The 72,089-nt window shown below is 36.5% G+C and overlaps 1 protein-coding gene across 8 annotated transcripts; it reads right to left on the reverse strand.

The window, feature by feature from the left end:
• Positions 1-4,177: 4,177 nt before the first annotated feature.
• LOC114390670 (chromatin modification-related protein EAF1 B-like) lies at positions 4,178-25,844 on the reverse strand. 8 transcript variants are annotated; one of them, XM_028351495.1, is made up of 24 exons: positions 25,509-25,842; positions 23,229-23,419; positions 23,064-23,118; positions 22,884-22,981; positions 21,403-22,771; positions 21,177-21,296; positions 20,757-21,020; positions 19,467-19,658; positions 19,043-19,123; positions 18,783-18,855; positions 18,180-18,691; positions 18,007-18,060; positions 16,583-16,640; positions 16,293-16,489; positions 16,143-16,196; positions 15,946-16,026; positions 15,452-15,589; positions 15,226-15,345; positions 8,271-8,371; positions 7,886-8,095; positions 7,416-7,788; positions 5,301-7,044; positions 4,737-4,813; positions 4,178-4,569 (listed from the first exon to the last, which is right to left on the reverse strand). In XM_028351495.1, the coding sequence occupies exons 2-22, from the start codon at positions 23,369-23,371 to the stop codon at positions 5,380-5,382; spliced, it is 5,958 nt and encodes a 1,985-aa protein (XP_028207296.1). In that variant the 5' UTR covers positions 23,372-23,419; positions 25,509-25,842; the 3' UTR covers positions 4,178-4,569; positions 4,737-4,813; positions 5,301-5,379. The 8 variants fall into 8 exon arrangements, with proteins under 8 accessions (XP_028207296.1, XP_028207295.1, XP_028207298.1 ...); XM_028351494.1 differs by having other exon boundaries at positions 4,737-4,822; XM_028351497.1 differs by lacking the exon at positions 4,737-4,813 and having other exon boundaries at positions 7,416-7,779.
• Between the last annotated feature and the right edge of the window lie 46,245 nt (positions 25,845-72,089).

Genomic DNA, 72,089 nt, shown 5'->3' on the forward strand with positions numbered 1-72,089 from the left:
GAGCATATCTATGGATTTTGTATCTAGTTTATCCAAGACTAGTCGTGGACACGATGCTGTGTGGGTCATAGTAGATCGACTCACCAAATCTGCTCATTTTATTCCGGTGAATATGAAGTATAAAATGGAGAAGCTAGTAGAGTTGTATATCAAAGAATTAATAAGGTTGCATGGAATTCCTTCCAGTATTGTATCAGACAGGGATCCGAGGTTTACCTCACGATTTTGGACAAGTCTGCATGAAGCATTGGGGACAAAGCTGAAGCTCAGTTCAGCTTATCATCCTCAAACAGATGGTCAGACTGAACGAACCATTCAGACACTAGAAGATCTACTTCGGGCGTGTATTATAGAGCAACATGGCAGTTGGATGGAATGTTTGCCATTGATTGAATTTACTTACAACAACAGAAGATTATTGATCGAAGTACAAGTGAAGGATAACCTCACCTACAAAGCACAACCTCAGAAGATTATTGATCGAAGAATGAAGTCGCTGAGAGGAAAGGAGATCGCGTTGGTGAAAGTGCAGTGGGGACCCAACGAGGGTGATTCAACCTAGGAGTTAGAGGATAGGGTGAGAGAATTGTACCCAAGTTTGTTCCTAGAGTAGTTAATTTCGGGGACAAAATTCCTTAAAGGGTGGGAGTATTGTGACATCCTGGAAATTTCTACCCGGAATTTTGTAAACGATATATTTTGAATAATTATATATATATATATATATATATATATATATTCAGTATATATATATATATATTCAGTATATATATATATACTGGGGAAAGATACGCAGGTTAGGCTGATTAACGAAGAGTAATCCATAACTGGACAATTATAGATTAATTCTCAATTAATTAGTCTAAAAATTATCGTTTTACGTGCAACTAAAAATTTAACAAAACGAACCTATGAACCACGCTTAGGGTTTCATTCTGAGCGTTTTGATATATATATTGCCTACTTTCGAAAATGGGCCTTGACGGGTGCAGAGAAACGTAAGGAACTGGAACCAGAGAAGCGGCATGCAAACCGAGGCAGGATTTTAGCATTCAAAAGTTCAAACTTTTCTCTCCTTGTGGCTGAGTATGAAGTCACCTCAAAGGGAAGAGGTGGGCCCCTTTTTGTTCCACTCAAAATGGGACAAGTGGCAAGTGCTTTATGAGAAAAAAAATAGGAAAAAGAAAATCATTTTTCTTAAAAAGCCACATTCTCTCTCTTCCTTCAGCAGAAAATTCAGAAGCTCTTTTTCTCACTCCCACGTTGCTTTTCTTCTTCCTTTCTTCTCCACTTTTGTTCTCCAATAAAGCTCCAAACTTTGCTCATCATTTCTACTCCAAATTGCAAAAGGAAGCCATTTTCGGAGTCGTGAAGCGCACCTCTACGTTGTGGGACTTCGAATTTCAGGTATGGGTGGACTTCTTCTCACATGAAATTCGTTGGTATTGGGTTTTTGGGAGATATGATGGGTAGTTCTACTAGGTTTATGCCTTATGGTAGTTATTTGTGAAGGAATTTGTTGAAAGCATGCTAAACTTGACATGTTTAATGTGAGTAACGCTACCCATTCTGTTTTAGGGTTTTATGATAATGCTTTATGATGTTTGTGTGCTGAAATTGTTGGTAGAAAACTGGTAGAGATGATGAGGAGAGTTAACCTAGGGTTAAATGTGAGAATGGTAGTGATGTGAGTAGAAAAGTGTGAGATTTTGAGGGTTTGAAAAGCTAAATTTGGGGTTAGTGGTAATTGGAGGCTAAAGTGAGTTGATCCTAGTTTAAAATGTCAATTAGGACTTGTAAGAAAGCCTGGGCAAGAGAAAATGAGAAAAAAATGAGTGACAAATGTGAAAGCAAGAGTCATTTCTAGGGTAAATTGGGTGTTGAGGGGTCAACTCTTGAATCGATGGAGTTTTCGCCTTAAAATCAGTTTGAGCAAGTCTAAATTAATGTTATAGACTTGTTTGAGATGAGAGTTTACTCCAAAATTACCCAATTCTCATTTTCACTTCTCAAACCTTGAAAATCCACTAAATTGATGGGTTTTGGATACCTAGATTTTGATTTACCTTGATATGAAGCTTGCCTTTGATTTAAATATGATTTATACATGATTTAGGACTTGTAGGATCCGATTTGAGCAAAATTGGATGTGGGTAAGATGGATTTCTAAATCTGCCAAATTGTGCAGCAAAAAGCTGTCAAATTGTGCAGCCAATTTGATCAAATGTGCAGAAAAATGCTTGTGCATTGCTGGTTTTGGGAAAGGTAGTACATATTGGGTTTTGGACATTTTCTAGCAGATCCCAACGGTCAAAATGTAAACTCATGTACTTGGAACCTCCAGTAAAATTTTCAAGTCGATCCAACGGTTAACGAATCGGAACGAAGAGAATGTTACTGGGGTATTTGAGTAAGGGAAGCTGTAATATGTGAATGTGTTTTGGGCAGAGTTTTCTGCCTCTGCCCTGTTTTCTTGGTTTAGGGTAGTTCTTGAGATTGGAAATTGAATTGCTTGGATATTGTGGAAGCTTGGAGGGGTTGATGGGGACTCGGTGCTGAGAGGAACAAGGATAAGGGCTACGTAGGAGTACGTGAGCTCAGTTGAAGGTGGGCAACTGGGGATGGTGGGTTCATGTTTGATTTGTGGAAGTGGGAGAGTTGATTTGTGCCATCGCCCAATTGCCACCTAGTACCACATATGACGGATACCCCATAATCCAACATGCTTGATGTGAGAAAGCGTGGAAGAGCCAGTCTTCCTACTTTTGTTTGTTGACCACAGAGTGGTACCTAGAGATATGTCGCGGGGGTCAGGAGACCTTGGGGACGTCAGGTGGGATGCTATTGCCCAAAACCAAGCTTGACCAATACCAACCCAACCCGGGCATAGTCAGTCAATGAGAATCTGTGATGTACCTAAACAGGCGAGCTCCTGGCAGCCAACCAATAAAAGAACAAAGACCACAAAGCAAGGAGGCTTGTGTGGTGGCTGGCCAGCTATGGATCTTGAGTGGTATTTGGAATTTGGCCTCTGGTAATCAATTACCAAGGGCGTGTAATCGATTATAGGGCTTAAAAATGGAAACAAGATGTTAAGAAAAACAAAATAATAGGCCTGTGCATCTCACGGGTCACTATACTGGTGAGTATATTGATAAATATGTAAGGCGCCCCCTTCCCTCTTAAACATAACAAAATAACAAATATATAAAAACTACTACAAAAATCAGCCAAAACAGTGACACTAAACAAAATAGTTCATAACATTCTACTAGTTTTCTAAGTAGCATCTAACATTGAGTACAAAGTCACATGTTCATTTTTTTTATGATAGATGATCAATGGTGGATCCGGAAACTTTCCTTAATAGGAACAAAAATAATTTACAATATTTGTCTAGCTTAATTATATAATTAATTCCTTAATTATAATTAAAAAATAAATTAAATCTTTCAATTATTAAAAAATTCAATTAAATTCCTCAATTATTAAAAAACTCATTCATGTTTTAATTATTAAAAATACTACAATCATATATATTTTTTACAACGAAAATAGATATTTTCACATCTATTACCTATACAACCAATGAAACAAAATTTACATCTGTTATCTATACAACCAATGCTACTACATCTGAAGTAAAATATAAACGATGTAAAATATCTATTTATAAAATTTTTGTCAAACTAACGGAGTTGACAAAAAGGTTGTACCATTTTAAACGGTTAAAAGATCTTATTAAAATTTTTACTAATTGAGAAATCTAATTAAATTTTTAATTATAATTAAGGAACCAACCGTATAATTAAGCCTCTTGTTATAGAAGAAAAATATTACAAATATTTTCAAAAAGTACATAATATCATGGCAAGAAAATCCAAAATACCCTTACTTTTACAAATGTCATAAATATTATGAAATATTACTGCTTTTAAATAGTACTTATTTATTATAAATTTTTCATATAACATAAATATTTATTATGTGCATTACACAAACTTAAATTTAAGTTATTTTTTAAAACAAAGAAACACATGCTGATAAGTGGTAGCTAAAAAAAAGGGTTCCCCCTTAATTATGCTGACAAGCTCTTGGGACATTTTGCGTTCTTAAACCTTAAAATGGTTACAAAATGAAAATTTTCATACGTACAGATGGTAGTACCAAGATAATATAGACATCAATGGGTAGTTGGAACACCAGGAAATTTTTATTGGCTTTTGCCCATAAAAATGATTTCTATATCCCGATAATCTAGTAAAACAAAAGGCAACTGTTCCTCTACACATGAGAAGGTCAAGACAAAAGGAAAAGGAGGGAGAAAGTACAAAGGAAACAAGAGACGACCCTGTACAAAAATACCTCTATACTCGTCTCTTTTCAAAAAAGCAAAATGCGGAGGAGGGGGGGGTCAACCTTCTAAAAACAGTGGTAATATACAAGATTTGCAAACGATAAGCAATGATGCCTGCCAATATAACTTCGGTTAGTACTTCAACAGGACACGTGCAGAAACAATGAATACCTGTTTCCATATTCCACAGTCCCCATGAATAATCAGCTTATCTGCACAAAATCCCATGACAAAATCAGGTCTTTCTATTTTTTTTTCCTCATTCTGCCACAATAAATGAACAAGTACACCTAGTAAAAGAACAAGCAAAAAGCCAGATACACATACACAGGACATATTAATGAACCATGTAGAATTCATCAAATGTTAGGTTACCAACCGTAGATGAGAGTGTAAGGTGGGAAATGGGACTGTGGTTCCAACTTCCAAGGATAAGGGTCCAAACCTAGTGAATAGCTGCAGTAGCTATAGCCAATAAACAGTGGGATCCAAGGGGAAAAAATTTCAGCCAAGGGGATCCAAGCATAAGGGACTAATCCACACACTATCAATTTGAGGACAAGGTGAAACTTAGGACGGTAGCATTTTTAGATCTTTTAGTGAGAAAGTTGGTGGCCAAGATAATTTCAAGAAATAAGTCCTGAAGTCTTTCTCACTAACAGATCTAAAAATAACAATCTGCAGCTATTGTGAACAAAGTCAATATTACTGATATGAATCATTGAGGAGGAACAAAGCCAATCAATTACTGATGTGATCATTGAGGAAAAAAGCTTTCATCTAATCAGAGAACCATATATGATGAATGTGTTTGTTTCATATGCCCGTGGTGAAAAAATCACATAACCCTTCCCCATCCCCAAGAGTCAAACAAACAAATGTAATCCAATGCAATATTTGCACATATACAAGCCAAAACAGGAAAAAACAAATATAGAAATACCTGTACACTGCTGTTAAGGCATAGAAACTCCCATCCTGACAGAACAAGCGCACTTGGCTGCTCCATCAGTTAGAATGCATCATTCCACATTAGAATTAGGTGGCTGGATAAACAAACTGCTCTGCCCTGATTGTAGATGTTGCATATGTTGCTGAGGTTGATGTTGTAAAGCAAGATCTCTAGGAGAATGTTGATCTTGCTCCTGTTGCTGCTGCGACTCAGCCTGATATGGCTGCTGAGATAGGATGGGTTGTGATGACTGTTGGAGAGATTGCGACTGCTGTTGCTGCCACTGTGTATCAGAATTATGTGCCTGAGAAATCAAGCTAACTGATCTTGGCCCCAACCCTTGACTAATTGCTGGTTGCTCATTTCCAGTGGAATTTTCAACAGGAGCACTCCCCAAGGAGCTCACTTGAGTTGTTTGATTGTTCATAGTGGAATCAAATGGTGGTTCTGATACTTTCCACTGAGAAGATACAGTAGAAACACCTGGTACCACACTAGCAGAATCCACACAACCCTGAGTCATTGCACTAACCTGGGAAGCACTGTTTGCAGGCTGTTGATCAGATTGAGTTGGATCAGACTGAGACTTGCTTGATGACACAGAATGCACGAGATGGTTTTGAGGCAACATTCTCTGAACATTTATTTGAGTTTGATTAATTTTCTTAGACTGAATCTGTGGCAGCAGCTGATGGTGGTTCGAAGCAATAACAGCTGGGTGAGGAGGTGACAACAACTGACCTGATGAAACTGGTGAAACCTGTCCTTGACCACTAGTATCTGAAGAAATATGAAGTTGCTTTGATGAAGTGGTTGGTGACCCAGAATGTAGCTTCTGCTGCAACTGTGAATGGTTTGAAGAATGAGCATGACCCAAAGGCTTTGATGGTTGATTTGGGTTTAAACCAGATCCAGGATATAAATTTTGACCTTGCATCATGTGCAAGATTTGGTCCCCTTTTTCACCAGTTTGGCTTCCCGCAGGCAGAGAGAGTCCACTTTGAGAAGTATCCACAGAGAGGTTCTGATGGACCAACATATTTCCTCTTCCCATTCCCTTCAGAAGTTTTGTCTGCTGTTGAGACTGTACATCATGCCGTTGACTAGGATGTTGCCTACTAGGTTGCTGATACTGCTGCTGCGGCGGATGTCGTGGGCGTTGCTTTGCTGCTTGATTAGTCAACCCACTAGCAGTGGGATTCCTGCTGAACCCAGGCTGTATATGGTGAAGTTTTTGCTGTTGGAGCTGGGATGACATGGGAGTCAAAGGGGATGATGGCGTTAAAGGTGAAAGAGGCACTTGCTGAGGAGAATTTTGTGATTGAACCTGAGAACTGTTCTGCAATGGTAATGATGAGATGGGAAGTTGAGACTTTGCCTGGACATGTGGTATTAATGCATTTGATGCAACAAGCTGCTGCTGGTGCTGCAGGTATCGTTGCTGCAGTTGTCTTTCCTTTGCCAACCGGACAGCATATGCTTGTTGCTGTGAATTAGTGGCATGACTCGGACCTTGAAGATGAGGACGAGGATTACTGAGATGGGACTGCTGCTGGGACAGTTGGTGTGGCTGTTGGGCATGTCCTGGGTAAGGCTGAACTGGTGGTGTTGTCTGATTGCTAAAGGCAGAACTCAGCCCACAAAGAGCAGGAATACCTTGACTGTTGCCTTGGGTGACCTGCCTCTGAAGCTCTGGAACCATCATTTGTCTCTGATGTTCTGGGTTATGACCAGGCTAATGGCAATGGGGAAAATGTCATCAGTAGAAATAAAATAAGATCACTGCAAGGATGCTGAGTTGGTTGGGATACAGCCAAAACACATCTTTGATTTTGGTAAAAAATAAACCAATCTCCTAACAAAGCCTAAGTGAGACCATTGCAGTTATGAAAACAAGGATGCTGAGTTGGTTGGGAAATAAGCTTCATAGCACAAGGTGAAATACAGCCAAAACACATCTTTGATTTTGGCATTTTGCTAAGTTCTTAAAAAAAATGGTTTTTCGTTTAAATTTTCTTTCCGGAAATTTGATTATTAGCTGTTGTGGATAATACTATCCACAGAATCAATTGAATCCTAAAAAGATGGAATAAGAATACTTCTCACCCTCATCATATGTAGATTCTCATGAGGTCTTAAGATTGAGTTGCCTTGTCCAGGACCAACTCCAGAGTGCATATTTACAGGGCTTGGCATACCAACCATACTAGAGGAAAGCATGCTTCCAGAATTAAGCATTGATGGTGATGCCATTCCTTGAAACCCTGGCCTCATTGCCATGTTTTTGTTAATTCCACCCATTAAGCCCATACCATTTCCACCAGGAAGTATGCGAACACCATGATCACTTCCAGAAAGAGTCCCTGTAACTGACATACTCTGCTGAATGTTTCTTCCAGATAGCATTTGATTGTATTGTATTCTCTGTTGCTCATCCACTGATGAAGGTGAATTTCTTGGAATCCCATATCTACCACCCCTGAAACAAATGCATCAATTGATAGTATAAAAACAAATGATGTTAATGAACAAAATCTAATCACACAGCAAGAATCTTCAGCCATAAAACTGCACACCTGACAGATGCACCAGGAGATGATGACAAGTTATGGCCAAGAACCATACCAGAAGAAGACCCTGGTAGTGAAGAATTCACCCCGGATGTAGGAAGCATTGATGGTACAAAACCTTGATTCGGTAATGTCAAACCACCAGGATGAGAACTTTGATACCCAAGGGCTGGGACATCTGGATTTATTTCTTCAGCTTCACAGAGATCAAGTGGCCTTCATCCAGGATTCAAACAAAAATTAACTACTTGTGCTAAACAAACTAACCAGGTGTACCAAAATTTTAAAATTACAAGGAAAACCCAACTACAGCTAGATGAGCATAGTAGACAATGCAACAGAACCCTAAAGTTATAAAATTTCCATGTTACCCAGAAAATAAAAAACATACGTTAAAATACATCCATTCAGGTTGTTGGGGATGGTTAGGGAAAGAGCAATCACGTGTGAATTATGGACAGGCGCTAATTGTTTTGAATCCAGGTTATCAACCTGCATATAACAAGACTTTCTGTTAAGAATCGTGCCACAAACTAAAGACAAAATGGGAAGTTTTGAATTTTATATAGCTACAATTCTGCTCCATGCAGACAATATCCTACAGAAGTAAACACTAATCAGACCAATGAGCAGTAATTAGAGTGTCCCAATTCAGAAGGCCACAGAAAATCAAAGAAATTGCTCCAAAAAACAGGCACAAATAAAGTTTTGCAGTCTAATATATGTTAGAAGTATACCTAATAAATTTCAACCAATAATAGTGGTAAAAAAAGTGTGTTGCTAGCTGTTCTCATATACAAACTAAGTTAAATGTAATCTGCAATGAAAAATGATGCAATCCTACTCTGCAAGGGCATTGGATAGAAAAACTCCAAGTAGATTGGGCCAGAGATGCAAGAGAAGGCCCTAGGGTTCTTATGAGCCTTAGGGTAGATTTCGGGCCCATGGGCTAAGTACGAGCCCGCTTATCTTTGTAAATATTAGATTAAGGTTTCATTATTTTTGGGCCTTGTATTTAGGGCTCCATAATGTAGGTAGGGTACCCTAGAAATATAGGATTTTTCAGCCCTTGTATTTTAGGGCACCTAGACTAGTTTTTGTATTAGGGGTAGTTTTGTAATTTCACATGCACTAAGTGGATATTTGATGTGTGTGGTTGGAAATAAATTTAATTGAATTGGTAGAAGCCCAATCCAATTAAATTTTAGAGGGGGAGGTGAGCATTTGCTTACTACACCCCATTGCCACATCATATAGTCACACTTTGTGCATGTCCTTCATGCTTTTCATGCCTCATGACACCTAAGCACACTTAGTGGAGAATCTTGGAATTGATCTTGGATTAGTGGGCTGAACCATAACTAAAATTCACTAATCATAATTAGTGAAATTTTGGCTCCAAAGTTTGGCTCCACAAATTCAATTTCAAATTCAAGTGAAATTTGAATTTCCCTCCAATTTTGTGTGACACTTAGGCTATAAATAGAGGTCATGTGTGTGCATTTTTTTCAACTTTGATCATTTGAATATTAAACTTCAGATTTCAAAGCTCATTTAGAGCACAAAATTTCGTGCTCTTCTCTCCCTCTCCCTTCATTCATCTTCTTCTTCCTCCAAGCTCTTATCCATGGCCTCCTATGGTGGTGAGCTTCTTCTAGACTCATCTTCTTCTTGAAGTGGCGTCTCCTCTCTCTCTCTTCCTTTCTCCATTCCGCTGCCATTCATATTCCAAGAAGCAAAGGAATCCATTGATGAAGAAGATCCTAGGCCTACAAGCTCCAATGGAGCTTGCATCATGTGGTATCAAGAGCATCTTCATCTAGGTGATGTTCTTTTGCTTCCTCTATCTTTTTGTTCGGTGAATTCTCTTTAATTCCTTGTTCTTCATCTTATTCTCCATGTATATCCTCCATTGTCTTGTGGTTTGGTGCTGTTTAGAGTAGATTCAAAAAAAAATAAACCGATTAAATCTTAGATCTACACTTGTTCTTGCATTTCTATGGTTCAAAATTTGTAGATCTACTCTTGAATCTTGTTTTTGTGTTGATTTTAGGTTCTATCAATTTTCATTCATAATATTCTTGTGCTGAACCTTTAGATATAAATTTTTTTCCAAAATATTGATTAGAAAAAAAAAACACAAAAATCTAAGTGTAAATCACTTAATCCATGTTGTCTTAGAGTCATGTTTAGTCATAGTAATTGTCACATTATGTTCTAAGTTTGTGTTGAATTTTTTTTTGTTAATTGAATTCTAGATACATTTGTTCATGTATTCTTGTCATTCTTAGCCTATCTTTTGAATTTTGAGTCTAATTCATGCATGTTATTTAGTTCATAACATGTTCTAAATCAATTCCTAGAAGTAGTCTTGTTCTTGAACTTTTTTTTTTTTTGCTTTCTAAGTTTCCTACATGATGCCTATGATGAAGTTGAGTTGTGGTGCTGAGTTGTGGCTGGATTTGTGAATCAAAATAAGTCTTAAGCTCTCTTTAATTGTTTTATTCAAGATAATTGAGCATAAGCAAACACAAATTGTAACTATCCAAGCCTTAAGCAACATAAACACTACTCTTGATTTCTAGGTTGAAATCGCTGGTGCTGGCAGCTTGAACATACGAACTTGTATAAATTACTGGGAACTGGTCACTACGTTTTTTGAGCTGAAACTTTTACTGAATTTTCTAGACATCTGGACCAAAATTATAAAAAAAGAAACAAGTGATTTGGATTAAAGGAAAAAATAAGAAAAATCTCACAAGTTGGCAGAAAAATCAGTGTCCAGGAAAAAAAAAAAAAGTGAAAGGAAAGTGTACTTGTTGTTTTGGCTCAAAATTTGTTCTATAATTGGTGCCTATTTTATACCAATCCTAGTTCTGAAATTTCAATTGAAAATTATTGTGAAAACAAGTGCCAAAACTAGAGGTTTCTTGAGTCTTTTTTTTTTTTGAGTTTGTCTACTCTACTCTAGAGCCATTCTAGGTTTCTCTTTGAGTCCTAGCTTGCTTTTTGTGCTTTTCATTGCTTTAATTGTTGAATAATCCTTGGAAATTTGTCTTGTTAAAACTCTATTGGTTTAGCTTTCATTTCATTTTTTTTTTGTCTTTGGTTATTGCTTGTCTCTTTGTTTCCTTGCTTGTGAGTTGCCATATAGGGAATTGGAAAAGAGGATTGGTGCCATATCTTGAAGAATTTGAGTCAAGAAGCAAGGGGCCAACCACCTTAAGAGCTATTGGACTAAGAAGCACTCCAAATTGAGTGAAACACTAAAGAGAGAATAGCCACCACAATTGAGGACTTTTTTCTTTGTAATTTTGTAATTGGCAATTTGCTTTGCTTTCAAATTTTGTAACAAAAAGGCCTTTCATTGGAAGTAAGTTGGGAGCCTCCGCTAGGTCACCCTACTTCCATTTGTGTGTAATAATTTTAGGCAATTTCCCCTTAGGATAGTGAGTGTTTTTTTGGGAACCTTAAATGAGGTCATCCAAACACTCTTAGGATCCGCCTAGTTTGCATTTCTTGCACTTTAATTTCTTGCTTATTTTCATAGCTTATTTCCTTTACCCTCCATTGTCAAACTGCCTAGATAGCTTGCCTTTTACTAATTAGTTTTTACCTTATCTTTCACACCTCTTTTAGTGTTTATTTTGGCTAGTTTCAACCATAGTTTATTTTACCTTTTGTTTTCAAACCCCCAACAAGAAAGAACCATAACTTAGGAACCAACATGAGTCTTCATTCTTCATCTAGTGTTAATGGTGAGGGTTCTACTCCTAAGGACCCCTTGTATAAGATATTAGATGAGTTGAGATCCCTTAAGTTGTGGAAAGAAAAACAAGAGAGAAAAGAAAAAGGTAAAAAAAAAGTGGAAGAAATAAGTCAAGATGAAAGAAAGAAAATAAGAGAGGAAGAAAGAAGAAAAATAATGAAAGAAATGAAAAGAGAAAAACATGTCTCCTATAGTAGTCATAACTCTTGCAAGAGCCTAAGTGAAGAACTTCGTGACTATTATGAAGGAAGGCATAGGTCACATCTTAGACCTCACTTCCATAGGAGAGAAAATGAAAGAAAGCCTCAAGAGGTTAACATTAAACTCCCATACTTCCATGGGAAGGACAATGTAGAGGCCAATTTAGATTGGGAAATAAGGGTAGAGCAACAACTTAAAAGGAAGTCTACTTCAAAATCTTATGGCTCTCACTCTTATCCAAAGAAAGACCAAGGTCAAGGAATCTTAGGGGTGAGACCTTCTAAGCCCAAAGATGATAAGGGGAAGACAATAGAAAAGCAACCCCTTAAGGCTAGTATGCAAGAGAAGACTAGCTCCATGAAGTGCTTTAAATGTCTTGGAAGAGGACACATTACTTCTCAATGCCCCACCAAGAAAACCATGATTATGAGGGGCCAAGACATTTATAGTAGCCAAGATGAGGCTACTACTTCACCTTCCTCTAGTAAAAGTGAAGAAGCAAAATGGGAAGAATCTAGTGAAGAGATCTACCCCCAAGAAGAAGGACAACCTTTAATGGTTAAGGAGGAGTGTAAGGAGGTAAGTGTCTCCTCCAAGAGGTTAGCTAAGAAGGAAAGACATTTTGAAATAAAGACAAATATTAAAGAAATTTCCCTTCTTAGACAACCTCCACATTTTCTCCTTTGTAAAAAGACACTTGTTAGCATTGCCACATCTCTTAGGCTTGAGTTTATTCCTCAAGTAAAGGAGTTGTTGGATGAGGGTTTGGTTCGCAAGAGATTAAATCCTTGTGCTTGGTTGGTGCCCAAAATAGGTATTATTAGGCACCAAATCCCTAAAATAGGTGGTGTGATGAATGCTTTGGGTGGTGCAACACTCTTTTGTAAAATTACTCATGCACCCAACATCTTCATGATTTGTGTACATAGGGACTCATTAGGTAGGTTTGTTCTTATTTTTAGTTTCAATACAAACTTAGGCACTCATATGGGACACCTTAGGTTTGTCATACTTTTTGGTAGGAATAATCAACATGAAAATACAGAAAAAGGTATGTTCTATTGCTTTACTTTTCTTAATTTTTTAAATTGTGATCAAAGGGTTCCCATGAACCCTAAGAGAATAAAGGTCATTCCTGAGTGGCCCGCTCCACCAAGTGTAAGAAAAATTTGGGGCTTCCAAGACTTAACAAACTTTTACAAAAGGTTTGCCCCATATTTTTCTATACTTGTAGCACCACTCATTGAGTTGGTGAGGAACCATGTTTCTTCATGGGAAGATGCCCAGGAAATGAGTTTTCAGACCTTACCTTACTTCAACATACTAAACACCACTAATACATATGTTTTTGTTCTTTTTACAGGTGTTAAGGGAAGGAGCCCAGAGTATCAAGAACCTCAGGATTTGAGGTCAAATCCTTTTCAAGGGGGAGGGAATGATGCAATCCTACTCTGCAAGGGCATTGGATAGAAAAACTCCAAGTAGATTGGGCCAGAGATGCAAGAGAAGGCCCTAGGGTTCTTATGAGCCTTAGGGTAGATTTCGGGCCCATGGGCTAAGTACGAGCCCGCTTATCTTTGTAAATATTAGATTAAGGTTTCATTATTTTTGGGCCTTGTATTTAGGGCTCCATAATGTAGGTAGGGTACCCTAGAAATATAGGATTTTTCAGCCCTTGTATTTTAGGGCACCTAGACTAGTTTTTGTATTAGGGGTAGTTTTGTAATTTCACATGCACTAAGTGGATATTTGATGTGTGTGGTTGGAAATAAATTTAATTGAATTGGTAGAAGCCCAATCCAATTAAATTTTAGAGGGGGAGGTGAGCATTTGCTTACTACACCCCATTGCCACATCATATAGTCACACTTTGTGCATGTCCTTCATGCTTTTCATGCCTCATGACACCTAAGCACACTTAGTGGAGAATCTTGGAATTGATCTTGGATTAGTGGGCTGAACCATAACTAAAATTCACTAATCATAATTAGTGAAATTTTGGCTCCAAAGTTTGGCTCCACAAATTCAATTTCAAATTCAAGTGAAATTTGAATTTCCCTCCAATTTTGTGTGACACTTAGGCTATAAATAGAGGTCATGTGTGTGCATTTTTTTCAACTTTGATCATTTGAATATTAAACTTCAGATTTCAAAGCTCATTTAGAGCACAAAATTTCGTGCTCTTCTCTCCCTCTCCCTTCATTCATCTTCTTCTTCCTCCAAGCTCTTATCCATGGCCTCCTATGGTGGTGAGCTTCTTCTAGACTCATCTTCTTCTTGAAGTGGCGTCTCCTCTCTCTCTCTTCCTTTCTCCATTCCGCTGCCATTCATATTCCAAGAAGCAAAGGAATCCATTGATGAAGAAGATCCTAGGCCTACAAGCTCCAATGGAGCTTGCATCAAAAAATTTAACAAATTACTCAAATGATGTACATCTTTGATCTATTTTGTTTTTTCAATCATAACCTCATTAAAAAAGTTGACAATTAATATTATTGATCTTATGAAAAACAATACACATATTATCAACAAAATATTATTTATGGTGAATTAGTTACAATGAACTATAAATTGATACAAATTTTATATTATTTTCATCTATACTAATAATAAAGGGAATACCCACATTTGGCTTACGCAATTTATAAGACAATTTTATCCTATAACTACTCTTTAAACCATCCATTACTCTCTTTTTAACTACATTGACCACCCCACTATCATTAATATCAGTTTCTTTCCTCTCAATAGATAAATAATATAATATATTTTTACATTGTTAACCTCCTTCCTTTCTCTCTCCCTCTTTTATTTTATCTTCATTTAAAATAATATAGAGACGTGGATTTCTCCTAGTATTCATATAAACCAATACGTCTAGTTTATGTATAATCAATTTACCCACTAATGGGGAAGCAATCATAGGAGTTGTTTCCTAAGTTGATTAGGGGAAGGATTCAAACTCCAAACATTAAGGTTTTCTCATAGATGATAACAGTTATGTCATACAGTTGGCTCTTAAACTGATATTCATAGTCATATCACTACATGCAATGCAAATGATGCAATTCTTGTTGAAGTTGGACTAAGCCGCTAACTAAATTTAATTCTGCATTAATAGCCACTAACTAATCATCTAATTTAAGCACCGACACTAGTGATTAACAAGGTTATCAAATCAAGATTCAAATCATAAATCAAAAGGCCTATTTTCCAAATAATGAATTTAACTGTACAGTTAATCCTAAGATTGATGTCCAATAATTAAAATAATATGTGTGTGTGTGTGTACACATGCAGGTAACAAAGTCAAATGCCAATTTTAATGTCACTGCATCTTAGAATCTATCCTGATATAAATGCTTTGGATTCAAACCTGATTCTGAGGGTAATGCTGCTTCTGCCCAATCTTTATAATTTTCTCAAAATGAGACTTCAGTGTATCCTCCTCCAATGGCCCCTGCAAACGTTGAAACAACTGCCTTGCACTACCCTGCTAAAGATATGAAAGATTTACCCAATTAAAGCTGCAAAATGTATGTCAAACACGAGGTTTCAACAATGCATCCAAATATACTAAAAATGAAAAACAAATTACATGCCTTAGGAATTCCAGGTAATGTAGAAGGATAAGAATGTGAAGACCCTGAATCTTCAGCACTATCTGCACCATCCCCGGTAGTTCTATCCATTAAATTTTTATGACGCTCCTTGCATTCTTTTGGTTTCCGAAAGACGCACTGGAAATATTATAAAATGTCATTATCGGAAAAAATCTAATTAAATCCTAATTAAACTACCAAATTACAAATTAACTATAAATTTTAGCATTTAAAGCTTCATAATGAACACTGCATCAGAGCTTCAAAATATATGACAAATGTAATCAGTTAACCCTAAATACTCCCAATTACTGAATTTTTGTTTATAGAAGTTACATGGATACCCATCCTTTGAAGCAGGAGGTGCAATTGGTAGGTGTCAATAATAATATCTTTTTAAGAAGAATGATTTTCAGTAATGGTCTAATGAAATGTCACAGGTCCAGCAACTATGACACTGTCTTCTAAAACTATCCATATTAGCACATCAGTACCTTAATTTGAAGAGCACTATTGATAGCATCACTTATGAGCTCCCAGTTTGGACCCATATCATGCACCAGGACCACAAGAGCCTGCAACAGGCAGGAGAATAATGGTAAGTCTTTTACACAATTGATAGATATTAAAGTGTAAAATATTTATTAAAAAATAACACAAAAAATGATAAAGCAAATGAATTCCAAACAACCTGATCTTCAAATAGTGACCAAGGACTTCCAGAACCAGGCTGTCCAGCTGAAATCTAATAGGAAAAAATGAAAATAAATAAGAGAATTAGCAAAATCACAGAAAGAAAATTTGCTAGCATATGAGCATCTAACTTCACATCAAAATTTACCTTCAGAGCTTTAGCTTTCCGGCCCCTGTCTCGCCCACTAATGATCTTAATAAATTTATTAGGATTTGACATGTTACTCATTTGTGACGCAACTGGGGAAGGAATAGAATTAGTCATGGACACAATATTGTCCAAAGGATTATCAAGTGACTGCCTCATTATCTTTGGTTTCTTAGAATTGGGTTGCCCACAGAAACCTTCAAAACATGATAATTGAACTAATAATTCATGAACTAATTGTAAGTAAAAGAAGTTTCTAGAATCTATTATAAAATTACAAGTAGTTTTACCACTACTTCCATTAGATTCAAAGTGATGACTTTCCCCTCTCTTCTTGGACTGATCCCTCTGCATTGAGAACCCCCAACAGAATGATTAATTAGAAAATAATATTCATAAACAGTGTATACAGTAAATTTAAAAATACCCATAGGAAGTTGGGGGTTTGGGTAGCAATTCAAGTTTCAAATTGTTATAACAACTTTCTGATGTTCCAAAGAAGCAAAAATACAGACAGACACAGACAACCTTCTGACATGCCAAAAAGAGATATGAAAAGTAGTGTCTTCTATGTGACTGAACTTAGTAGGCATCAGATTTACCTAAAACTAGAGTAGCACCTATGCAACAAGCACGGGCAAAAAACTGCAAAGTTGTAAAGACAAATTACTAGGTTGCTTGCATGGAATTCTTAAACAATGTTGTCTTCCCACCCACTCCGGAAGATAAAAGAGTAGTCCTTAAAAGACTAAAAAATGTAACGATTTTTTTTTTCATTTTCCTCGTATTTCAAACAACACTCACTTAAAAAACTAGTCCACATAATATCAAATAGAGATCTTTTAGAATGTGGGTTTAGGCCTAACTCAACCCCAAAAGCTAACTCATAGGGTGAAGGTTATATACTCTATCTTGGCACTATCTCTAGCCGATGTTGGACTTAGGTTTTTCCCAATACATCCCCTCACGCCCAGCACTTTTGGGCTTGGTGCATGGATAACATGGTGGGAGGCCCTTTAATGGATCTAAGATAGGCTCTAATACCATCTTAGAATGTTGGTTTAGGCCTAACTCAACCTTAAAAGCTAGCTCATGAGGTAAGGGTTGTCCCCCACTTATATATTCTATCTTAGCCTTATCTCTAGTCAATGTGGGACTTGGATTTTTTCCCGATAAGATCTTAAATGCAACCCCATGTGGTGAAAGAGATGGACTTGAAAATGCACTAATACCAGCATTTCACTTCAATACACCAGAGCACAACATAAAGTGAACAGTGCTCAAGTTTAGCTTCATTATCTTTCCAAAACTTTGAAACACATTGGAAGAAACATCCTAACATTAACAGAAGCCCATACTCATCAAAAACTCCAAACAAATTGCTCTTTATGAATTCAAGGTAATGCAAAAACTAAATGGGAACATGTTCCTTAGTGCTGCAAGACATTACCTGTTCCAGGGAAACATGTAGCAGTTGCAATGACAAGTAATAACAGGATCAGAATCCCATTATTCTTAATTAAAAGCATACCTATCCAAATTACCTGCTGCCAAACTGTAGTATCTAAAAGAAAAACTCAGTATTTACTTAGCATCTTCAGGAGACCTAATTTGTAAAGATCCTACTCTCCCCCACCCACCCCCCCCCCCCCCTCCTCCTCCCTTTTTTGAACCGCTACAGCTGAAAGAGGAAATTTCACTGAAAAAAGGTTACCTGTTCATTTAGAACAACAGAGTCCAACTGCCATCCCTGATCATATGTAGTACCCTGCAGAATAAAAGCAAATACAGCTGAAATATACATTCTGAAGTAAATAAAAAAAAAGTACCATCACATGTTCAAAAATAAGCATGGCTTAAGTTATATAAATACAAATTCATTATTACCAGAGTCTTTGCCTTCTTCTTCTTCTTTGTTTTAACAAATGTTTCTGCACAGTCATGAGATAACTGTTTTTCATAATCTGCAACTGACTCAACTTCAGTACTTTTCTGGATCAGGGGTCCAACATGTAAAGTACTCTGGTCATCATGAAAGGAATTGGTATCACCACTTGAAGCATCCGCCTTAGCTTGAGCCTGTACAGTCCCAATGTTGACAGTGAAAGGACTTACAACTCTATGCCTAGTAGCAGTGCGCATGCGCTTTGTTGGTATTGACCCAACATTTAAACTAGCAGGTCTTTTTTCAAACAGCATGGATGGTTGATTTCCAGTTGCATAGTGTACATAAGGAAAATCAGCACCAGCATCACCAAATCTAGGAGTGTAAGCCTTCAAATTTTTATGTTTCTTCTGCGCAGATTTTGATGATCTGTTGCCCTCGTAGACACTGGGCAAGTAATAAGTTCTGGTTTCTCCTTCTTCCTCATCATATGCATTCTCTTGAGACCCAAACTCTATTTCAATCAATAAAAAGAAATAATGACAGGTTCCAGAGCAACCAACAATAGACTAAAAATTCCAAACAATGCAAGTAGTCAATAGTACCTGCTGCAGTATCATACACAGATGTTGCAACTTCCTCTTGAATGCTACTCCCAGTTTTCTGAAAAAATATATTCTATTGTTTCAATAAGTTAAATTAAAAAAATAATATGTTTACATAAATATTTAAACTAATAAGATAAAAACATTATTCCGGAAACAGCTTTGCCATCCAGGAGGGAATAAAACATAGTAACCAAGCATTTGTTTCTTTTTTTTTCCTGGTAAACAAAGTAGCTGTGTAACTTTGATCATAAATTTACCTCGAACTGTAGGAAATGAGATTCGATAGCTTTTCTATATGTTTCCATTGCAGTAGGAGGAACTTCATAAAAAAGATTTTCCTATAAATTTAAATGACATGAGAAATAGTTATTTGCTTACAACAATAATGCAACAAACAACAACAACAAAAGCCTTATCCCACTAGTTGAGATTTTCTTACATTGATAATAACAAAATAATAACAAAAGTACTCCACAAAAATATCTATTAAATCACAAGTTAGATTAAAAAGTCACATCCAGTGGAGTTCAAAATGAATATTGCATTTGGCTATAACATGTTGAGGGCAAATGAACATGTGATGTGACATAATCACATACATAGGCCACACACAGACACAGTTACACAGCTAACATCAAAATAAAAATTTTAACCAGAATTATAAGGTAACTTGTCACATACTTCATTAAGATGCTCATCCCATGACATATCTACAGTGCTTGAGTCAAATATCTTTTCAGGTGTTGTTGGTGCTTCTGCTTGAGAGGAAATTCCATGAGATCTATTAGCCTTTAAAAATCTCAAAGCATATGCATGCACTTTAAGTGCTGCATGTTTTTCAGGATTTTGTCCCTCCAAAAATTTGCTTGTCTCCTGACCAAAACAATCAACATTTAAGTATCAATAACAAATAACTCAATAAGTAAATCAGGATGTAGCAACTAGTTAAGAAAGAAAAAATTAAGCATCCCAAATCCCCCAGATAAAAAAAAATGCTCTCTGATGCATCTAATCCAATTAGTGAGTAAAAGACAGGCAGCCATCCTAAAAATGAGTATATATCAACATCAACAACAAACAATAGCCAAACAAAAGAAAAGAAGTGGTAATTAAAAACAACATATTTTGTCTAGATAATTAGTAGTTTTTAAACTACAATTTCAAACAAGGCTTAAAATCCAGAAGTCATCTCCAAATGTAAATCAGAAGATAAAATGCATTATGAAATTTACTATTTTCAACTTACGGTTTGCATAAATTTTATGCTACCTAATTTCATCAAGCATAATAAAGTGTAACCATTATCAACTTGTGAAAATTAATTTATTTCCAATGTTAATTCATGAAAGAAATCAACATAAAGCCAAAACTCAAATAACTACACCACCTAAATTTATTTTAACAAACAATCTCTAGTCACTATAATCAAGCATAACCACCCAACCAGCTCTAAGGATGTTGTGGATCCACTCTAGTATGATTTCATTTTGAAGTAAACCATATTTTTCAGTTTATAAATTTAATAAACTAAACCAATTGCTCTTAATTTATTTTGGTTTAAAGATTATCAATAGTGTATCAGATAATACTAATGTATTATTACTCCTTAATACATTCAAAAGCTGTTATTCATTAGCAATAATAAAGTAAAATAACAGCACTCAAAAAAATACTAGTACGAAGTCTTCTCACAAACTCCAATGGCAACCAACAGCAATGTTTTAATAAGTAACGAAATCAAAAGGCAAAAGGCAAAAGACCAAAAGCAAATAAAAAAGTCAGAAAATTATAAGTCTCATGAGCATAAGTCTAGTCCCATAAAAATCTAACAAAATGTATGCATGCACTCATTGAACCAATTCAAAAAGAAAATTCATATAACTACAAAAATCTAGCAATACAATGATCAAATTCAAACAGCACTGTTTCTTTTGTGGATAGAGCGAAAAGGACAGAGAAAATAATCAGCACCATATTGCTATTTCTTCTTTGATCCCTCAAAGCTTCATTTGCATCAACTTTCCCAGATTCAACACAACCAACAATGCAGTTAATACCAAGATCATTGTCTAGAAGCAGCTTAGCTGAATGCCAAAACTGCATGACAGCCTTTGCTATCCTGTGAGACAAAATTTTTGTCTCTAATTGTCTGTTCAGTTTTTCAAATCTTGAGCGACAAGTAAAAGCTGTTTGATGGCCCAATTGTGCAGCAGCAGCTATCTTCCAAAGGCGCTCCTACAAATGCATTTTTTTTGGAGAAAAAGAAACATTTCAAGAATAATCATATATAAATTTAAGAATGATTATTATTTTGCTAGTTTCTAAATGGAAAAGATTGCCACAGAAAGTATGAGGGAGCACAACATCACTAGTGAGTATAAAAAATTAAACCTGAGCAAAATCATTTGCTAGCCATGCCATTTCCTCTAGAACAAAACCCCAGTGTGACTTTCTGTGGTTCTGTGTGGATAAGGAGTGAAGAGATAATTCTGCAATTCTCTTCCGCTTGGCCTGTTTAGTGCATTATATCAGACCTTTAAAATTTATTGCCCAAACAACCAAATTTAACCAAAAAGTATAAACAGAAATCCATGGAAATGGAACCAGAAATAGAAACCTCTATAATTTTAGCCTCTTCCAAAATTGAATCTTCATGAGCCTTGTCTGCTAACTTCATATTGTGCATAGGACATGGTTGATCATCAGAGGCGGCGCTTGTACCCTTTACATCTGGAGCAGTCTTAGGAGGTTCTGAAAGTGACACATCCACAGGAACCTGATGTCTTTCACAGCTGTTTTCCTTGACAAAATTGGACTGATCCACTAAGATGGTATCTTTATCAACTTTTGATATGTTACTGTCATTATGAGGTACTCCTTTGACATTTGACATGCAAGAACTCTTAATATGGACATCTTCCTCAGCTTTGACAATATTACCACAACCAGAATGATTTTGATAACCAGCATCATGCTCATTGCTAACAGTAGCACCATTTGCATTTTTGGTCTTATGCCTATCTTTCACAACTTTGCAGCCAGCGAAGTTCAGTTTATTCTCTAATGCAAATGTTTGTTCCATGGTATTTCCATTAGCATCAACATTCTTTGTATTAGTACACATATCACTATCAATATTTACATCTCTAACTAAGCTAGTTTTTGTGCACGAGGACTCTAAATTGAAATTCTTGCCTAATGTAGCAATGCTATTTTGGCCTTCATTTAGTACACTTTTCCTGTCTACTTCTACATTGCCAAACCCATTTGGCTGACAATAAGGCCCATTTTCAGGTTTTGTAGTAGGTACATGAGGTGGAGGCTCATGATTGACAACAGCTACTGGCTCCCTTAATTCAACTATGTTATCTTCTCCAGAAGCCATGAGAACTGGGTCTTGAACAGTATTATCTTCAGAAGGTAGAGTTCCATGATTTTCTTTTAAGTTTCTATTCACCGTAATATCCAATTTGTCTTCGGGAACACTAGCATTGCCACTAGTGGATTGATGATCTCGGATCCCAACCAATTCATTATTCAGAGTATTATTAGTAGTCAAATATTTGGGGCCAACATCACCATTTAAACAGGAAGGCTTTGGCTTAGATACAGTTGACAAATTAAGGTTCTTTTGGCTATTTGTTTCAGACGTTAACCCCTTCACTTCCCTTGAAGCTCCCCGAGGACCATGACCTGATCTAGATCGGTTCCTTCGTGCATATGGCCGGAAAATAGCAGAATCTTCAGTCTCCTTAGCATTTTGACTCCCATCAATTTGGGAAGACTGTTCTGACAGAGCAATATTATTCCTTCTGTTTGAATGCAAGCACCTCCTTTCAGTTTCAGGCAACTCATTCTCACCATCAAAAAGTAGGAGATTATCAGCAGTATTAGGCTCACTGGCCAAAGGAGCCCCGGGTCTAGCACTACTGTCAACAGAGTCACCATGAGGGGAGGCAGTCAATGCAAAACTACCTTTTGCTTCACTGAGATCACAATAGGAAAGTGACAGGAGAAAGAAGCAACGAAGCATTAAAAAAATTAATACACAAAAGATACACATATATGCATGGGAAAAACTAGATAAGAATAGTCAACCTGGTCACAAACTGCTCATGAAGCTGATCAGTGAGTGAAGTAGACTGAACACTAACTGAAGCAGCATTCCCAGACTTAAAGTCCAGAGGATTCCCACCCTGCACTTACAAAGTACAGGTGACCATCATTTACATCAAAGTATTGTGAGATATGAAATGCAAAAGATCAAAACTTTCATACTTTTTCAAGAAATTCAAGCTCTCTTCTTCTTTCTTCACGAACATCATACTCCTCTCTGATATTGACATGCACTAGTTATTCTTTATGAATAAGAATGGAATGGATTGGCAGTAAAAAAACGTAATCAAACGCAAAATGCAACCACATGAAGGGTTTTCCCGTCACCTGAGCTCTGCTTGCGCCTTCTCAATTGCTGCTCTGCGCGGAGAGATCTTCAAACCTATACCAATTCCACCGTCAACAACTCCACCCATAGAATCAACCTCAGCATTTACAAGGAGAGCAGATCCTGATTTATATCCATTCATTCCCAACCTTTAATATCTTAAAGCTTCACTTCCCATCTTTTAAAGAGTCTGCCAAATTTGTGAAGTGAAGAGGGTAAAAAAAGGCATAAATCAAATGATAAAGCAATTGTAGCAACACAAAAAAAAAAAAAAAAAAGTTTTCAGGACATACAAAATAATATCTCTAAGAATTTGGTTTTTATCCAATGACACATATCCATGTGGCCAACCTCACCTAGTGGGATAAGGGTATTGTAGTATCGAGACACAACTTCCCATCAATCAAACATTAGAATGTTATTATGTAAACACCATGGTCATGGATTAGTGGTACAAAATGGAATAGAATAGATCAGAATATAATGATAGAGATGGATTGGAATGGAATGGATAAAAATGTCAATCCATTGTTTGGAAAAATGCCAAAATGGAATGAGTTATGGCTTTTTAAGTCCCACATTATCCTTATTTAAATATATTATCCCTATGAGGTTGTTGATTAGGTTATAATTCGCATAGATAAAATGGTTATTTTATAATTCAAAAGTTTTGTTCCACCAAGTGCACCCCAAATTTGCGGGAGATAATTGGGGTTAAACAATGAAATGGACTGGATCATGCTCCATCTTCTTCCATTATGTTCCATTCCTATTTTTACAAACCAAACAATGGAACAGCTTCCCTTTCCACTCCATGCCTCTCCACTCCACCCTCTACCACCTATCCAAACATAGCCTATATATGACAAATGACAGAAAAACGCAAAGTAGTTAATGCACATCTCCCCGAGATCTTTGGACTTGGAGGATCATTTATAAAGGATCAAAATCCTTGATATCTTCTCCCAATCTGTTATCAAGAGATAGAATCCCCCTAAATCCCATATGACACTATCTTACTTGTTAACCAAGCATCTCATTCTCCCCACTATAATGAGGGACTAAGCCCTCTGGTAATGGATCTAATGTAATACAAAAGCCTCCTAGAGCACGTACTAAGTTGAGTGTTGGAGTCTCTTTACAAGTACACCCACTACCACCCACAACCACTGTACTTGGAGCCTCAGGAAACCATCACCAGTCTTGAAGGAAAACAAATAAGCAAGAAAGGCACTCCATAAAAAGTTTGAAATATGTGACCTGCTTTCCAGCAAGGTTTAATTCGCTATCTAACAGGTTCGTACCTATTAGAAAGTGGACTGAACTCTATCCAAAGAATAACTATTAAGTTAGGATGTCAGAAAGACCACCTACCAAACAATGGCTGCTAGTTGCAAGGTTCTTTATTGGCTATAGGTAAAAGGGGGAAGGTTGTAGAATATAGAATGTGCAAATGGGGAAGACATAGGTTTTGGCATGTTCATATTTTGAATTCTGAAATAAGTGGTTTTTTTTTTTGCTCAGCAAAAATAGATATATTTATATATATGAGGAGTACCACTGGTACTAAAAGTACATGATGAGGATTAGGTAGACAGCTGGTTCCTTTGGTAGACAGCTGAATGAAATTAAAGATCAAGATGATCGCGGATAAGGAGAGTATATAATTTATTTAAAGGTAAGCGCAACATATACAGTCATATATGCTACAGGAACATCCAAAATATCATCCAAGATGAAGGGGTGAAGGCACCTCAGTTTAAACTGTTCAAACGGGAAAGCAAATGCAAAACCAGACAAAGGTTGCAGACTCATCAAAGATGCCAACTAATAGCAACAAGCAAAATAGTCTGGTAGTTTACAATTAAGTATTAGTAGTCACTAATAAATGCACATATTGAGAAACTTCTGCATGCATGAATCACTTGCCACCAATGATTTTCTTCCTTTCAAATTTCAAACCAAACATATAAGCTTCAAATTTCAAACCATTCACTTCAAAGATACGCATTCCATTTAATTTCCCAAAAGGGGGACAAATTCCCCTGCATTTAATACCACATTAATGCCAAATACCCATAAACAGACAAACCCAAATGCACTTCCAACACAATGCATGACACAGTCGCAACGAGACAACAATCAACCACAATTCGCCCAACAGAATTAAGCCCTAACAGCACCCATTTCCACGAATTCCCCTAATTTGCATGATCCTAGGGTTTCCACGGGAACGCACGAAAATGCCAAAACCACAACAATTGATGCAATAAAAGCACCTGAATCCACAAAAGGGTGGCGTAATTGGGAGCCAAGGCACAACGTGAGAGCCCCAAGAGGCCGTTTCAGCGCTTTCTCTCTCCTAGGGTTTTGGAAAAGGGGCACCACTTCGATCACGATTTGCCCATGGAAACCAACATGTAGCAGCAAATGTCAGCCATGGAAGCAATATCGGAGAATCAAACGTCGCCAATTTGGGTAATCGTGATGGTGATTTTGTTCCTCTCTAATTCGTTTCGTCCGCTATATTTTGCACGTTCGTTGTTCTTCTTGCGCGTGTGGGTGGCGAGGGACTATGCGAGTTGTTGTGGGCTGGGCACGAAGACGACGACGTATACGGGGGATTTCACAAATTTTTTTTGGATCTCCAATATGGGCTTTTTCTTATTGATTATTTTAACAATTAACATTGTTTTTATGTCCAATTTGGGCTTTTTATTGATTATTTTAAGGCAACTACGAATCCATAATATGTAATCATACGGATTGCGAATTTGGTACCAAATTGGTAATCTATTTACATATTGTCAATCCATAAAGTCATTATTGGATTCGCAATCCATATAATTCATACGGATTAAAAATCTATATTTTTATTTACAGGAGTACTTTCAAAATTTACAAAAATTTGCTAGTGCACAAGAAAAATGTTGGGTGCATGAAATAATTCTCTTATTTTAATTTCATTTGGTTTTCAAGTGACATTTCATTGACCTAGGCAAAATTACTTATTTCTAGTAAGAAGGCAAATAGGTTATTTATGTTATCATAACGCCTAAAGTTTAGGTTAGTAAGAGTTTTCTTAATAAAAAGGTAGCAAGAGTTATTTAATTTAATAAGTTTGGAATAGTTTAAAATATCTTATAGATTTATAGGTAGACTAACTTACCAAATAAGGTTCAACATAATTGGTAAATGACTAAATTCTTTAAATACGTTGACATGAGTTTAATTCACCGATTATGTATATGAAGAAGACTTTGTTGGAAGAGACAAAATCCATTTCGATGATCTCTTTGTCTCCTCAATGGTTATTCTTACGCCTTCTAGTTATGGACATACCTAGCTTTCAAAAAAAATTGACTTTGTACATAATAGTAGTAAATTGAGAAATTGATTTTAATTTAGGAAATTCATTGGATTAATGTTTGCAAATTAACTTATTTTGGCTAGTGTTTACAAAATAAAGAAATTTATTTTGTGAAAATTTAGTGTGAGCATCTTCACGCATGTATTAAAACAAATGTATTAATCTGGCATTGCCAAGGTATTCATGTCTTTCAAATAATATCCACTCGGAATGTGATTGGCTTCCTTCCCATTCTCATTTTTTTTTCCGTCCATAAAGTTTAAACCTAAGATAATACTTAAAGGGATCAAGTTCAATTTCACTCGTAAATAAATTATTAAATACCAAATGACCTATTTAGTTTTTTATCTTTTTTTTTATTATTCAATTTGGTCCTTTATGTTTTAAAAAGGGACCAAAATAGTCCTTCTGTGAGTGCAAACACCATTAATGAAATAAAGGTATTAGCAGCTAAAGGCTACCACTAAATGTAAGGTTTTTTTTTCCTTCATCTTCATCCTCCTCTTCTCCCTTCTCCTTCTTCATTCCTCATCTTCCGAAACCTTGAAACCCATCATACCCACACTTAGCAACCATGAAAACTTATGTCTCCCTCAAAAACCCTCTCCCAATGAAACAAACCCTTCATCATACGTAGCCCCGCTCACCCCACATGTCATCATGCATTGCAACATCATCCCCTCCATTGAGCTAGAATCCTAGGTCTAGATCTGCCAACCATTGTTACAACACCATCATAATTGACCACAAAGTGTTCTACCCCACCAACTTTCGTCACCATGTTGTTGACATCACCGCTAGAAAAACGTCCCCATCATCGTTGGCAACCCCAATAGATTTTGTGTTTGGATTTCTTGTGGGTTTTAGGCCTAATTTTGGGTTTAGATTTGTTTTGGGTATTATATCAAATTTTGGGTTTGAATTTGTCGTGAATTTTATATCTAATTTTGAGTTTTGTGTTATGTGGCCTTCAATTGTTCGCAGATTTGTGATTGGAATTTTTGGTGTGATGAATTGTGAGGTTGTTTTGGGAATTGAGGATTTTGTGTTTTAGTTAGGTTGGGTGTTGTGGATGCATTGTATTTTGTGGAAATTGGAAATGGTTTGATAGTTTGAGTTGTTCGGTTGTAAATTGAGGAGAATGGCTTTTTTTGTTTGTTGATTGTGTTGTAGATGGGGGGTTAGGTTGTTCGACTGTTGTTGTCGTTGGTTGAGTGTGTTGTGAATTTTAATTGCAGAAGGTGAAAGGAAGAGGAAGCAAAGGGAGGATTCAAGAGAGAGAGAGAGGAAGATGAAGGAAAAAAACTTACATTTTGTGATAGTTTTTAGCCGCCAATAACTTTATTACTTTAACGACATCAATATTAAATGGATGAAATGTCATTTTAAACCAATTTTAAGAAAATAATAAAGGATCAAAATGAACTTCATGAAAGATAAAGGATTAAACAGGAAAAAAAAATGACCAAATAGGTCATTTGACCATTGTAAATGAATAATCATCTTCTTTTCATTAGATATATCTTATATGTATACATAATAATAGTTTAGGAAGTTAACAATACTTGTGATATATTTTAAATTATTCAAGCGAAAATGATTATAACAAAAATTTAATTAGTGCATATATATATATATATATATATATATATATATATATATATATATATATATATATATATATATATACTTATTAGTTATTACATAATTTCTTTTATAATAATATAAATATATGTTAGAATGTTTAATGTAAAAATAATATGTCTAGTAGTTAAATTCTATTAATTTTCTTTATTACAAATCTAAATCTTTAAACTTGAATTTTTTTTCTTCACTCATGAAACAACACCATATTAACTTTTTAAAAATTTATTTAAATTTTTAAAATTACATCTACAAATTAATGTTGATGTAACACTCTTATATATGATTTTATAAACATGCATTAATTATTTTATTTATTTATTTTTATAAAACGTGTTAATAAGTTTAATCTAGCAAATCATGTGTAATTAAGAAACATAGATTGGAATTTCACTAAATTTTTAAAACTTTTTATTGATTAATTTTGAAAGTTGATACCACATAGTAAATAAAACATTTCATTTAAATTTTCAAAAAGGAAAGTGTAGTGTGGTCTCGCTAACAAGCATACATTAAAAAACGAGTAAAACATAAATGAAGTGGGATATGTTTGACTACAAAAAAAAACACACACACACACACAGATGAAGTAATGAGTATCAGGTGTATTCCCTACGTAAGAGTGATAGATACAACCCAAAGTATAAACATAAACACATATGGTGATAATGTAAGATGACTAAATATATACATATGCCAAACATTCTGAAGCATATGTTTACCCAAATCAAAATACATAGAAAGAAAAAGGATTATAGACTTAGAGTAGTCGTCACTAAAACCCAACCTTGTGTAGAAACTACACCAAAAGACCTAAGTCATAAGTCAGTAGTCATAGGAATCCTATCAGCAAGATACCTAGGAAGAAACCTCATATTCTTCCATTATCCAGCCCGCTCCTCTAGTTGGGTCCTCTCTTCCTAACTCTATTACAACGATAGGTGCCTCTAAGTCCCTCCCTCAACGGGGACCTCATCCATCTATCCTACCTTTCCCTCTTCCTTTGGGTCCTTCTCAAGCATCTTAAGGTCCTCCTTAGTCTTAGAGTCCTCCTTAAGCATCTTGGGGTCATTTTCAATCTCATAGTCCCCAAGCTCTACCACCAGAGGTGCCACCATCCTAGTCCCAGCCCCAACCAAAAAGGAAAAGTACACACCACTGGCAACCAAATATGGGAAAGTAAGGAGTAGTCAAGGTACACTCATAATCATTAAAGTCCTCTTTTGGTTCATTGGATGAAGAAGACGAAGATGTTGAGATTTCCACAATCTCAACTGGCATCGCTTGATGATAGTTGTTAGAACTGGATGGTCCAATAAGTCATATTTGAATGATCCAAATACTCATGATTTTAATGATAATAAAGATATAAATTGTTGATGGACTAATGACTTACATGAAGTGAGTGTTAGACTATTGGCAAGCGTACCAATATCGTCGCTAGTTACATATTTATAAGAAAAGATTATCTCCATAGGGACTTGAGTTACTCAATTCCTCTGGATAAAAGTAAATAGTTCAATAGTTATGTACAAATTCAATCAAAATATCATGGGTTTGTCTAACTAACGAAAGATAACTAAAGTAACGGAATAAAGAAAATAACGAAATTTAGTGAGTCAGAAATACGTAAAATTACAGAAATAATAATAACAAATTTAATTAATTCAAGAAAAACATAGAATTGGATTTCATCGTTCATACCCCTAGTATCTTAATAAGATTAACATATATGAATCATTTTCTAAAATTACTGATGCACACATTAAATTACCCCGAATCGATCCCTCGCACTCGAGAATCCTAAGAATATTTACCAAATATCAATCTCTCACATATGAAATAAATATCCCAACATTACAATCATAATCTCGTGCTATTTGCAATCAGAACAACATTTTTCATACTAATTAGAACAACCTCCAAACTGATCAGAACAACATTTTTTAAAATGCAATAGTGAGAAATGAAAACACAAAGATGGATTTCACAAAACCAAATGAGATTAAGATCAATTCGCATTTTGTTTCTAAAGAACATCAGAGAAAACACTTGATTTACATAGACAGAGGAAAACCTCTCAAAGGTGTATAATTCTCACACAAGCAAGTGTTTCATCTCAATTTCAATCACTGATATGTCATAAATCAATTTTGCAAATCATTTCCCATCAAATCAAAGGTAAAGTGCATAATCATCAAGGATCATTAGGGCTTTTAGGGTTGGACCTGACTTTGAAAGAAATTTTGGTTTTTTTGGATATTCAAAAATGCCTTGAGAATAGGAGAGCAACATAAAAACAAGCTAGCAATTAAAATGAATCATCACCTCTTATCCCTTCCCTTTTCAACCAAGTTATCACTATGTCCTATACCAAAATCCCAACTTATAAAATTTACAACAAATTTGTACAGTTTATAACATAGTGTACATAATTTAGACATTTATTTACTCACAAAGAACTTGTTCCCCTTTTCTTTTTCTTTTTCCTTTTTTTTTCTTTTTTTCTATTCTTTCTTTTCTTTTCTATTAACTATTTAATTTACCTTAATACCCACATTTAAAAACAGAGTATTTACATCACATTAGCCACCATATGATAGAAATCCCCAACAAAACACCTTTGCTCCCCTAACCTAAGGTGAGGTAGGAAACTTTTATCTTAGGTTTGTAACGACTCGCCTCGTCGCTATAATATCACAACTCTAAACCGTGAGAATTTCAATTTTTAAATGAAAACTCCATTAATTTGCTTATGAAAAATGAAAGTAATTTTTTTTTCTCGATATACATTCACCAAACAACGCACCATTACTTAAGTGAATACATACATACATACATACATACATACATATATATATATATATATATATATATATATATATATATATATATATATATACGTATAGTAACTCAGTACACATCATTCACATAATGGAAAGTAAATTTGTTTATACATATAATTAAATTTGTGATTTACATCCTCAATTCAACAAAAAGAATTATGGAACTGGCTATGGAGGAGTTGATTAACAAAACACAACTCTCTCCCAAAATAATCCCAACGTCATCACGTTGACTCGGCGACTCCACAAAAGAATCTCACTTCTCGTACTCTACTGCTGTCATTTTGCTCCCACGAACAAAGGTTCGCGATCATCACAGGTACCAACCACACGGTACAAAATTGTGAGGGGTGAGTTTATTATAAAAGAAATTAATACAAAAATCAAATAACCATAATTAGTAAGAAAACATTAACAAATATCACAAGCTTACACAAACATTCATCAGTCCAACATACACTCAACAAATAGTCATCATCCGTCCATAGTTCCAATCAATTATGCTAAGTATAATGCATGCACCTGACCTCAACTCTCAAATGCAATGTGGTACCATCTCCAAGGAAATAGCCTAAGCGTGTCCACACGACACTCTCACTTAGGAAAACTAGGCAGTAAGTATCGAGGTCACCCTGTCATGCACAGATAACTCCCCCTATGGTGATCAACCTGAGTCTCAAGGGAGTTCCAAACTGAGTGGCATGCCCCCAAGTACAAGTATTCCTCTTCATGAGAAACTACAAGTACTTAATGACAAAGTTTATACTATTTCCATGTCATATGAAGTATGAAACATGAATACCATTAATGCACTGACTGTGGATAATTAAAGATTCTAAGCTATTCCTCTCCAGAGATGCTTAAAACTCTTTAACCACTCTATTTCCCCCACCAGGGATATCCAACAAGGTCATTGCACCCCCCATGTACATACACAACATAGAACGTATGAAACATGGACACCACAATGCACTGATCGTGGATAATTAAAGATTCTAAGCCATCCCCCTCGAGAGATGCTTAAAACTCTTTAACCACTCTTTTTCCCCCACCAGGGATATCCAACAAGGTCACTGCACCCCCCATGTACATACATAACATACATCATCACAATGCATTTTCAACATCATCAACATTTCATCTCAATATCATTATCAACATTAGCATTGTCTCATCTGAATGACATTATCAACAATAACAACATCACCTCACATTAACATAATCATCAATAACAACATCAACTCAAATTAACATAATAATCAATAACAACATAATCTTATATCAATATTATCATAAACATCAACGTCACCTCATATTAATTAATGTCATCAATAGCAATATCATCAGTAAGTCACATTCCGTATATACATACATATATAGTTCATGCCTGAGATTCACACTACCTAGGTCTTCAGACAACACAAGTTTAATAAAAACAATAATGTCATTTATCAATAATAGACGTATGACATCCCATTAGTAAAAAATATTGTTTTTCTTGAAAACCAGCATGCAATAGGGACATGCATACGTTCTCATAGTTAGGTTCCCTAACCCAAACTATGGTATTAAAAACTATAAATGATAATAAACTCCCCTCACCTATCGTGAGCTCTCTGTCAGTTCCTCTTTGCGTCGCTCAGAGGTCTCTCTCGTTCACGCTTGTCAATCCAAACGCAATGTTCTATATATCAAATTGAAGGAAATTTAGTATAGATTTCAAAAACAAGGTTAATAACAATATTCAAAGTCAAATACCCCTGTCAAAACACAAAGGGCCGATGGGTATTTCGGATTCTACTAAAAAGAGACGTCATTTTGAAATTCCGCTCACACCAATGTGACTGAGGTTCAATGAAGGTCACAAAAATAACATCAATGTTATAAAAAGAACTTTTACAATATCTCATTTTCAAGGGTTTTTCAAAGGAAGTGTAAAAACATCCTATTACAGTACCCAACACGAGAGATACTAAGAGAAACTCAAACTAACTAGGAGAAAGGCTTAGAAGTCAAGATTACCTCAGAAAAGCTACGAAATGAAGGATTGGGGGAATTTTCTCCACTGAATCCTTGAGGTGGATTCTGAGGATTCCACTTTGATTACAACGTTCTTCTTGGTGTGGAGGTTCGACGGCAAGCAACGATGGCTCGTAGTGGCCACTGATGGTCGTGGGTGGTGGTGAAGAAGGTGTTAGGGTTTGGGTGGGCGTTCAGAGAGGAGGAAAGGGGGAAAATCATGTTTTTCACGTTGAAGAACGTATTTATAATCTGTAGATCTCACTTAGTGAGCTCGTCTTGCTAAGTAGGAGTCCACTTTTCGCGCTTAGCGCGACAATTCGCACTGAGCACAACTCCCTCTGCACTAATTCTCACTCAGTGCGCTAATTCTCACTCAGTGCAATTCCCTCTCGGGTTGGAATTGCACTTAGCACGCCCCTCGCGCTTAGAGAGACATCAAAAGTTTTTATTTTAAAATCTCAACGGTCAGACTGTGGAGAATTGTCTTAGGAACCTCCAACCAAAATTTGAAGATGATCCACCGGTTAACATATCCAGTGATGTAGCTCCATGTGGAGCTTGTAGACCACGAATCTTCTTCATCATTGAAGTCCTTTGCTTCTTGAAGATCAATGGCAGTAGAATGGAGATGGAAGAAACATGATTGGAGACACCGCTTCAAGGAGAAGATGAGTCAAGAAGAAGCTCACCACCATAGGAAGCCATGGATAAGAGCTTGAAGGTAGGAGAAGAAGAGTGGAGGGAGAGGAAGAGAAGGAGCACAAAATCTTGTGCCTCAAATGAGGTCTGAACTTTGAATTGTAATTCTCAAATGATCAAAGTTGAAAAAATGCACACACATGACCTTTATTTATAGCCTAAGTGTCACACAAAATTGAAGGGAAATTTGAATTTCTATTCAAATTTCGCTTGAATTTGTAAAGCCAAATTTTGGAGCCAAAATTTCACTAATTATGATTAGTGAATTTTAGCTATGGTTCAGTCCACTAATCCAAGATCAAGTCTAAGATTCTCCACTAAGTGTGCTTAGGTGTCATGAGGCATTTAAAGCATGAAGGACATGCACAAAGTGACTATATGCTGTGACAATGAGGTGTAGCAAGCAAATGCTCACCTCCCCCTCTAAAATTTAATTGGATTGGGATTCTCCCAATTCAATTAAATTTATTTCCCAACACACATCAAATATTCACTTAATGCATGTGAAATTACAAAACTATCCCTAATACAAAAAACTAGTTTAGGTGCCCTAAAATACAAGGGCTGAAAAATCTTATATTTCTAGAGTACCCTACTTACATTATAGAGTCATAAATACAATGCCCAAAAAAATGAAACCTTAATCTGATATGTGCAAAGATAAGTGGACTTATACTTAGCCCATGAGCCCGAAATCTACCCTAAGGCTTATGAGAATCCTAGGGCCTTCTCTTGCATCTCTGGCCCAATCTTCTTGGTGTCTTCTATCTAATGCCCTTGGGGGGTAGGATTGTATCATCCAGGATCACGATTTTATGGAAATAGGTTTAGGTAAAATTTGAAATCTCATAATTTCAACTTAGCTCAACAAAACTTCACATAACTCAACATCCACATCAAGATTTTCACACATGACTAATTCAAGCCATACCTCAACTCATTCAAGTCAACCATATAGTCAAATAACATGATAAATACAATTAAACATCAATTTACAATTAGTAATGTCATACCCTAATTTCATCCGGGGACCATCCGTTTGTTGGGATGCGACCCTCGTTTGACCACTTCGAGGTACTTGGCACCCATCGTTAGGCAATCCGTGAAATTCCGTAACATGCCGGAAGTCAAAAGAAAACATTGTTGCACAATTCGTGAAGTTCCGTAACATGCCGGAAGTCAAAAGGAAGCATTGTTGCATAATCTGTGAAGTTCTGTAACATTCCGGAAGCCAAAAAAGGGATGATTATGTAATCCGTAAGGTTTCGTAACATTATGGAAAGAAAACAAGTATCGTTACAAAATTTGTAAAGTTCCGTAACATGTAAAAGAATCAGCAAAAAAGGACAGGGGTGTATTTAGTAAATAGGGGGGTACAAATAGTAATCAGGCCCACTTGGGTCTTCCAGGAATTCCACCAGAAGGCGGTACCGCCTTCTGGAGGAAGCAACCTAGCTCGTCTGGGCGAGCTGAGCTCGCCTGGGTGAGCTGGGTGGCAAGCTCCTCCCTTTTTTCCTATAAATAGGGGGAGGAGGGCAGGACAAAAATGTTCAACCCTCCTGGTATTTGAGAATCACTTAAAATTAGTGAGAAAAACTGTTTCCGTGAAGAAAATCTAAGCCATGACACTTCTGTAACGCTTCCGAGACGTTTCCGTGGGTGATTTCGCGAAGATTTTCCACCGTTCTTCATCGTTCTTCGCTCGTTCTTCGGTCTTTAACCGGTAAGTTCTCGAAATCGAACTTTTCAATTTATTCTATATACCCTTAGTGATCTCCACTTGTTTCGCGTGCTTTTATTTTCATTTCATTTACTTTCCGTACCCCCTTTTGACGTGCTTTAGTCATTTATTTAAGTCATTTTCTTGCCTAATAAAAAATAAAATAAATTTCCACCGATCATTCGTATTGTAACATCTTTTAATTTCTATTAAAATGAAATCCGACTGTTCGGTCATGCCGTAACCATGTTTAAAACCAAAAAGAGGCATAATAATAATATAATAATCAAAAAAATCTTTTAGTAAAATAAAAAAAAATAAATCAATCGGACGTTTTTTTCTTTGGGATTTTCCTTTCTTAATCGAATTGACTAATAACTAAAGTGAAACTAAGGCTAAAATCAATTCATAAATCAAACTTTTGTCATCACTGTCGCAACGTGCCCTTTTGCGGGCGAGCGAGGCGAGGCTCATGGGTGCGCTTTCCAAAGGAGGAAAGATGCGCGGTGTCGCCACCAACGTTTATTTGTGGAAAATGTCGGAAAAACCGAAGGAAAACGGTTAAAATAAAAATTCTAAGTTCGGGAGTTATATTTACGTTTGAGGAAGGTATTAGCACCTCTCACGTTTGTCTCAAAGGACAACAACCTATTTTTTAGAATTGTGGAAATTGTGTTACCTTAACTTTATTTCTTTTTATTTTTTGAGGTCGACAAAAGCGGGGCTTTTGCTCCTACATACCCTCCATCAAAGAGGAAATCAGACCTACGTAGTTCTTTCTTAAGGGTGAATCACACGATTTCTTTTTACTTGAAAGGTGATCATTTAAAGGTGTTGGACCTTAAAAATGATCCATTAACTTGGTAAGAAAGATTGAGATGATAAACTTTCAAATCCCTTTTTTTAGTGATTTTTTGTGGACGAGCTTGACTTGGCGAATTGATTTTAGCCTTAGTTTCACTTTAGTTATTAGTCAATTCAATTAAGAATGAGAAATCCCAAAGAGAAAACGTCCGATTTATTTTTTTTGGTTTATTTTACTAAAAGATATTTTTTTATTATTATATTATTATTTTACCTCTTTTTTTGATTTTCAACGCGGTTACGGCACGACCGAATGGTCGGAATTCATTTTAACCGAAATTAACGGATGATACAATTCAAATGATCGGTGGAAATTTATTTTATTTTTTGATTAGGCGAGAAACGACTTAAATAAATGACTGAAGCACGTCAAAAGGGGGTACGGAAAGTAAATGAAAACGAGAATAAAAATACATGAAACAAAATGTGGACCACCACGGGTACATAGAATGAATTGAAAAGCTTGGTTTGAGGTACTTACCAGTTGAAGACTGAAGAAAACGAAAAATGAACGATGAATGTCGAAGAACGGTTGAAAATCTTCGCGTAATTACTCACGGAAACGTTACGGAAGCGCCTCAGCTTGGATTTTCTTCACGGAAACAATTTTCCTCAGCAAATTTAAAAGAATACGAAGTGCCAAGAAGGCTAAACCCCTTCTCCCTTCATTCCACCCCCTATTTATAGCAAAATAGGGGAGGAGCTTGCCACCCAGCTCGCCCAGGCGAGCAAGGTTGCTTCCTCCAGAAGCAACAGCCTTCTGCAGGAAGAATCTGGAAGGCCCAAGTGGGCCTGATTGCTATTTGTACCCCCCTTTTTACTAAATGCACCCCCCTTTACCTTTTTTGGTAATTCTTTTTCCATAACGTTACGAAACTTTACGAATTTCGTAACGATACTTATTTTCCTTCCGCAAGGTTACGAATCTTCACGGATTATGTATTTACTCTTTTTTAGCTTTCGAATAAGTTACGAAAACTCACGGATTGCGAAAAACACCTCCTTTCGATTTCCGTCACATTACGGAACTTTCACGGATCGCGTAAGCTTGCTTCCTTTTGATTTTCGGCACGTCTGGGGACTTCACATATCGTGCTACAAAGGGTGCCAAGTATCTCGAAGCGGCCAATCAAAGGTTGTATATCAGGAAATAATAATCCTCGGACGAAATTAGGGTATGACAGTTGCCCCTCTTTACTTACCTCTTATTGGAGATAAGAGGAAAGCAAAGATAGACACTGATTTCGTTCGTCCTGCCCTTTCCATGATGACGACTCTCGTCTCTACTCCTTCTCTCCTTTTTTTTCTGCACAACACAAAACAAACAACAACAAGAACAACGAATATAATATACATATACACATATACACATGTTTGGCGAAGGAACCGATCCGGAAAATAACAGAAAAACACATTTCCCAGTCACCAGAGGCTCCGCGCTTGATAACGGAGGAAACATGAACAGCGCTAGAAAATGAATTCATGGGTCTCCGAACAGAATGGAGAATTGGCGAACAGCGCTACGCAATAACTTCGCGGGGCTCCAGACTCGAAGGTGGAGGATGCATGAACTGCGCTAGGCAATGACATTCATGGGGCTCCGAAAAAAAAGTGGAGAATGAAGAATTGGCGAACAGTGCTACGCAATAACTTCGCGGGGCTCTAGACTCGTAGGTGGAAGACACATGAACAGCGCTAGGCAATGACATTCATGGGGCTCTAAAAAAAAGTGGAGAATGGAGAATTGGCGAACAGCGCTACGCAATAACTTCGCAGGGCTCCAGACACGAAGGTGGAGGATGCATGAACAGCGCTAGGCAATGACATTCATGGGGCTCCGAAAAAAAGTGGAGAATGGAGAATTGGCGAACAGCGCTACGCAATAACTTCGCGGGGCTCCAGACTCGAAGGTGGAGGATGCATGAACAGCGCTAGGCAATGACATTCATGGGGCTTCGAAAAAAAGTGGAGAATGAAGAATTGGCGAACAGTGTTATGCAATAACTTCGCGGGGCTCTAGACTCGTAGGTGGAAGACACATGAACAGCGCTAGGCAATGACATTCATAGGGCTCTGAAAAAAAAGTGGAGAATGGAGAATTGGTGAACAGCGCTACGCAATAACTTCGCGGGGCTCCAGACTCGAAGGTGGAGGATGCAAGAACTGCGCTAGGAAATGACATTCATGGGGCTCCGAAAAAAAGTGGAGAATTGACGAACAGCGCTACGCAATAACTTCGCGGGGCTCCAGACTCGAAGGTGGAGGATGCATGAACTGCGCTAGGCAATGACATTCATGGGTCTCCGAAAAAAAGTGGAGAATGAAGAATTGGCGAACAGTGCTACGCAATAACTTCGCGGGGCTCTAGACTCGTAGGTGGAAGACACATGAACAGCGCTAGGCAATGACATTCATGGGGCTCCGAAAAAATACTGGAGAATGGAGAATTGGCGAACAGCGCTACGCAATAACTTCGCGGGGCTCCAGACTCGAAGGTGGAGGATGCAAGAACTGCGCTAGGCAATGACATTCATGGGGCTCCGAAAAAAAGTGGAGAATGGAGAATTGGTGAACAGCGCTACGCAATAACTTCGCGGGGCTCCAGACTCGAAGGTGGAGAATGCATGAACAGCGCTAGGCAATGACATTCATGGGGCTTCGAAAAAAAGTGGAGAATGGAGAATTGGCGAGCAGCGCTACGCAATAACTTCGCGGGGCTCCAGACTCGTAGGTGGAGGACACATGAACAACGCTAGGCAATGACATTCATGGGGCTCCAAAAAAAAGTTTGTTGGCAGGACCAAACGGTCCACCGGTTTTTTTTCCACCTAAAAGGCAAACATGATTTTTTGCAAAGAAAAATAAATCATTCGCGAGAGCACCACATCTTAGAGAAACAATATTCTTGTGCCAAGGGTAATCTTCCTTGTAATCGAGAATGAAGGGCAGGATGTCAACTTTTAGCTTTTAAATGAACATGCAGGGGAAACATCGGGCTAAGCTGAAAATAAATCACTCATAATGTATAAAACTCACACAGGCAAGTGTTTCATCCTATTCCCAAACCATAACTGCTCCATGACTCTATTTTGAACACGACTTCCTATCGAATCAAAGATCAAACGTACGATCACAGACCAATAGGATTTTCTCGAGGGAAGTGTTTTTGGAGAGGAAGCTGGGTGTTTCGGTCTTTTCCTCTTTGTTCATGTGGGGTGGGATATCGCCAGTCGAGAATGGCAATCTGAAAGGAAGAGACACCAAAAATGGGTTTTCCTTTGCCGATAGTCACTTACCTTGCCGAAAATTTATCTGGTCTGAAGATCTTCCATTCTCTCTCTTCCATTGATTGAGAATTGCTTCTTTTCCATTTTTACTTCCTTTCGACCTTTGATCGGGAATCCTTCTCTTTCTTTCTTTTTTATTGTTCTTTTCTTTATTTTCATCTTTTTCTTTTTCCTTCTTCCCATTTCTTCCTTTTCTTTCTTTTCACTTCTCCTTCTCCACCCCTTTCTTTGGGAAATCGGGTTTTAGCATTCTATTCGCTCTCCCATGAGGAGATTCTGCTGTCCTTTGCTTCGGGGGAAAGGATGAGGATTCTTTTTTTTTTTTATAGGCCAAGGTTCAAAAAGGTCTAAGGTTGTGTCTCAATGGGGTCTTTTATCGTGGGAACCCCAATCTTGATATCTGGGGCGAAACAAATTTGGGTGTCAAGGTGTCGATTTCGGGCCGAACTTCCATATTATTCCATAAGGCACGCGTGACAATGATGATTTGAAAACAACGTGCAAAATTAGTCATGGCTACAACCAGGTGGGCACTCAAGCATCCCGTTTATGGCATTGTGATACTACGGTTGGGAATTTACACAGACAGACCCAACGTTTCCAAGTTATGTTCTTTCATCAGTTCAATGAATTCATCCATTCTTATCTCGGTTTATTCCAGAAAATAAACTCTTAGCATTAGTCCCTTGTTTCCAGAAGATACGTTTGCTCTTTACGAATGATTTATACTTCTTAACTATAACATGTCGACCTTTGCGGTCTTTCTTTCTTTTTCCTTTTTGTTTCATTTTTATATTCACAAAATTAGACACCTGTGGTCCTTTATGAAGAAATCTTTCTTTGTATATCTACACTCTTATACATGACAAACTTTTTCTGTACACGTATTGGAACTCTTTCTCTTTACGTCACACGGTCTATATACAAACCCTATTTACATTCAAAGATTTTTTTGTTTTTTCCAATGCACACCTACGGTTCATACAAAAGTTTCTTTATATACACTTGTTGTTCACACACACAAGAATTTCTCCCCACGTATCATTTACAAAAAACTTTCTATGCACATTTTCCTTTCACATACATATATAAACATTTTCCTTTTTCTTTATATACGTAGACATTTTATTCACAACGCTTCTTTCTTTTTATCATGATTTTGGTTCATTTTATTTTTATTTTGGACGATGCTCCTAAAAAATGAAAAAATCTACACGATACCGGAACTTCAACAAACACTATGGACAAACAACGAAGCAAACACTAACATAACGATCCAAACGACATGTATGCACAAAACAAAAGTTAATCAAAACGAAACAAACGTTAGTCCCTCAAGTTATAGAAACAAGATAACACACAAATGATAAATGATGGAACATACGAATTTGGGGATCCCACGGTCATGTGGCTCCGCATGCCACCGGACTCTTGGGTCATGGTAACAAAAGGTTGGTCGACAAAAGCAGGGCTTTTGCTCCTACGTATCCTCAATTTGTGATGAGGAACTCAGACCTATGTAGTTCTTGATAACTGTGAGACTAAAATAGTCTCGGAGTCTTCTTCACTAAAATGCGAACATGCTCTAGTAAAGAGACAAAACTTCCAACTGATCAGAGCAACATATGTTTTTTGGATGAAAAACAATGTGTCTATCGGGGAAGAAGAGTATGCTGATGAAATTTTCTCATAACCATAAATGAGATTTTGGATGTTAGCATTTCGTTTCTAAACGACCATTTAGAGGAAACACTGGGTCCAACAAAGATAGGAGAAAATTACTCAAAGTGTATCAATCTCACACAGGTAAGTTTTTTATCCTAATTTCGAACCATAGATATGTCATGACTTGATTTTGCAAATCATTTCCTATCAAATCAAAGATTACATGCGTGATCATGGATCAATAGGACTTATTTTGGGAATGGTTTTTAGGTGGGGAATTTGGCTTTGAGTGTTTTTGCCATTTCCTTTTCTGTTTTTGTTTAGTGCGGGGCGAGAAAGTCGCTAGCGCACAGGATTTTGTCGGCAATCAAAGGGAGAGGACCACTTTAGGTCGTGGTTTCCTTTTTCTTGTTTACTTGGTGACAATTCTGTACTGTTCAGATATTGTCTGGTCCAAAGATGTTTCTTCTGTTTTCTTCCGATCCTTGATCGGGAATTTTCTTTCCTTTTTTGCTTTCTCCCACTCTTTGATTGGGAATTTTTCTTTTTTTTTTCTTTTTGTTTTCCGAGGGCAAGGATTGACATTCTCACCCTGGGTCAAGGTTTATGATAAGTTGGGATTTTGGCTCAAGGCTTGTAGAACGGTTGGTCATGATATATGTCAGGGTCGGTTCGAGGATAAAGGGGACGTCCTACATTATTTCCATGATACACATGCAACAATGATGATTAGGAAATTTTATGCAAAACTGGTCATGCATGCACCCATGTGGACACTCAAGCATCAAGTTTTTATGGTCATGTGACACTAGGGCTCAGGATTCATTTTCCCTATTTTAAGTCAATCCAGTATTTCCAAAATATGTTCTTCTATCAATTTGTGCATTCATCTGAGTCTATCTTGGGTGTTCGAAAAACTTTTCACAGCATTTACCCTTCAAATGTGTACACACATTTTTTTTCAAAAACTGGTTAAGATCAGTAAAATCTTTCAAAGAAAAGTTGGAAATTATCTCTTTTCACAAGCATGTTGTTTTTTAGCTAGACAACTTATTATTATTATTTTTTATATTATTTTTTTTAACATTTTTTTTCTTCTTCCTTTCTTGCTCGCTTTCTTTTTCTTTTCATGAGGTATTTTGCTACCTAAACATACGTATATTTTTGTGAGGTATTTTGCTATATACATGCGTGTCCAAGGTATCTTGCTACCTAAACATACATATATATGTTTTGTCAGATATTTTTGCTATATACATGCATATCCAAGGTATCTTGCTACCTAAACATACATATATATATATTTTGTGAAGTATTTTTGCTACATACATGCATATTCAAGGTATCTTTATACCTAAACATACATATATATATTTTGTGAAGTATTTCTTGCTACATACATGCATATCCAAGGTATCTTTCTACCTAAACATATATATATATATATATATATATATATATATATATATATATATATATATATATATATATATATATATATATGTATTTTGTGAGGTATGACTACCTTCCGAGCTTGTGCTTGTTTTATTTAAATAAATAGGATCATGAGCAAATAGGTGTGTCCTGCTATGACTTGAGAAACAAAAGTGATCAAATAACAAGCAGAGATTTAAAAGTTACTAGGTTGCCTCCTAGTAGCGCTTCTTTTACGTCTTGAGCTGGACGCGTGATGGCTTGTCGGTCACGGACCTAGTACTTTGCTTACCTTTGGCTTTGGACTTGGTCGCCTATTGGTCGGCCATGGGTCGTAAGCAACGCTCTAACCTTTTTGTGGATGAGCTAAGGTGAACTCTAGAGGTGATGGCGGTGTGTCTGTTGCCCGCTGCCGGCCATCCCCAGGCTGCTGTGGTGTTTCACCCTGCGCCTGCCTGGGGACACAGTACTTCTTGATGAAAGCTCGATTAGTAGGGGGCCTGATGATCTTGCTGGGGGCGACAGGCACTCCGTAGAACTGACAGAGGCCTGTGATTAGAGCTTGGAAACTTCAAGACCCTGTTGGACTTCTTCGGGTCCACTGGGTGTCTTGCGGGCACGATCTCTGCAAACAATAGATGAAATCAGAAATCAGTTGAGCGATGTGCATACTTACCTATGTCATGATGGCGTGACCTTGCCGGGGGGAACGGGCACCCTGTAGGACTACAGAGGCCCGTAACCAGAGCTGGAAACCCCAGGGCCCTGTTGGACTTCTCCAGGTCCACTGAGTGTCTTTGTGGGTGCGATTCCTGCAAACAATAGATGGTATCAGAAATTAGTTGAACCATATGTATACTTACCTATGTCACGATGGCATGACCTCGCTAGGGGAACGGGCACCCTGTAGGACTAACAGAGGCCCGTAACCAGAGCTGGAAACCCCAGGGCCCTGTTGGACTTCTTCGGGTCTACTGGGCGTCTTGTGGGCGCGATCCCTACAAACAATAGATGACATCAGAAATAAATTGAGTCACGTGCATACTTACCTATGTCATGACGGCACAGACCAACTGATACATCTGCAGGGGGAGATTGGCATTGTGGTCGTTGGGCAGAATGTTGCTAAATAGCAACATCATTCATATCCATGTAAGAGTGGTCATATTGGTGCGCATGATCCGCACTCGTCTCTTTGCAGCGGCACGGGTGAAATCTTGCCCCGGTATGCATAGTAGATGCGTGATAGCCTCCCTTTCTGGATATGCTCGCACAGTTGGTCGCCCTCCAATATCAGGGGGTGGCCCAGGAACTGATAAAAGGAAACTACTGGCCCCTTAACCGGGAGCGTGAGTCTCGGTTAAGCATTTAAGGGCAGAGGACCTTAAATTATCTTAAGGTGTGGATATGGAGTCCACTGAAAGTGAGGACGCGTAGCCCTCTAAAGGCGAGGGCGTGCAGCCCTCTGAAGTTCAGGACGTGCCGCCTTTTGAAGGCGAGGGAGTGTAGTCCTATGATGGCGAGGACGTGCAGTCCTCTAAAGGTGAGGGCGTGTCGCCCTTTGAAAATGGGGGACATGTAGCCCTCTGAAGAAGATAGGTACTAGTACCCAAGGGTCCACCCTTATGAGAAATCAAGAGATCGACTCACCGAGAGGGCCGGTCATCCCAAATCCACACGACTGGATATTAGATGTAGGAAATCTATGCAGTTAACATGATTTTTAGGGATGCAGATGCATGCAACCTTTGTCTTGAAATGCGGTAAATGCAGACTTCATATGAAACAATGCAATGTAATGGAAAGTTGTACAACGTTCATGACATTCTTTCCCTATTTTGTGATTTTGATTTTGATTTAATTTTTTGGAAAACACAGATTGACTGTCCTTTTGAAAGAGGTGATAATTCATGCAACCTCATCCTATCTTTTTGCAAATCTCTCCAGGAACTCCCTCAGAGTGTATATTCTGTTTGATTTAGTCACTTGACCATTTTGGAGTGACGACAATGGAGCCGTTTGACGTTTAATCAATCTATTGAAATTCCAGGGCTTGCCTCCCTTTTTTCCTTGTTTAAAAACATCGACGGGTGAGAACTTTTGATCTGCCCCTATGTTCACTTGAGGCTCATGCACGATGCCACTCATTGCCCCAGTGTAAGGCTTTGAGGTACCAATTGTTATCTTTCGTCATGACCTTGTAGCTGGGAACCTATTGGGTGAAAACTTCTAATCTGCCCCTAGGTTCGCTTGAGGTTTTTGCATGGTGCCTTTCATTGCCCCAGTGTAGGGCTTAGAGGTACCAATTGTTGTCTTGTTTTCACAACCTCGTAGTGAGGAAGAAGTAGCTGATTCTTGCAAAAAGAATTTTCCAAGGACGAGAAATAGTTGAAGGATTTTTCAGTTGATGGATTAAGTTAAATGACTCCTATGTAGAAGCAAGATGTTTTGATGTCTTGATGATGCTAAAGGATCAAGTGCTTCTAAGTTTTATTCAAGACAAGAATCCAAGAAAATCAAGATATATGATCAAGTTGATCTCTAGAATCTTTAGGAAGAAGTTTCCAAATTGAAAACAAACAAAAGGTTTGACCAAAGAATTCTATCATTTCAAATTGAGATTTGCTCTCTGGTAATCGATTACCAGCAGTTGAAAATGTTTTAATTCAAATTTTTAAAACCTATAATCGATTATACAAGTCTTGTAATTGATTATCAGAGGGGATTTTCAGAATATAATTCCCAAGAGTCACATCTATTCAAATGGTTTATGAACGGCCATCAAAGGTCTATTTATATGTGACTTGGAAACACAAATTTAAAGAGAGTTTTCATTGCCAAAAAGTTTTATCCTCTCAAAAGATTAAGAGTTTTTCTGAACTGAAATGTTTTATCCTCTCAAAAAGATTCCTTGGTCAACCACTTGCATATTCAATAAGGAATTTTGATTGATCTTCATTGTACAATCTATCTCTTTTAAGAGAGATCTCTTCTTCTCTTCTTCTTATTTCTGAAAAGGGATTAAGAGACCGTGGGTCTCTTGTTGTAGAGGATTCTTGAACACAAGGGAAGAGTTGTCCCTGTGTGGTTCAGACTTTGTAAAAGGAGTTTTACAAAGAGAGTGGAAAATCTCAAGCGGGTTGTTTGAGGACTGGACGTAGGCACGGGAAGTGGCCGAACCAATATAAATCAGGTTTGCATTCCCCTCTTCTCTTAAACTTCTTTTATTTATTGCTATTTATCTTTGCTTTAAAGAAGTTTATTTTGAATTGCCTTTTGAGTAATTCATGTTAAGGGTGCATTGTTAATCTGAAGATAGTGAAAGTTTAATTGGGGAATAATCTTCGTATCTTAATTCAACCCCCCTTTTTTTCTTAAGGTAACTGAGGCCATTTGTCTAACATCCTATTTTTGATAACTCACTTCTCTCTAAAAAGACAAACTTTTCGGAATGAGGTCACATGAACGTCTTGAAAACATAGTCAATCAAATGTTTGCCTTTTTTTTCTTTTTGAACTCTTTTTTTTTATTTTTATTTTGAAACTTATTTGTTTTGAACTTTACTCGTTGTTTTACGGCACCCCCACCAACGTGCAAGACGAGTAATCTTTGATTGAACGGTCTTGGAAGTCCCAAACTGAGGAGCATAGGTCGCTTGAGCAAACTGACCAATGGCTTGCACCCACATTCCGGTGAAAGTTGAATAAGCAAAGATGCGTTTGTGAGAGGACGAGGGACAAAGATATCAACTTAATCCATTTCATTTAACATTGTAACTGTGGTTTACAATAATGGTACAAACTTGAAAATCCTGATGAGTCATTAGAGACATCTAACAACAGCTTTCAAAATTGCCCCATGTGTGGCATCTTTTGTCAATGTCAGGATTTACACGTGATTATCCTCAAATTTCAGCCAGCCCACATCAATTAGACCTTGCACCTTGGTTGGTGTTTTTGGATTGTGCTAAAGGTGATGTTCATCATTGGAAGTGCGGTAGACATACTTTGTGGTTGTTTTAGGGATGGCCTTTGTGGATAAATGGGTGGTGGGTAAGGAGAAGGTTGGTTATTGGCTGAGTAATGACATTGTTGGGTTGGTGGGAAACTTGGCTGTATAGGAATGGCAGTCACAACATGGGCTTCTCCCTCATTCTCACCCTCTTCATTTGCCCTAGTTTTCTCATTCGTCCAAGCAGAATGACTAAATTTGCCTCTTTTCAGACCCACATCGATCCTTTCGTCGGTGAAGACCATATCATCAAAGCTTGAAGGTGTGTAGCTCACCATCTTTTCATAGTAGAATACCGGTAATGTGTCTGTTGTCATCATTTTTTTCTCCGTCATTGAGGTGCCACTTGAGCTGCCAGGTCTCTCCACCTTTGGGCGTATTCTTTTGAAAGATTCGTGCCCCCTTTTTGCACATGTTCTGTAGTTGTATCATATCCGAAGACATTATACTGACACTGCCTAACGAAGGCAACCACTAGGTCCTTCCAAGAATTGACTCGGGACAACTCTTCTAGGTTAGCAAAGGCATAATCTTCACCTCCTTCAATGGCCCTGAGCCTTTCCTCTAGATGATCCAGCTTTCCCATTTTTGCCATAGCATGAGGGTTTTTACTTGTCGTGGAATGCAAGAGGTGTAGTTGTGGGTGATACAGAGGGCCCTCCAAAGGGTTTTGTAGGGTTATACCACCAACTGCTTGCCCTTCACTGGCATATCCGAGGCAAGGCTCGAAGTAGGCTAGATTGTGGTGGGGAATTTCATGTGTCTCCCCCACGGTTTAAGAGACATGTGCATGATAATTCGGGGTTGTTGGCTCTCAATGGGTATAGGAGTGGAGTTATTGACATTCTTATTGGGAGTGTACGCCACATTTGGTGGTGTATAGTTGGGAGGCAGGCCATATGGCGGGAAGGCGTGCTTGTTTTGATTTTGCACATCATGGGGGCCGTCCCTACTTCCCAAATCTTTGCCTACCATGTCTAAGGTTGGATCATTTGGTTGAGGCCAGATGGGGGCATCGGGTTCACCTTAGCAACAGTGCTAGTAGCGGCAATTGTAACCGCATTGACTTCCATTATCTTTTTCATGCTCATCATGGCCTCCATCATTGTGGCCATGGCCTCCATATCGGCCTTCACCTTCTCTTGCACCTCCTCTGCTTTACCCATTACTCTAGCTCTAGCACAGGTTCGGTAAGGGCGTCGTAAAGCGGGTTCTTTTCTTTTTTATAACAATGATTAAGTTCTCTTTTTTTTTTCAAGGAAAGAATGTAATGAGCAATGCAACCAATGAAAAGCATGGATGTATGCGAATGATGCATAGTTGAAGTATTGCGAATTTTTACGCAGGACATGGGGTTGAATCAATTTAGATTTTCAACTTGGTCCATGACATCTTTGTCAAGGTGAAACTGGAAGTAACAAGGATATCAACAATCCTAAACGTGTTTGACAGTAGCCGAAGCAATGATGTAACACAATCCATCTTTTGCCCCAACTTTTGCAAGATGGTTACTTCCATACTTCAACTTGACTCGATGAATCTTTTCGTAAAAGCACGAGCTTGGTTCAACCCCATAACCCAGGGAATGGCAATTTTGATCGCCAATACTTCATCAACATTTCATAGGGATGAAAGACTCGAGAATACGCATGCTATGCATGGAAAATGTAATTATGAGATTGAGATGCCCGAAGAGACATCCTTTCTTAATTAACCACGCATTAGGTACCATGCTCAATCATTTTGTTTTGTTGTTTGTGTTTTTTTTTAATTTTAGAAATGGGTTTATGATCCCAACATGGTTGGCTCATGGTACCTAACACATGCAACTAAGAATGCATCATGAATTTTCATGCTTCCCTTTTTTTTGTTTTTGTTTTGTAGAGGAAAATACAAGGATCATGTATGAGCAAACATGTAGAACAAAAAGTATGTTGAACGCATATGCATGATGATACAATGACTCATGCAAAATGGGAATGTGATAACGGACAAATGTAGGAATGATATGTTTATTATGATGTTGAAGAGATGTTTATGCGATGCATGATATGAATGCATTTACGGACACGAGAGCCCGGAAAATCATCTCTCCTTACTTGCACCTTTAGGGGCGCAACGCCCCATGCGTGCAGTTAAGAAGGCGATATGGATCTTCCGACTTCCCACGACAAAAGACGAGACCCATATACAACCCATGTGTGACGGCATGATGTAGACGCGCAAAAGCATAACATGGGGATGCATAGAGTATGACAATATCCACAAATAATTACAAACAACAAAGGCGCACATGACATTTAGGTTATATGCATGACAGTGTTTAAAAGGCACGCAGCGTGTTCGCTTCGTGCCCCTATTTTAGGGACCTATAGGATAATATCTAGGGGTCTCTAATAACTACTCCCAATGATCACACGGCTGTTTTCTAGAGGTATCATCACTCAAGATAATAATATTGTGGCGGTATGGAATACCAGCGACAACATATTATAAAGAGAGAAAGCTCTAGACGAGGTTTCACTATTATCAAGCAAGTCGGAGACCTAGCATGATGATAGATTCACCCCCACTCCTTAGATTCCCATGAACCCGGGTATAGGGCCCCTTTTTTTACTCAAACCCGTGAGTGCTTAGAATGTAGTGTAAAGAATGCGAAATAGACAACAATTATTTACATTTTACACAGTTCAACAAGTGCACACACAAAGTTTCACAATTCTACAATTCCTTAAAATAGGCCTAACTCACAAAAAGTCCCCAGTGGAGTCGCCAACTGTCGCAACGTGCCGTTTTGCGGGCGAGCGAGGCGAGGCTCACGGGTGCGCTTTCCAAAGGAGGAAAGATGCGCGGAGTCGCCACCAACGTTTATTTGTGGAAAACGTCGGAAAAACCGAAGGAAACCGGTCAAAATAAAAATTCTAAGTTCGGGAGTTATATTTATGTTTGAGGAAGGTATTAGCACCTCTCACGTTTGTCTCAAAGGATAACAGCCTATTTTTTAGAATTGTGGAAATTGTGTTACCTTAACTTTATTTCTTTTTATTTTTTGAGGTCGACAAAAGCGGGGCTTTTGCTCCTACGTACCCTCCATCAAAGAGGAAATCAGACCTACATAGTTCTTTCTTAAGGGTGAATCACACGATTTCTTTTTACTTGAAAGGTGATCATTTAAAGGTGTTGGACCTTAAAAATGATCCATTAACTTGGTAAGAAAGACTGAGATGATAAACTTTCAAATCCCTTTTTTTAGTGATTTTTTGTGGACGAGCTTGACTTGGCAAATTGATTTTAGCCTTAGTTTCACTTTAGTTATTAGTCAATTCAATTAAGAATGAGAAATCCCAAAGAGAAAATGTCCGATTGATTTTTTTTTTTTTGGTTTATTTTACTAAAAGATATTTTTTTATTATTATATTATTATTTTACCTCTTTTTTTGATTTCCAATGCGGTTACGGCACGACCGAATGGTCGGAATTCATTTTAACCGAAATTAACGGATGATACAATTCAAATGATCGGTGGAAATTTATTTTATTTTTTGATTAGGCGAGAAACGACTTAAATAAATAACTGAAGCACGTCAAAAGGGGGTACGGAAAGTAAATGAAAACGAGAATAAAAATACATGAAACAAAAAGTGGACCACCACGGGTACATAGAATGAATTGAAAAGCTTGGTTTGAGGTACTTACCAGTTGAAGACTGAAGAAAACGAAGAACGAACGATGAATGTCGAAGAACGGTTGAAAATCTTCGCGTAATTACTCACGGAAATGTTACGGAAGCGCCTCGGCTTGGATTTTCTTCACGGAAACAATTTTTCTCAGCAAATTTAAGAGAATACGAAGTGCCAAGAAGGCTAAACCCCTTCTCCCTTCATTCCACCCCCTATTTATAGCAAAATAGGGGAGGAGCTTGCCACCCAGATCGCCCAGGCGAGCAAGGTTGCTTCCTCCAGAAGCAGCAGCCTTCTACAGGAAGAATCTGGAAGGCCCAAGTGGGCCTGATTGCTATTTGTACCTCCCTTTTTACTAAATGCACCCCCCTTTACCTTTTTTGGTAATTCTTTTTCCGTAACGTTACGAAACTTTACGAATTTCGTAACGATACTTATTTTCCTTCCGCAAGGTTACGAATCTTCACGGATTATGTATTTACTCTTTTTTAGCTTTCGAAGAAGTTACGAAAACTCACGGATTGCGAAAAACACCTCCTTTCGATTTCCGTCACATTACGGAACTTTCACGGATCGCGTAAGCTTGCTTCCTTTTGATTTTCGGCACGTCTCGGGACTTCACATATCGTGCAACAAAGGGTGCCAAGTATCTCGAAGCGGCCAATCAAAGGTTGTATATCATCAAATAATAATCCCCGGACGAAATTAGGGTATGACAATCACCTAAAAAGCCATTTTTAAGGTCCAATGCCTTGAAATGGTCTTTTCCACTTTTATTGGTTAAACGTGGATTTCTAAAAGCCTAAAATCAACACGTAGCTTTGTTACCTCTTTCAAAAAATACAAGAGATCATTAATGGTCCAATGCCTTAACGTTTTCTCTCCTTTCAAAAGAATCGAAAGATTGTTTAATGCCTTAAATGACCTTTCGTTCAATAAAAATATATCTTGCAAAAAAGGATAAAAACAATTTAACCAACGTTTAGTTCTCAAAGAACTACGTAGGTCTGATTTTCTTATCACAATTGAGGAATACGTAGGAGCAAAGGGAAACACCCTTGTCGACCACAAAAAGATAAAAAATATAGAAGGCATAAAAAGACATAAGAACGTAAAAAAGGGAAGATAACACAATTTGAAGTCATATTTTTCCACTTGATTAAAGGTTGCCGTCCCTTGTGACGGACGCGTGGGGTGCTAATACATTCCCCGTGCGTAAATATAACTCCCGAACCTTTCACTTACGGTTCGTAGACCACGCCTTTTCTGGTTTTTCCGACGTTTTCCTCGAATAAACGTTGGTGGTGACTCCGCACATTTTTCTTTCTTGGAAGACGCATCCGCGAGCCCTCGCGTCGCCCTCCCGCCGAATGGTAGGTTGCGACAAGTAATATTTTAGGGTGTTACAAGGTTAGTGTTCCAACAAAATATCAAGTGTTTGGCTCAAAGGGCCTGCAAATGGTAAAACAATATACATTGGGATAACTCTTTGGCCAATGGCTTAAAATGTAAAGAAAGAAAAAAAATGCCTAAATCATATACATGAATCATACATTATGACAATTAGAAATTCATGTAAAATCAGTTGTAGAACATATCAATGAGGATACTCAATGTAAAATATGTGGTTGCACATAGTCACTAAAGCTTAAGACCTACTTCCATGTTCAAATCAAATTAGTGTTTTGAAAGTTGTTATTTTATCAAGTCCACACAAAAACACCTGGATTAATTTGGTAATTGGGAAAGAAATTCATTGTTTTCATTCTCAATGTTTCCAAAAATCCTTTTGTTGTGTTATGATCCAATCAAAAGTAAGTTTCAAAAACACCGCTTGTTGATTCTTTCCAAAGCATGTTATGTCCAAGAAAATTTTTATGTTTAAGTCCAAAAAAGAGTTATATATAATCTACAACTACACTAACAAAACAAAATATATCAAAGCACGCGTAAATCAATCAAAAACACAAACTTGCGTAAGTTTCAAAACTAAAATCCAAAGTAGTAAATAAGGTAATAAGGTACTAAAATTTAATACAAAGTGATAAATGAACACAAAGACAAGTCACAAATTTTTGAAGATCATGGCTGAATAGCTCAATCTCCTCCAATGAAATAATCAACAGGATTTGTCATGTCTTCATTCTCCTTGCTCTTCCTCCTCTTGAAAAATAGGCCTATCCCCAAGCCATGCAATGATAGCTCTAACAAAGCAAATTATACATTCAAAAACATAATTCGCGAATAAAGACTCAAAAGTAAAATCCATAAATATAAGACATAAGATTAAAGTAACACAAATTAATACAAAGTTTAGAAACACTGGGTTGCCTCCTAGAAGCACTTCTTTAACGTCTTTTAAGTTGGATGTCCTTGTTATGGCACATGCTCCATTGTTTCATCATCCATAATTCTTCTCTTCTTTGTAAGCAAATCCTTCATGAATTTAGCATATGTTGGCATCTACTCAAACGCCTAAAAGAAGGAATGGTAATCTGCAGTAGTTTGAAAATGTCTAAGAAACACTTGTACTATCTTTCGTTATCTTTCTTTGACGAAGCATACAGATAAGGAAAATGCTCAACTGGTGGATGGTTTACTACAACTTTACCTTTACTAGTGGCTTGTTTTTTTGATTTCTACTTCTTTTCTTCACTTATCACTTTCTCTTCCACTTTTTCACTAGTCACCACTTCCTCATTTTTCTCTTTTTCATTTTCAACTCCTTCTTTATTCTATTTCTCATCATTTTCCTTCAAACCAACCATAGTCCCCCTCTTTGTTGTAATTGAGTTACGTTGTTCCTTTGGGTTAACATGTGTATTTGTTGAGAAAGATCCACTTCCATGCTCAGAGAGTTGTGTTGCAAGTTGTCCAACCTGAACTTCAAGATTTTTAATGGAAGCCTCAATCTTCTTTTGGTTTATGACGGACATCTGCATAAAATTGAGTTAAAGTATCTTCCATTTTTGACATTTTATCTGGCTGAGCCTGCTATTGTTGTTGTTGTAGACCCTTATTTGAAAGACTTACATAAGAGTTTTTAGAAGGACCTACAAAAGAAGTGTTAGTGGGACCATAATATGCATTATTATTTTTTGGCCTCCAACCATAAGGCAGATTTGAACTTGAGCCACCTCTATAACCTTGGTAGTTTCCTTGGGAGTTCTATTGAGGTCTGGCTTGATTCTACAAATAATGGGCCTCTTCTTCCTATTGGCAATCAACAAGTGCTGAACAGTGGCCATTCTGATGGTCACCCCTATAGAAGTCACATCTTAGAACTTGTTGAACTTAATGAGCTTAGTGAGTTTTTTGTGATCCACCTTGTTGAAATTATTGGGGAAGTTGGCCTATTTGTTTTGTTAAAGCCTTTATTTGTTGAGTCAAGAGTTTGTTCCGAGCTAGAATTGCATTCTAAGTATCCAACTCCATTATACCTTTTCTTTGAATCGGAGCCCTATCATGGTCACTCTAATAATCATTGGCTGTTATGGAGTCAATGATTACAATTGCTTGCTTCGGGCTCTTAGACATCATAATATCTCCAGCTAAGGCATCAAGAATCATCTTTGTTTGAGGTTTCAAACCACTGCAGAAAATATGTAGTTGTCCAACATCTTCAAAACTATGGTTTGGGCACCTCTGCAACAAAGTCTTGAATCTCTACCCATGTTTCACAGAGAGGTTATTAGACCCTTGTGAAAAAGTAGCAATGGTGGATTTTGCACTGATGAATCTAGACGGAGGAAAGAACCTTGCAATGAATTTTTCCTCCACCTCTTCCCAAGTGTTGAGACTTTTGTTCATATGTGATTGAAGCCATGTCTTTGCCTTACCTGTCAAGGAGAATGGGAAAGCTCTAAGGTAGACAGCTTCAACATCTTCGTCAGAAGCTCCCATGGTACTGCATAGTCACTGAGAGTACTTCTTTGTGGTCTATTTCCTCCTTCTTCTCAATCAACCATGTTATCAATTACAAATGGCTTTTAGTTGAAGGAGAATTAGTACAAGAAGATTCACCCGGTGGCTTAGTTGTTGTTTGTTTCTTTTCCTTCTTGTTCTTCCTTTTAGTCTTGATAATTTCTGGATCAAATAATGATTTATTTGTAGGAAATTTACCTCACATAAAGGAAAAAGAACAAACTAAAACTAATCGTACGCATCAAGGTTAATGAAAATAAAATATAACAAGAGAGAATTCATACAAAATCAAAATAACAATAGAGAATTTATACAAAATCAAATTTATAACAAGAAATAATTTATAAAAAATCAAAATTTGAGTTTGGTCAAAAATAGATGACTCTTTTTGCAGTTGTCTCTCTTCTCAATTTTAACTGTTTAGAAAGCTTGAAATGAGATTCTTGCAAACTAATTTTTTCTAAAAGTATTTCAGTGTCTATTTTGAGCTAATCATTTCATTTATGAGAATTACAAAGCTGTTCTTTCAAATAAGAACATTTTTTAGTTAAAATATGAGAATCATTAAGTTATCAAAGGCTTGTTCTAAAGCTTTCCAATTAGAAAAAATCCAAATCACTTTTAGAATTAGATACCTCATCTTTTTTTGAGCCACCATGAGGCATAGGTTAGCTGCATGCTCTTTATCTTTTTTTGAGGATGATGAGCCTACATCATCCCATGTAGCCATCATTGTCTTCTTCTTTGGATCACTTCTTGAAGTATTTCTTAAGGAAAAAATAAGTTAGTTATAACATGGCAAGGTTTGTTCAACTCAAAGCATCTGACTTGCCAAGAACTTTCTCCTTGTTGGAAATCTCTTCTAGACAACCCTCTTGGCCTTTTTCTTCTTCTAAGCAATCTTTGCACTCTTTTAGTTAGCAATGACAATTTTTATTTATCTTCCTTAGAAAGATAATCATCATTGTTCTCAACATCAGAAGCTATTGTTAAACTTAGTGCTTTGGATTGATGCTTTGTCTTGGTTTCTTGAGAAACCTTGAGAGTTATAATCTTCCCTTTACTTTAGGTAGTTGCATCTCATCCATTAGTTCTTATTCATGAACTTTCAAAGAACCAATAATGTTAGACAAGTGGCCTCATATATCTTAAGAAGCGGGGTTGAATTAAGATATCACAAACTATTCCCTAATTAAAAATTCTATTTTGATTTTAACCCAAATCCCAAGATTCCTTTTAAAATGAATTCCTAAATAATTATTCAAATTAAACTTACTGAATAGAAGCAATAAGCAATAATAAATAAAAGAGTTTAAGGGAAGAGAAAGTGCAAACTCAGTTTTATACTGGTTCGGCCACACCCTTGTGCCTACGTCCAGTCCCCAATCAACCCGCTTGAGAGTTCCACTAACTTGCAAAAACCCTTTACAAGTTCTAAACCACACAAAGACAACACTTCCTTTGTGCTCAGATTGCTTTACAACAAGAGACCCTTGGTCTCTTAATCCCTTTTCAGAAGTAAGAAGAAGCGAAGAAGAAATATCTCTTGAAAGAGATAGATTGAACAATGAAGCACTCAAATAATTCTTTATTGAATTGAAAGTGTATTGGCCAAGGAATTTTTAAGAGGATAAGACAATTTTTGCTTTTGAGAGAATAAGACTTTTTGTTCTGAAAAACTCTAACCAAATTCGTGTTCCAAGTCACATATAAATAGACCTTTGATGGCCATTCAAAAACCATTTGAACAGATGTGACTCTTGGAAATTATTTTCTGAAAATCTCCTCTGGTAATCGATTACAAGACTTGTGTAATCGATTACAGGCTTTAAAATTTGAATTAAAATGTTCAATAACTGCTGGTAATCGATTACCATCCAAGTGTAATCGATTACACATTGTGAAATTTGAATTTAAATTTCTACTAGCTGTTATAAATAGTTTCAAATCATTTTGGCCACTGGTAATCGATTATATCCTCTGATAATTGATTACCAGAGAGTAAATCTCTTGTAAAAACATTTTAACTCATATTCTTTGGCCTAACCTCTTGTTGTTTCAACTTAGAATTCCCTCCCTAAGTCTCTAGAGATTATCTTGATCATATATCTTGAATTTCTTGGATTCTATTCTTGAATTAAACTTGAGAAGCGCGTGATCCTCTTGAATTAAAATTGAGAAGCACATGGTCCTTTGGCATCATCAAAACATCAAAGTCTTTACTTGTACAATCTCCCCATTTTTAATGATGACAATTTTAATTTCCTGAAATCAAGATACAAGATAGATTATATACAAGATAGAGCGTTCATTTATTCCATACTCCCCCTATGTTTTGGAATTGATGATCTCTTGATTTCTAGGCTTCTAATTTCTAAGCTTCTTAGCCCCGTTTCTCTCCCCCTTTGGCAACATCAAAAAGCCAAAGTATGTGGTAATCAACATAAGGCAGAAAATAATAATCAAATATAACTAAAGTTCACATAACCATTCACAAGTCAAAATTAAATATAATTCAGTCATAAAATACTAAGTTCCAAATACTGAAATATAACTAAAGTTTAGAGAATAATGACTTAAAAAACATAGCCAATACATGGCGTAAAATCAAATATAATAATACTCCAAATCTATGAAGATGGTGGAGGAAGGTCGAAGCACCGACGAAGATAACTCACATCCTCCTCAAGCTGAGTGATGCGGGTATCCATTCCTTCAAAGTGAGCATCAATGGCATCAATACGACCATCCAAGGAATCAAAGCGTTCACCAACATAGGTGCGGAGGCCTCGTAACTTCGAAAGAACTTCATGCATGAGGGCTGAGGAGTCATCTCGTTGAGGCGGAGGAGAGGGAGTACATTCGTCTTGCGGAGGTTGCGCGTCCTTCTTCAACCATTGCCCATCCATGTCCTTACGGTAGCCAAGGGAGGTTACCGCATCGACACCAATAGCAAAGGAACGTTTAACTTGCACAAAAGGCTCAGAATCCAAAGGAATTTCAAAATGTCGAAGAAACAAAGTCACAAGCTAAGGGTAAGGTAGAGGTGCACTAGACTGCAATGCCTTATGCATGCGGTAACGAATCAAATGGGCCCAGCCGATTAGACGACCGATCAAGAAAGCCCACATCAGAATCGAGTCCTCCTCAGAGGCTTGAGCGAGATTAGAAGAACGAGGCATCAAAATTCTAACAATGATATAGTGCATGATGCGACAATCAAATGTCAATGACCCGACAAGCAGTCTGTCGGTCATATATGCCTGGTCAATGCAGACCATGCGGCGGGCATCATGACTAGAGTAATCAAACTTCCAGTCGTCAACAAGGGTACCCTCAAAAGGTGCACCCTGACTAGGTAGTTGTGTCAGAGAAAAGAAAAGAGACTCATCAATAATCATAGGGATACCATGCACCTCAGAAATTAAAGTTCCATCCTGAATTTTCAAATTTGAGTAAAAGACTCGTACTAACTTAGGATAATATGGTAATTTTAATGACATCAAAGGAACCAGACCAGTGTTTTGAAACACTTGATAGCAATCAAATGTTTCCCCATCAAATAATTTTAGGTCAAGATATTTAGGATCAAGAATTTGACGAGATTGAAAGAGAGAGGAGTACCGAATACGCTGTTCATAAGATGAAAATAGTGTAGAGGATGACAAGGATGGTGGAATTGGTGCTGGGGATGCTCCGGTGGCTTCGGTACGTGATGTTCTAGGTGTCGCAGCTAAGGTGGATGAACCCTTGCGCTTCTTGGATGATTCTGCCATTTGGTGAAGTTATTGAAGATTTTGATTGGTTAGAATGAAAAAGAATAAAAAATGATGAAAAATGGGCTTTGTGGGAGGTTATTTGGTTGAGAAACGAGTGAGATATGAGGATTGGAAGTTTTGGGAGAAAGGGGGCACCGTAACTCGAGATGTGTGTGACTGCAGCTTCTGAAATGTGGCTATTTATAGAAGATGACATTCTGTAATCGATTACAAGGTTTGGTAATCGATTACAGGAGCACTTAGCCTTCTGGTAATCGATTACAGGCTATCTGTTCTTGTGTAGTCGATTACACGTAATGGTAATCGATTACCAGAACATTAACTAAGCTTTTTCCTTAAAAAAATATCCATGTCTATGCTAAGAATATCTAACTATAGCAATCATCAATACTTATACTCATTTAATTCAATCAAACAAGCATCAATCACACAATAACACACCAATCAAACACAATCAAAATCTTATAATCAAATACAATCAATCAATCATTAACCATACATATTTCAATCAACCAATCAATCCTTATTTATCCAAATCACTAATATCTAAGAGGCCTAATTCTCTTCTAATGGAAAATAATGTTTCTTTGGGGAGAGGTTTTGTGAAGATATCAACAAGCTGATTCTTTGTATCAACAAATTCTAGCACACAATATCCCTTCAGAACATGATCTCTTAGAAAATGGTGCCTAATTTCTATATGCTTGGTTCTAGAGTGTTGAACTGGATTTTTGGAAAGATTAATTGCACTTGTATTATCATATCTAATAGGTATATGGTCAAGAAGGATTCCATAGTCAGAGAGTTATTGCTTCATCCATAGAATCTATGCACAACAACTGCCTGCAGAAATATATTCCGCTTCTGCAGTGGATAAAACAACACTATTTTGTTTCTTACTATGCCAAGAGACTAGAGTAGATCTAATGAATTGACAAGTTCCACTTGTGCTCTTTCTATCTGTTTTAGAACTGGCAAAGTCTGAATCAGAGTATCCTATTAAGGTGCATGTGGAATTCCTAGGATACCATAAACCTATATTCATAGTGCCTAACAAATATCTTACGATTCTTTTAACGACACTAAGATGTGACTGTTTGGGATTTGATTGAAATCTAGCATACTTACACACACTAAACATTATATCAGGTCTGCTAGCAGATAAATAAAGAAGGGATCCGATCATACCTCGATATTGCTTAACATCTATTGACTGACCAGTTTAATCTTTATCTAAATAGCAAGCAGTGCTCATTGGTGTAGCCTTGTGCTTAGCATTTTCCATTATGAATCTGTGAATTAACTCTTTGCAGTACTTGGATTGATTGACAAAAATTCTAGTCTTGGTTTGTTTAATTTGTAATCCAAGAAAGAAATTAAGTTCTCCCATCATTGACATTTCAAACTCAATTTGCATGTCATGAGAGAATTCCTTGCACAATAATTCATTAGTAGATCCAAAAATAATATCATCAACATAAATTTGAACCAATAAAATATCATGTAATTTTCTCTTTATGAAAAGAGTAGTATCTACTTTTCCTCTAGAGAAATCCTTTTCTAAAAGAAACTTACTCAAACGCTCATACCAAGCCCTAGGGGCTTGCTTTAAGCCATATAACGCCTTTTTTAATCTAAAAACATGATTAGGCTTGTCTAAGTTTTCAAATCCGGGGGGTTGATCTACATATACTTCCTATTGAATAAAGCCATTTAAGAATGAAATTTTTACATCCATTTGATAAAGCTTAAAGTCCATTATGGATGCATAGGCTAATAACATTCTGATGGCTTCTAATCTAGCAACTGGAGCATATATTTCCTCATAATCTATCCCCTCTTCTTGATTATATCCTTTGGTGACTAATCTAGCCTTATTTCTAATAACTATGCCATTTTCATCTAATTTATTTCTAAACACCCATTTTGTTCCAATGATTGGGTAGTTTTCAGGTTTCTCAACTAACTCCCAAAAATTATTTCTTTCAAATTGGTTTAGTTCTTCCTACATAGCTATTATCCAATTTTCATCTATTATAGCTTCATTTAAATTTTTAGGTTCAATCATAGATACAAAAGCCATGTTATTGCATAAATCTTTGAGAGAGTGTCTAGCTGTTACCCCTTTTGAGATATCACCAATAATGTTGTCAAGGGGATGATCTCTTGAGGCTTTCCACTCTCTTGGAAGATCATTATTTGCTTTGACTTCTATTGGAGGATCTTCATTGCTTCCTTCTCCTTTTCCTTTAGAATCTTGTCCATGAATGTGCATTTGTTCTAAAGATTCTGCAATATCATCTAAAATATCATTTCTTGGAGAAATAGCATTAGTCTCATCAAAGGAAATATGAATCGATTCTTCAATTGTCATTGTTCTCTTATTATAAATTCTATAAGCTTTACTAAGCAAAGAGTAACCAAGGAAAATTCCTTCATCTGACTTAGCATCAAACTTTCCTAAGTTTTCTTTTCCATTGTTTAATACAAAACACTTGCAACCACAAATATGAAGATGTGAGATGTTTGGTTTCCTAACATTGAACAGTTCATACAGAGTTTTATTTAAAATGGGTCTTATTAAAGCCCTATTCATGATATAGCATGCAGTATTAATGGCTTCAGCTCAAAAATATTTTAGAAGAGGAGTATCATTTAATAAAGTTCTAGCAATTTCTTCCAAAGACCTATTTTTCCTTTCAACAACTCTATTTTGTTGAGGGGTTCTAGGTGCAGAAAAGTTATGTTCAATGCCATGCTTATCACAAAATAAATCAAATTCTTTATTTTCAAACTCACCCCCATGATCACTCCTAATAGATATAATTTTGAGATTATTCTTATTTTGAATAACTTTTGCAAGTTGCTTAAATGCTTGAAATGCATCATTCTTATGAGTGATAAATAGTGTCCAAGTATATCTAGAATAATCATCAACAATGACAAGTGCATAATAGCTTCCACCAAAAATCATAATTCTAGAAGGACCAAACAAATCCATATGTAACAATTGTAATGGTTGAGTAGTTGAAACAATGTTTTTGGATTTGAATGAAACTCTAGTTTTTTTCCCTTTTGACATGCATCACACAGTCTATCTTTTTCAAATTTCAATTTAGGCAAACCAACAACTAAATCTTTTGAAATTAATTTATTTAAGTGTTCCATGTTTATGTGAGCAATTCGTTTATGCCATAGCCATGGATCATCATCTTTGCTAAGAAAACATTGATTATTATCTAGTTTTTGGCTTAAGTCTATCATATAAACATTGTTGACTCTATACCATATATGCTTTATATTAGTTTCATGTTTATGTTCAATGAGACATTTTTGAGAATCAAATGACACTAGATAGCCTTTATCACATAATTGACTAACACTAAGCAAGTTGTGCTTAAGGCCTTCAACAAGTAGAACATTTTCAATGGAGTTTGAAGAATTTGTACCTATTTTTCAAACTCCAAGAATTCTACCTTTGTTGTTGTCACCATAAGTTACATGCCCACTTTTCTTGGGAGAGATATGTGTGAACTTTGATGCATCTCCCATCATATGTTTTGAACATCCGCTATCTATGTACCATTTCTTCTTCAAAGATACCTACATGATCAAGTTTGTGACTTAGGTACCCAAACTTTATTGGGTCCTTGTATGTTAGTGTTAACTGAAGATCCTTTTGGGACCCATATCATTTTAATATTGTTGCAATTTTTCTTAAAATAACATGTAGATGTGTCATGCTTTTTTCTTCCACAGTAAAAACAAGTGATGAAAGGAGAATTATATTTTTGTGTGGAAGCAAAGAAATTTTTGTAAAATTTTTGGTTTTTTTCAGGTTTATATCCTATTTCTGCCTTATCAAAGACACATCTTTGTTTTCCTAATATAACATCTAGGTTATTTCTACCAATAGAAAATTTAGCAAGTGAATTTTTCAAATCTTTAATTTCTTTTTCATACTTGCTACAACAGTTACATGAATTAGATATTACTTTTTCATCAGGAATAGTAGAAACATAAACTTTATCATTTGATTTAGAAATTGAAACTTCAATTTTAAGATGATCTAATTCTTTATTTAATTTTGAATTTTCTTTTTCTAAATCTGAAATTGTTTTCTTAGAAGATGAAACTAACTTTGCAAGTTTGATTGATTCTCTATACAAATTAGCAAATGCATCTTGTAATTCATCAAAAGAAATGGATAAGTTATTATTTGAAGATGTTACCTCTTCATCACTTTCATAACTTTTAGCCATTAGACATAGGTTTATCTCTTCATTTTCTGAATCCTCAGATGATTCCATATCATTGTCATCCCATATGATGTAGGCCTTCTTCACCTTCTTTTCACTAAAATTTTTCTTTTCAGATTTCTCCATTCTTTTCTTGAAGATCAGACAATCAACCCTCAAATGTCCAGGTTGATTGCATTCATAGCATTTTGGAGTAGAGGGTAAATCTTCTATCCTTCTTTTAGGTTTAAAATTTGGTCTCCTTTGATTTCCTCTGATTCTCAGGAACTTGTTGAACCTTTTTACAAAAAGGCTAAGATCATCATCTTCATCCAAATCAATTAAGTCTTCCTTATCACTTTCTTCTTGGATTGAAGATGAAGCTTTAAGAGCAATTCCCTTCTTTTTCTTATCATTTTCTTCATGTTGATTTAATCTTAACAATTCCATTTTGTGTTCCTGTAACTTTCCAAATAGCGTATCAAGAGACATGTTAGATAAATCTTATGACTCAGTAATGGCTGTTACCTTAGGTTGCCATTCTCTGCTTAAACATCTCAATACTTTATTTATGAGATCTTCATTTGGAAAAATTTTCCCTAAAGATGCAAGATGATTTATTATATGTGTAAACCTTTTTTGCATGTTTTGTATACTTTCATTTGAATTCATTCTAAATAATTCATACTCTTGAGTTAATGTATTTATCCTAGACCTTTTCTCATCTGTTGTGCCCTCATGTGTTACTTGTAGGGTATCCCTCATTTCTTTTGCACTTTTACAATTTGATACCATAAAGTACTCATCCATTCCTAAGGCATATGTAATTATATTTTTGGCTTTTAAGTTGTATTGCACTAATCTCTTTTCTTCTTCACTCCATTCTTCCCTAGGCTTTTCTATGGTTTTACTTCCTGCCACCATAGTGGGAATATAGGGCCCTACTTCTATTGCATCCCAGACATTTAAATCTATTGCCTCTATAAAAATTTGCATACGGGTTTTCCAATAATGGTAACCCACTCCATTGAAAATAGGAGGCCTATTTATTGAATTCCCTTCAAGAAATAAATAGTTTGATGAGGCCATTATTCTTGAAGCTTCTAAACTTTATACAAGAATTAAGCTCTGATACCACTTGTTAGACAAGTGGCCTCAGATATCTTAAGAAGGGGGGTTGAATTAAGATATCACAAACTATTCCGTAATTAAAAATTCTATTTTGATTTTAACCCAAATCCCAAGATTCCTTTTAAAATGAATTCCTAAATAATTATTCAAATTAAACTTACTGAAAAGAAGCAATAAGCAATAAATAAAAGAGTTTAAGGGAAGAGCAAGTGCAAACTCAGTTTTATACTGGTTCGGCCATACCCTTGTGCCTATGTCCAGTCCCCAAGCAATCCGCTTGAGAGTTCCACTAACTTGCAAAAACCCTTTGCAAGTTCTGAACCATACAAGGAAAACCCTTCTTTTGTGTTCAAATTGCTTTACAACAAGAGACCCTCGGTCTCTTAATCCCTTTTCAGAAGTAAGAAGAAGCGAAGAAGAAATCTCTCTTGAAAGAGATAGATTGAACAATGAAGCACTCAAATAATTCCTTATTGAATTGAAAGTGTATTGGCCAAGGAATTTTTAAGAGGATAAGACAATTTTTGCTTTTGAGAGAATAAGACTTTTTGTTCTGAAAAACTCTAAGAAAATTCGTGTTCCAAGTCACATATAAATAGACCTTTGATGGCCATTCAAAAACCATTTTAACAGATGTGACTCTTGGAAATTATTTTCTGAAAATCTCCTCTGGTAATCGATTACAAGACTTGTGTAATTGATTACAGGCTTTAAAATTTGAATTAAAACGTTCAATAACTGCTGGTAATCGATTACCATCCAAGTGTAATCGATCACAATTTCATTCATCAATAAGAAATATATCGCATCCCATTAGTCAAAAACACAGTTTTCTTGAAAACTAGCATGCATAGGGAGAATCATACATCCCCATAGTTGGGTTTACTAACCCCAAGTATGGTATCAAAAGCTATAAACCAAAAATAAACTCCCCTCACCTATCGATATCTCTTCGTCAGCTACTCTCTGCATCACTCAAAGGTCTCTCACGTTCACATTTATCAATCCAATCATAAAGCTTTACATACCAAATCGAAGACAATTTAGTATAAATTTCAAGGACAAGGTTAATATCAACATTTGGGGTCAAATACCCATCCAAATTAAAAAAAGGGCTAAAAGGTGTTTCAGGGTTTACATCAAAGAGACGTCATTTTGGAATTCCAATCACGCCAATGTGACCGGGGTTCAACAAAGGTCAAGAATAAAACATCAATTTTATAAAAGAATAACTTTTACAATGTCTTATTTTCAAAGGTTTTTCAAAGGAAGTGTAAAAACATCCTACTACGACGCCTATAGTCATGGTTACCTCGAAGAAACCACAAAGGAAAAGTTAAGAGCTCCGTTTTCTATTAAATCCTTGAGGTGGATTCTAAAGATTTCGCTCCAATTAAAGCATTCATCTCCATGCAGTGGTCTGACTGCAAGCAACCGATGGTCGTGGGTGGTGGATGAGGAGGTTTGGGGTGCTGGGTGAGGGTTTGGGGGAGAAGAGGGGAGGAAAATGCATATTTTTATGTTGATCGATGTATTTGTAACCTGCAAGACTTGCCTAGGAAAAAATTTTCTCGCCTGGGCGAGTTCTAGGCGAATTGCTGCTTCAACATATTTCACTGCTTTTGTGCAAAGGGCATAGCTCAGGCTCCAATAACTAGTTCAAAAATCCCAATGGTTAAAACTAGAAGACGTGGGTTGTAAGCTACATCCCAGATTTGAAGGAAATCCAATTGTTAATGAGTCCAGGATTGTGGTTTTTACAGAAATACGTTTCGAGTTAAGCTCAAAATCATTTAGTTCCAATGCAGATCAATCAAACTCCACATAACCTAACATCCACACCAGACAATCACACAAAGATAATTCACACAACACCTTAACTAATCCAAATTAATCAAATAATGCTAGAATTACATCAACCATCTATTTTCAATTATCAAAATTTTCGGGTGTTACACTCAACTCTAACAATAGTTCTCTAAACCTTTATGAGCATCATTCTGAGTACATCAGATTCAAAGAACATCAATACTTCTCAAATTAATAAACATAGAAATGCTTAAGCATAATTGTTAGCCATCACTTAAAACTCATCATCCTTTCAATTTTCATTGCTAATGGTTTGTCATAATTAAAGCTAGAGATGTGGATTCAACATATCCTTGCTTGAGGGTTCAACCTCAAATCATCAACATTCTTGTCACCCCAAGAAAAAACCTCATCATCTCTAGGTTCATCCTCCATAGAAACTCCAAAATTTCTAAAAATCAAGGTCATTAGCATCTCATAAGGAACATTAAAGGTAGACTTGATAGGCTTGGCAGCCTTGATCATGTGTTGATGATAAAAAAGGTAGACAAAGAGGAATTGTCTTCCAAAGATAGTGAATGACTTGAAAATCATGGTCATTTACCTCTTGGATAGTACCAATACTTGGAAGCACTGAAATCATGTTGATCCAATGGACAATCCTGTTGGGTCAAGTGGCCTCGGAATAATTAAGAAGGGGGGATTGAATTAATTATTAATGAACCTTTACTAATTAAAAATCTACCCTTCTTAGGCTTTTACAATATTGTTACAAAAGTAAATAACACAAATGGAAACTTAACCAAAAGTAAAAGCGATAATTAAAGTGCACAACGGAAAATAAAGAGTGTGGGGAAGAAGAAGACAAACACAAGAGTTTTATACTGGTTCGGCAACAACCCGTGCCTACATCCAGTCCCCAAGCGACCTGCGGTCCTTGAGATTTCTTTTCAACCTTGTAAAAATCCTTTTACAAGCAAAGATCCACAAGGGATGTACCCTCCCTTGTTCTCTTTAAACAACCTAGTGGATGTACCCTCAACTAGAACTGATCCACAAGAGATGTACCCTCAGGCGGTTAGTCCTTTGAAACTTTGTGAAGGGGGAAACAAAAGAATTCTCAGGCGGTTAGTCCTTTGAAATCTTTTGTTTATAGGAAAGGGAAGAATCAAAAGAATTCTCAGACTGTGTCGTTTTGAATTCTTTGACAAGGGAGAAGGGAGACACAAAAGAATTTAGGCAGTTAGTCCTTTGTTCTTTTGGAAAAGGGAGAAGAGAGACACAAAAAGAATTCAGGCGGTTAGTCCTTGGCGAATTCTTTTTGGCAAAGGGAGAAGAGAGACACAAAAGAATTCAGGCGGTTAGTCCTTCGTTCTTTTGGAAAAGGGAGAAGAGAGACACAAAAAGAATTCAAGCGGTTAGTCCTTGTCGAATTCTTTTTGGCAAAGGGAGGAGAGAGGAACAAAAAGAATTCAGTTGGTTAGTCCTTGGCAAATTCTTTTTGGCAAAGGGAGGAGAGAATGAAAAAGATGAATAGCACAAGTTTTTGATCAAAGAACTTTTCTTGAAAGAAAAAGTTTTGAACAAAAACTTTTAGAAAAATGAAGAGAAATGAAACTAGAAAGTTCTGTTGAAAGAAATGAAAGAAGATGTTGAAAGACAGATTGAAAGATAGAATGATTGAAAGAGATGATTGATATGAATGTAATTGTTGTTCTAATGTTTCATGCCCAGGTCACATATTTATAGTTTCTTGATGACTCAAGTCAAAACTTGTAACTCTTGGCAATTCCTTTAAAAACTAATCACTTAAAAAGATATGGCTTTTGAAAGAATCTTTAGAAACAAGTCACTTGAAGAAATGTGACTTTTGGAAATGAATTTTTTGAAATCAGTCATTGGTAATCGATTACCATAAAGGTGTAATTGATTACACAACAACAGATGTGACTCTTCATTTTGAATTTTGAAAATCTTCACATTTTAAAACTACTGGTAATCGATTACTATAATCTGGTAATCAATTACCAGAGAGTAAAACTCTTTGGTAATGATTTTGTGAAAACTTCTTGTGCTACTCAATGTTTTGAAAAACTTTTTAATACTTATCTTGATTAAGTCTTCTCTTGATTCTTGAATCTTTGAGTCTAGGATCTTGATCTTGATTATTCTTGAATCTTGAATCTTGATTCTTGATTCTTGATTCTTGAAATCAAATTTTCTTTTGATCCTTGAAGTGTTCTTGACTCAATCTTGAACTCAATCTTGAATGTCATCATCTTTGTTATCATGAAGTGATCTTGACTTTTGAGCTTTTTGTCATCATCTTTGTTATCATCAAAACTCCCTGAATCAATCTTGATTCATCATGAAGCTTGCTTCTACAAATCCCACCAAAAGAAGTTAAAGACTTAGACTTGAAGTTTTCCCTTTTATCCTTCAAAAACTTCCTCTTTACCTTTTTCTTTCTGAGCCCTTTGTCCTTGAACCAATCATCATAAAGTCTTTTACTATAGAATTGTTTTGAGACCAGAATCTTAGTTGCCTTTAGTGTAGCCTTTAGTGTGAAGTTGTTGTTATCCACCTATACTTGGGCAGACTGGTTCATACATCTCAAACAAAATAGTCCACTTTTACTTCTTGATAAAATGGAGAATGTTAAAGAGATTTGATCTCAAGGAGATCAATGTATCTCCTATAAACCATTTTTTCCCAGCCCAGCTTCTGTCAAATTTCTCCTTCAACTCCTTGTCAAAGAAAAGAGTAAGAACCTCATATTCCAACTTCTTCCTTTTCTTTTCTAGCATCTCCAAGTTTATAGAACATCTTTTTCTTGGAGAGTCAATCACTATGCCCTTAGCACGAGGGGGTGTTAAGGTCATGGTTACCTCAAAGATATGGATTGATTTGGCTTTACCCTTATGTTGGACAAGTGACCTCAATAACTTAAGAGGGGGGGGGGGGGAGGGTGAATTAAGTCTTACAAAATTTCCCACTAACAAATTTTTAACCCCCTTCTAAATGATAGGCTCAGAATGTAGAAGGAGAAGTAGCAATCAATTTAATAATGTTCTTTAAGCATGCAAGACAAAATTGATTGCAATAACATAAATGAGATAAAGGAAGAGAGAAATGCAAACTCGATTTATACTAGCTCGGCCACTTCCCGTACCTACGTCCAGTCCTCAAGCAACCCACTTGAGATTTTCCACTATCTCTGTAAATCCTTTACAGACTTTGAACACACCTTGGGATCCTTCACCCTTGTGTATAAAGATTCTCCAAGAGACAACCCGTCTCTTGATTACAATTCTCACAATCCAAGAGACAACCAGTCTCTTGATTACAACTGATTTTCTAAGATGAACAGAAAGATTTCTCTCCTTTAGAACGGATGATACAAAAATTGAAGTTCCTAGAGGAATTTCTCTCTTTTAGAGATGATAATACAATTTGAAGTTCCTAGACGAATTCTTAATAGATTTGCAAGTGTTTGCCCAAGAGTTGTTGAGATAGCATTTGAAAATTAAATTCTCTTAGAATATCTCTCTCTTGCTTTTCAAAGTCAGACACACATATATATAGGCCCATCGTTCCTTTTCAAAATGGTTTCAAGAGATGTGTCTTTTCAAAAAGCTTTTCTGAAATTTTCTCACCGGTAATTGATTACAGGTTTTTGGTAATCGATTACACAATTATATTTTGAAGGGTCATGACTTTTCAATTTGAACTTCAGAAGTTTCGTTACTGGTAATCGATTACACATCAATGGTAATCGATTACAGATTTTAAATTCAAATTTCAAAACCCTTCTAAAAGCTTATTTTCAAAATTTTCTTCTTGTAATCGATTACACTGCCTGATAATTAATTACCAGAGCCTTGGATGTTGGAAACAATGTGTTTTTGAGGCAAAAGCTTGATCAACCAATGAGATTGTTTAGGCCTTATCTTTTTCTTGATCCTTTGAGTGTTTGTTGAAGCAACCTTATATTAATCTTGAAGCAATGCTTAACCTTTGAATGTTTGTTGAAGCAACCTTGTTTGATTCTACTTTGGCATCATCGATACCTTGTATTCATACATTCATTCTCTCCCTTTTTGGTGATGACAATCATTATCAAGCAAATTTTTTTTGACATCATCATAACCTGCATGATTCACATTCTCCCCCTTTTTGATGATGACAACCATCAGTAGGTTAGGAGTAAAAACAAAAGAATATCTATTTGTATAGTTTACTCCCCCTTGATTTTGCAATGATTGCTTATATGAAACAATTGAAGATTTCATATATAAAAAGTTGTCTCATAAAGAATAGATAATTCTCCTTACTATCTTATCTTTTATCTATCTCTCCCCCTTTGTCAACATCAAAAATAAATCATGAGCAGAGAAGAGAAAAGCAGTCAGCAATTTATAATGAATTAATAGAGTAGAGCATGCCATACCGTTCAAAGTATCATTTCTTGGCCTAAAAGAAAATGTTGCCGCTTGTTGTAATATATGAGAATCAAATGATACCAAAAAGCCTTTATCACATAATTGATAAATATTTAATAAACTATGCTTAAGACCATCAATAAGTAAAACATTTTCTGTGGAGGTAGAGGGATTCGTACCTATTTTTCCAACTCAAACAATTTTACCTTTGTTGTTGTCTCCATAGATCACATGTTCACTATTTTTGGGAAAAATATGAATAAACTTTGATGCATCTCCTGCCATGTGTTTGGAGCAACTACTATCAATGTGCCAACTTTGTTTCAAGGAGTCCATCATTCATATAATCATATTTTGATTTTGGTACCCAAATTTTCTTGGATCCTTGAATGTTAGTTTTGAGTAAGGATCCCTTTGGAATCGATACCATTTTTCCAATGCTACTACCATTCTTTCTAATATAACATGTTGATACACTATGATCTTTCTTACCACAGTAAAAGCATGTTAACAAAGTAGAACTAGTAATAAGAGTAAATTTGGCAATAACAATTTTTAAATCTTCAAATTTCAAATTCAAATCGCAAATTTCAAATTCAAATATCAAATTTCAAATTTCAAATTTTGAATTTTGAATTTCAAATTTCAATTTCAAATTTCAAATTTCAAATTTCAATTTCAAAGTTTCCTTTTCTAAACTTGAAATAGTTTTCTTAGAATATGAAACTAATTTGACAAGTTTAACAGATTCTTTATGCAAATCATTGAATGCATCTTGGAGTTCATCAAAAGAAATAGATAAGTCATAGTTAGATGACATTGCCTCTTCTTCGCTTTCATAGTCTTTGGCCATGAGACCCAAATTTATGATTTCATTTTTTGAATCACTTGAAGAATCCATGCCATTATCTTCCCAAGTGATGTATGCTTTCTTTTCTTTGAAATTTCTTTTATCAGATTTGTCCATTCTTCTTTTAAAGACAGGACAATCGAATCTCAAGTGCTCAGGTTAATCGCATTCATAGCATTTTGGGGCTAAGGAGGAATCTTCTCCTTTCTTCTTTGGATTGATATTTGATCTCCTTTAATTTCCTTTGTTTCTCAGAAATTTAGTGAATCTCTTCACAAAAAATCTGAAATCATCATCTTCTTCTATTTCATTCAAGTCCTCTTTGTCACTTTCTTCTTGAATAGAAGATGATAAGGCTCTGAGTGCAATTCCTTTATTCTTTTTGTCATTCTCTTCATGTTGATGGAGTCTCATAAGTTTCATTTCATGTTCCTGAATCTTTCAAAAAAGAGTTGCAAGAGACATGTCAGTAAGATTTCTTGATTCTGCAATTGTTGTTACTTTTAATTGTCATTGCCTGCTTAAACATCTCAGCACTTTGTTAATGAGATCTTCATTAGAAAATATTTTTCCCAATGATGCAAGATGATTAACTATATGTGTAAATCTCTTTTGCATATCTTGTATGGTCTCATTTTGATTCATTCTAAATAGTTCATATTCATGTGTGAGAGTGTTTATTCTAGATCTCTTGACATTGGTTGTGCCTTCATGGGTTACTTGTAATGTATCCCACATTTCTTTTGCATTTTTACAATTTGAGACTCTAAAGTATTCATCCATGCCTAATGCAAAAGTGATTATATTATTGGCCTTTAAAATGTATTGAACCCTTCTTCTTTCATCATCATCCCATTCTTCTCTAGGTTTTCCTATAGTTGCATTTCCCACTACCATTGTAGGAATGAAGGGACCAATTTCAATAGCATCCCATATATTTAAATCAACGGCTTCAATAAAGATTTGCATTCGGGTTTTTCAATAGTGATAACCATTACCATTAAATATAGGAGGCCTATTAATGGAGTTTCCCTCAGGAAATAAAAAGTTAGATGATGTCATAATTATTCTTGAAGTTTCTAAACTTTATACAAGAATCAAGCTTTGATATCACTTGTTGGACAAGTGACCTCAATAACTTAACGGGGGGGGGGGGGGGGGGGGGAGGAGGGGGTGAATTAAGTCTTACAAAATTTCTTACTAACAAATTTTTAACCCCCTTCTAAATGATAGGCTCAGAATGTAGAAGAAGAAGCAGCAATCAATTTAATAATGTTCTTTAAACATGCAAGATAAAATTGATTACATAAATGAGATAAGGGAATAGAGAAATGCAAACTCAATTTATACTAGTTCGGTCACTTCCCGTGCCTACGTCCAGTCCTCAAGCAACTCACTTGAGATTTTCCACTATCCCTATAAATCCTTTACAGACTTTGAACACA

This window comes from Glycine soja, chromosome 16 (assembly GCF_004193775.1).
Source record: "Glycine soja cultivar W05 chromosome 16, ASM419377v2, whole genome shotgun sequence".
In the NCBI taxonomy this organism is placed as follows: domain Eukaryota; kingdom Viridiplantae; phylum Streptophyta; class Magnoliopsida; order Fabales; family Fabaceae; genus Glycine; species Glycine soja.

Excerpts from the sequence above, each read along its gene's own strand:
- LOC114390670 (XM_028351495.1), bottom strand. The coding sequence starts at position 23,371 with ATGAATGGATATAAATCAGGATCTGCTCTCCTTGTAAATGCTGAGGTT. Across the intron at positions 23,119-23,228 it reads AAGGCGCAAGCAGAGCTCAG|AGAGGAGTATGATGTTCGTG; the intron begins GTGACGGGAAAA and ends TGTCAATATCAG. Across the intron at positions 15,590-15,945 it reads ATAGTGCTCTTCAAATTAAG|TGCGTCTTTCGGAAACCAAA; the intron begins GTACTGATGTGC and ends TAATATTTCCAG.